This window comes from Erithacus rubecula, assembly GCF_903797595.1.
Source record: "Erithacus rubecula genome assembly, chromosome: 19".
In the NCBI taxonomy this organism is placed as follows: Eukaryota; Metazoa; Chordata; class Aves; order Passeriformes; family Muscicapidae; genus Erithacus; species Erithacus rubecula.
This window is the reverse complement of record NC_136671.1, coordinates 4,491,871-4,563,190: the sequence shown is the minus strand read 5'-3', so window position 1 is coordinate 4,563,190 and position 71,320 is coordinate 4,491,871. Positions and strand designations below refer to the sequence as shown.

Sequence of the window (71,320 nt, the reverse complement as noted above, 5' to 3'; positions counted from 1 at the left end):
GGCAGATGGTGGCTGTGGGGAGCTCACTGGACCTTTTCTTGTTACCCTTGAGTGTAGCTATGCTGTCCTGCAGCCCACAGAGCCCCTGAGAGTCAGAGAGCAAGGGCAGCTGAGTTCAAACTGCCCTTGGCAGGACACAGCATCAAAGGTGCTTTCCCAGAGTTATTCTTCCAAGAAATCAGGGGAATTTTATGAGTCTTAGCTCACCCCAATGCTGCAATGGTATGTTTATGACACATCACCTTTTCCTTGTCTTTTGTCATTGCTTTCCTTCTGGATGACCAAATAGTTTTTCTGCTCCACCAAATGCTTCATGTTCTGCTAGGTTCCTCCAGAGGAGATGGTGGTGCTCACCAGCACTGCTGGGATGCTTTCCATGAGTGATGACCCTGTTCCCAGCCTTCCCTATGCCCCCTCCCTCTGCCTCCCACTGTGGTAAATATTTTAGTACTCATTGAAATCAATTGAGCCTCATCAATTGGAAATAGAGTGTAAATCACTGGGACTTCTGCATTCAGCCCAGAAATCAATTTTCACACATTAGGGCTATTAGCTTATTGAGAAGTGTGTGATAAATGGCTGTGGGCCATGGTGCAGCCACACCTGCCAGCTCTGCATTTTGCATCTCAAGTAGGCTTGGATCAGGGGGATGCCAAGGAGAGGCAGGTCTCAGTGTGGGATAGGAGACATGAGGCTCATGAGCCAGACAATCTGTGTCTGGAGATCAATAACACCACGAGCACTAACTCATCCTCGCCGGGGCTGGAGGCGGCTCGCAGCCAAAGCTGTGGTTAGGCAGCTAATTTTTATTCTTTCACAAAGATGAGTGTAATTTGGGGAGGAAAGGTGAAACATAGATTACAAACATTTAATAAAACTAATGCAGTAGTTAAAAAAAGAAGCTTTTAAGTCAATATCCTCCTTCCACACAGCAGCTACAGATAGGGTGTAGAAGTGCCGCCTCCTTCTGTCATGCCAGCACTGCAGGGAAGGAGGATGCACACTTCATTTCCAGCTGTGATACAGGGATAACTGGGGCTTCTAGTCTCTCTCTGTAATTCCTTCCTATCCCCTTGATTTCTAAGAGTGGCAGCTAATCAGCCTCTTGCTGAACAAATCTGGGAGAGGCAAGGGGTCTGGTGGCCTCAGCCAGTGCCCGGCAAAGTTCTTCTGTGGCCATCTGGAAGAGCTTGGTCTGTATTTAAAAAATAACAAGTTGTTCTCAGTTACCAGTGCCAGTCCAAGTCATGGGTGATTCCAGGGCCTTGGAGGCTCTCCAGGGCTGCACTCTGTGTTCATGTCCTGTGTAGTTTGGCATTTTACACATGTGAACCACCCCTGGAGCTGTGGCAGTCATGCATAAGTAGGGCAGTCTCTTTGGCTAGAGATCTCATCCCAGTCCTTCTCCTAAAAACTTCTAAAAAAGCATATGTTTCCCAAGATTGGATATTTGTCTGTACAACAGGAAAAAAAATATCTTGGAGCACTGGATGGATTGTGCAATGTCAGGAGCAATTGATTTTCTTGCTGTGCAGTGGATGCTGGGCTTGTGTACCCCTATCATTCCAGGAATAAAACCCTGAGTTACTTCAAGGGACACAGGAGATCGATGTCATCAAAGGTTCTTTCCCAAGATGACCAATGTGGCAAGGGGCAAAGCTCCTTCCTGTGAACATCTGGAAGGGAATGAGTTGGATACTTCTCAGCCTGTCCATTTGGAAGCTCAGGGGGTTTCCTTGCCCAGACACTACAGATGTGCTGTGGCCTGGTTTGTCTTAGTGAGAGTGCTGCTGGATGGACATGAACTGCATCAGGAGCATCCCAAGAACAGACAGCAGGAGAACCAGCACAGAGAGCAGAGATTTCCAGGAGGAAGTTCTTGGCTAGCACTTGGAGATAGCTTTGATCCACCCCTAGAATCCACTGGTTTTATGCTGATGCTTTATCAGTCCGTGTGCCTCCTCCCTTCCTGCTTGTTTTCTTTGAAGGACCAAACTGAGGGACTGAGAGTCCTGACTCACTTTGGGATGATCTTTGCTGGCCAGCTGGGAGCAGGAAGCAGTGACCTGCTCCCCAAAGAGTGCCAGCAAGATTTGGCAGCTCTCACAGCAGCACAGACAGCTGGCTTTAAAATGTTCACACCTAAAAGCTCCTGGGTTTCATTCAGCCACATTGCTGGAACATTTTCTAGTTGCTCCATCCAAAATATTGCCTTTCTTCTTCCTTACAAGTGTGGTAGGAGCAGCACCCCCGTGCTGTGCAGACCTGTTGGGAAAGGTTATTCCCAGGGTCTGGAGTTTGAGCCTGGCCGGCTGCGATCAGGACTCCCGGGCAGGGGCTGCATTGCTTCTCTGACAGTCCTGGGCTCTCACCCTCAGCTAATTACTTTGATCCTTTACACTTTGTAAAAATTCTTACGACACAAAATAAGTCCCCCCTGGCTTTAACCTTGTGACCTGAGCGGCCCTTGTAAAAGGGAGGGAGAAAAGGCAGCCGTGCACGCCCAAACACACCCACCCACCCACCCCTGTGCCTGCATCCACATCCCCACAAACTGCCTAAAGCCTGGGGCTTTAATAGTTTCCTCCCAGGACTCCCACAAAAAGGCAAATAAAACTCCTTTTACAAGATAGCAGAGCAGCATGAAGGATCAACTTCACCAACAACAACTTCTTTCTTCAGTTCATTTGTTTTAAACCTTTTCTTGCAGATTTTGATCCTCTGAGTGCCTCTCCCCTTCCATTGCCATCCCTCTTGCCTGCCCTGCTGCCAACAGTTTAATGGCTAAAACAAGCAGGGTATTTTTTCAGGATCTGCTTGTTCACAGGGAGTAACCTATGTGTGAACACATACTTTTAAATTCCCTTTTCACAAATAGGGAATGTTGTTTCTTTCTTCTTCAGAGGATCCAGCTATGAAAAGAAATGCAGAGGCAAGAGAGGGAAAACCATCATATTTATGAAGGGCAGTTAAATAGAGCAGGGATCTGTGAGGTAGCTGAGGAGAGATACAATACAGGTCTATAAAATCATAAGTGGTCTGGAAAAATAAAGGGGTTGTTACTATTTTACCTTGGTTAGTACAAAAAGCAGATTCAGTTCTTCACATAACGTGTATGTCCCTTTCCCTGAGCCAGGGGAAGCATTTCAGAAATTGGCAACTTGGTGAGCACCATGAAGAAATCTAATGTATGGTTTAGATTAAGGATGGGGAAACAAATTTGTATCTTGCTCCCTTACTGACTGACTTGTATTTATAAAACTTACAAACACTTAATAATCTTGAGACTTCTTTCCCTCTGACATATTTGGTGAGGAATGCTCAACATTTTCTGAAGTTGCCATAAACCAGAATGTAGTGCAAGCTGCACACACATCAGGATTCAGGAGCCTTGCCTCTTGAGGAAAACAGAGAAAAAATAAAACCCTTAATTTGCCAACAAAACCCACATTTGGATGCCTTTATCATTTCCTCAGTTAAGCCAAAACCAAATTGTTTGAAAGCTTTTAGGCTTTCATTTATTTCTCCCTTCTTTCTAGTATTTTTTATTTCCCATGCTTGAATTAGAACTGGTAAAAGAAGGAGTTCAGGAATAAAATCCTGCAGATTCTGTTCTTCTTAACACATCACCTGGATGTGATAGACAAAAAAATCTCTAGACTCAAATGGAACCAAGGGTGTAATTCATGTTCTCTGGGAGCCAAGAGGTGGATTCTGGTGAGGGGAAAAGCACCCCAGCCTTTTGGTGAGAGGTCTGCAGTGTCTGTGCTGTTCCATTTTGCTGGACATCAGGGAATCAGATCCAAGGCTCAAGACAGGGAGTGAAACTTCCATGCCATTGGTGAGGATGGCTGTGGAGGCAGTACCTGCACAGAAACATCTTGTGTATGTTCTTCAATGAGAAAAAATACCTTGCACTGTGAATGTGGGTCGTTTCTCCAACTCCATTTGGCAGTTCTAACCCTGAAATGAAAACAGAGGCTCCTTTTAGCTCCCCAGGTGAAGTCCCTGTGTATCTTTTCTCCTCGTGCACCCCTCAGGGTGAGGCACAGCCACAGTATCTGGTTAAGATCTGCGGAAGCCATTCAGCAGATAGTGGCATAATTAGGAAATGTGTGTGTCTGAAGCAAAGGTGGATTTTGCTGATTGCTTGGGCATTAAGGCTTTGGGATCAAGAGTGTGACTGGGAGATTATGAAGGATCCAGGAAGAATCTTGGTAGGATTTTCTCACTCATCCCCATGACTTTATTTGAAGAAGATAATTACCTGTGTGGGGAGCTCCCTGGACTGGGATCTCACTTGTTTGTCCATATTTGTACAGCACCTACCACAGGAGAGCCTTTGCTGCTTGCTTGGGAATCTTTGGGATTCTTGCACTGTGCTTTGCTGGTGCTCAGGGAAAATCTATTCCTGTAACAGAAAAAGAAGGATCCTCCCTAGCACCCCTTCCCCTGTGAGAGATTCTTTGTGTGTGTTTTCTCATTCTCTCCAGACCTGTGAGCCTGATTTTATCCCATCAAAGGGGACTTGAACTCCCCAGTGCTGAGGTTTTTCACTGTTTTTCTCTGGGTCAGTGTCCTGCATGTGAGAGTCTGAGTGGAGCCACTTCCAGACTCAGTCTCTGTAGGGTGCTGACCATGCCAGAGCTCTGACCACAGCCAGATTCTAGTCTAGGGCTCCAAGCTGGTCTCTCTTCCCCCAAGTTGCCTGCTTGTACTAAATACTGGGGCAGCTCTCTAAAATACTGAAGGAACAAAGCATGCAAGGCAGTAAAATGAGGCAATTAAACCTATAAAACCAGGGTTTACAAGGGAATTTATAGTGTCAGAGGCTTTTTATAGCTTTTTTAGATTAGTTTAAATAAAAAAGGGGGAGAGAGAAAGAGAGAAAGAGAGAGGGAGAAAAAGAGGACCTGAAACTTGAGGAGACTTAAAAGTTCAGAGAGAGGCTTTTAGGAAGAACAGAGGGGTAATAATTAGAGGCACATTTTCCATTTCACTGTCTTTGCAAATTGAAATTAAAGAAGGGGGGGTGGGAAAGCATGCACAGAACAACAAGCAGTTTACATTGCTCTCTTCTCCTGGTAGGGTTTAATTTTTCTATTTCTGTTCTTTTGCTTTCTGGCTGAGTGAGAGCATCTCATCACCTGGGAAAAGAGGCAAAAGGGAGAGAGTAATCTCAGGCCAGGTGAAGTTTAGTTTTGGTTATTTTCCCCTCCTGCTGTGCCTGGTCCCTGGTTCAGTGTGCCTTGCAGATCTGGGAGCTCATGTTCAAGAGGTGAAATGGAGCCAGCACCTGATTAAAGCAAGTTTGGCCAGGAGAGACAATGGACCCTGTGTTTTAAAGGGCTTTTTGTGTTTTAGCTCCTCCAGCTTTCCTTGGCATTCCATGAACACAACATGCACACACCAGGACATGAGACTACCTTGGGAGTGTCTAATCAGAGCCTTTCTTGGCTTTTGTCTGCTTCTGTGTGAACTGAGGAAAAGGTGATTCACATCTCCCAAATCCTGCATCCTTCTCTGTGGAAGCACCTCCTTTATTCAGGCCTGGTTTCCTCCCCAGCAATAGAACACACAGTGAATCCAAAGGGGTGCAAACCAACCTGCATTTCTGGGCCTCTCTTTTCTCCAGCTCTGGATCCCATGCAGTTCCTCTGAGTAGGTCCTTGAGAAGGCCAAAGTCTGCTGTCCTGAACTGCAGGGCTGTGGTTCTGCTTTTGCTTTGTTTTCTGCTTTCAGTTTTGGTCCCTTTAGAAGTGGCCCCAGAGCTTGTGCTCTGTGATGGCAGGAGAAAACAGCCTCACCCCAAATGTGTGGCCATTTTTTCCTTACATGAAGTGGAAATGTGTGCTGGAAATCTTGTCATCATCACTCTCTCATTTATAGCATTAGGAAAATTACCCTTTCCATGGTGTTTGTAGGATCTTGCCCAAGCCAGAGATCTTGGAGTCTGGAATACTTTGCTCCATTCATTCTCTTTACACTTTTTCCTGTGTGTAATTGTTTACTTTGGTAGAATGTAGATCCTGGTTGGTTGCTAGAATATGCAATTAGTAAATTACTAATTAACCACAGCAATTCATCATCCTGCTGCTGTGCAGTTTTTTATGTAACCTTGTCTGTTCTCTAATGTAGGTAAAGGGCCCATCCTTTGAAAATAAACTCACAGGGACTAGAAGCCAGCAGCCTGTGTTCCAGATCAGTTTGAGCAGCTGAGTGGGACATTTCTGCTGCTGGAGAGGGTGACAGAGAGAAGGGTTCCACCCTCAGGTGGGTTCTGCAGCAAAAGGGGAGTTTGCTCATGATAATCTTTAGTTTCATCTGAGCTGAATCATTCCTTTGGTAGCAATAAAAAATAGAGGGTGAGGGGTGAGCAGGGGAGACAAAACCTGAAGGAGTGAGGATGTGTGACAGTGATAGAGAAGATGAAAGTACAGGAAGAGGAGTAAATTCAGATCTCAGGTGGGACAAACAGCTCCAAAGTGTTTTTCTGACCAACTTGCAAAAGACAAGGACAGTTCTAAACTGCATGTCCACATACTTTCCTGCCTGAAAGAAGGTTAAAAATGAAGCACAATGATGCAAAATTTCCCATTTTTGATCACATTAACATTGGGGCAATTATCTTCATTGGAGATGTTACCATTTTACAGTGAGATTAGAGTCAAGCCCAGCATTCTTGAGTTTTAGTCTGCAAATGTGTGTTATTGCAGTCACATGATAAATAGTTCTGAAATCAATAGAGAGAGCTATTAAAAATGTGGGTTTTGTCTCTGTCTAGTATGGTACATTAAGATACATGTATCATCCTACGGTCTCTTTTCCTCTCTCTCCATATGTGTGTAGGGGTGGAAATTTTAGAGTACTCAACGTTGGTCAAACTGTCCCCAATGGAAAATACAACCCTGACCTCAAACAGCATCACATTTTAGGGCAGTGATGAGTGATTTCTAAAATGCTACCATTAAGTATATATATTGAAAGAGGAAGAGTGAGTCTGACTTCCCTGATCCTGAAGTTCTGTTTGAGAAATGATGATGTTTGAGAAATGATGATGCTCTGGCTGGGCAGAGCTCCCTGTTTGGCTTATCCCAGTCTAATACTGGTTTGGCATTTCTATTGTGATGTCCCACCTGGGATTCATTTTTGCAATCTGAAGAGCTCAAGAAAGAAAGTGAGCCTGGAATGACTTGTTTGTATCTTCTATCTTATGAAATGCATCAAGAAACAAAGAGCTGGCTGCATGAAACTCTCAGAGGAACATGATTTTTAAAAAGCCTCACATTTGCTAGTTGCTAAATACAACTTTGTGTAAGCACTGGAGTCAAACAAACAACTTTTATGAGTGAAAAGATCCATCTGTTATCACTGTTCTTATAGATCTTCCCATTCTCTGATATTTCAGTATTTTGAATGACATCTAATGGGCCAGAACATCCAAAGCAATTGATGTTATTCAAGCTCCACAGCCCTTGCTGCAGGTGTGGGCTGTCCCAGCACAATGGGCTTGAAGCCAGAGCCTCAGCTTCTTTCAATCTATATTAGCACTTCACAGCTTGCTCAGGACCTGGCCCCAGAGAAAAGTCTTGGCCTGCAAGTTATCTTGGTCTGCACAAAAAAAAAGCTCCTTGTTTGATCCCATTGGGATGCAGAGCCCCTGTGCTGCTTCAGTGCTTGGAGGAGAGACTGCTCCTAAACCTGAGCCTGCTCAGAGCTCAAAAAGGAGAGAGGTGAGCACACTGCACAAGAACAAAAAGGGGCTAGCAGGGAAAATTAAGCCTGTTCTTCATGTCTGTGTAGTCTTCCCTGCAGAGTTTGCAGTGGCAGTGCTCCCAGGGCTGTTGTTGGGAACACAGCTGGCAGGAGGTTCTGAGCCCGGCTGGCTGGGACCGCACGGGCAGCATCGATCCTGAGCAGCATCCAGGGCCAGACAGGTACCTGCCTGTGCTGCTGCCTGTCTGTCTGTCTGTCCGTCCCCACTCTGTGTGTACCTGCCTGTGCTGCTGCCTGGCCATCTGTCTGTCCGTCCCCACTCTGTGTGTACCTGCCTGTGCTGCTGCCTGTCTGTCTGTCTGTCTGTCCGTCCCCACTCTGTGTGTACCTGCCTGTGCTGCTGCCTGTCTGTCTGTCTGTCTGTCCGTCCCCACTCTGTGTGTTCCTGCCTATGCTGCTGCCTGGCCGTCTGTCTGTCCGTCCCCACTCTGTGTGTACCTGCCTGTGCTGCTGCCTGGCCGTCTGTCTGTCTGTCTGTCCCCACTCTCAGTGTGTTCCTGCCTATGCTGCTGCCTGGCAGTCTGTCTGTCCCCACTCTCAGTGTGTTCCTGCCTATGCTGCTGCCTGGCAGTCTGTCTGTCCCCACTCTCAGTGTGTTCCTGCCTGTGCTGCTGCCTGGCAGTCTGTCTGTCCCCACTCTCAGTGTGTTCCTGCCTGTGCTGCTGCCTGGCAGTCTGTCTGTCTGTCTGTCCCCACTCTGTGTGTACCTGCCTGTGCTGCTGCCTGGCAGTCTGTCTGTCCCCACTCTTGGCCAGGACAGTCCGTGGTTGGCCTGAGAGCCTCGTGGTCTGTCTCTGCCTCTCTCCCTTTCATTTTTTTGGCTCCATGAGTTAGATCAAATGTCTGTAAAGAGCACAGTTTGAATGATGGAGTTTATAATTCCATCTCAGGAGCTGTGATGACTCGAGCTTGGTTCTTGTGGTTTATGATGTCACCAGGACCCATCGATGCAGTCGTAGCCCCATTATTCACCATTGCCCTGTTATTTATTCTGTGCAATAAATGGCTGCAGTTTAATCACCAGAGTAAATTGCTGAAGCATCTTGGTGGAAATTGTGATGTTACTGTAAGGGTTTCTATGGCAACAGCCATTCCATTGGGGAGGCTGCTCCAGAGGGAGCCTGGGGGACAGGAGTGAGCACCAGCCTCAGAGAGGGGAACCTGGGGGGCAAGTCCAGGGGAAAAACCATTAATGGCTGCTGGATATCACACGTGCTCTCTGGAAAACTGGGATGTGGGTCTCAACTTCACCAACCTTTACAGACTTGTGGCATTGATCTCCTGCAGTGAGATTTTTAGGAAAAATCTCTACTCTGTAGAGATGGAAAGCAAAACTATCTTTCCTGCACAGTTGTATTTTGTTTAGGTTTTTCTGTTTGTTTGCTTTTTTTTTCCTTTTTCAGTTCAGGTAGAGAAAAACCTGGGCACCTGAAACAAATGGTTCAGAACTTCCTACAATTAAGGTTAGTGTAGGCAACAGAAAGAGCATTGTCTTAATTCTTTTTGCCTTGTGACCTTGTATCTCTTGCCATAAAAGGCCTGGTAAGGTCTTGGATTTTAGTGGTGAAGGGGAATAATGTTCCTTGATAGTACATAAAGTTCCTTCTTTTTGGTAAAATAATTTTGCCAACATATTTAAGGCCTGATGGTTGTGGATCTGCAGTTGGCATTGGAATAAACATAGGGCTGGGATGTAGTATCATAATAGAACCTCATTATAACATAATTATTATTTATTGTTTCTTAGTGAAGGGGTATTTATGAGATGGTTTTGCTTTCCATATCTTACGTTCCCATTCAAGCCCCAGATTTTCAGGATTTTTCTTTTTTTCTCTTTTTTCTCCTCCAAAAAATAAAATCAAACTTTAACTAAAATGTCTCTAGGCAAGAAAAAGGCAAGACACTTGAATTTCTCTCCTCTCCTTTATTCCTCCCCACTTTTTTAATTAATTCATTTTTCTCCATGGGAAAAAAAATAAGTAAAAGCCTTCTCTGTCCATCCTCTTTCAACACCTTGGGAATGTTTGCAGTGCTCTGCTCTTTTTTTCTCATTTCCTCAGCTGAGCAGCCCTAGAGAAGTACCCCAGCACGTGGTATCAGTGCCCTGACAGTCTGCTGCTTATGGGAAATGTCATTTTACAATGTAACTTTTTTTTTTTTTTTTTTAACCTCAAACTTTATGATTTTCCACAAGGATTCATTGTTTCAAGCCACAGAACCAACATGTGTTTCTTGAGGTATCACTTACCTTTAGTAGCAGTTGAGTTTTGGTCACCAGGCTGGGCTGTCTCTGGATTTCTGCATTTATTCTCCTCTGGTAACGTGATACAGCCCAGCCAGGGAAGAACAGAAAGAAAAGCCTTTTAATTTATGGTAGGTCTCAGTTCTAATCATGTAGTTGTGTAGACTTTGGCTTTATCGTGAATCATTTTTAATGACAGTTGAGGAGAAAAGAATTGAAAAGCAAATCTTGCCTTTCTCATCACCAACAGCTTCTCATAGCAGATCAGACTTTTTTATGGCACAGCCTTGTGGTGAGGGTAAGATGCAAAGGAAGGGCTGGACCCCAGGGCTGCCCAGCAGGAGAGCATGGAGCTTCTTCCTGCCTAGCACAAGACAGGACTTTGCAGCAGCAATTTCAGAGCTCTCTGTAAAGAGACTCTGTGGAGTCTCCATAGGAAACTTGTGTTTCCTTGTAGGTGACTTGATTTTCTTGGTCACCTTTCAGAAGGCACTTAGAAGTTCTCAAGGGAAATCCCTGGATAAAAGAAACTTGAATGTAGCCAGAAAGTCACTGCAGGGACTGCAGTGAGCCTGGTGACATCTGTGTGTGATCAGTCAGGGGCTTGGTACAGCCCCATGGCTCCAGGAGCTTTGGACAATGCCCTTGGGCACAGGGTGCGATTGTTGGGGTATCTGGGCAGGGACAGGGGTTGGACTGGCTGATCCCTGTGAGTCCCTTCCCACTCAGGATATTCTGCAATTCTCTTCTATTGTATGACCCTGTTTGCTTTGGAGGCTATGCTATTGGACAGAAAAAAAAACCAAAAAAAACTGATGAAATTGCTGGTTTGGCATCATCTTGCCAAGAGAGCTGATTGCAAGGGTCATCCTCCTTCAGCAGAGCCCATGGCTGTGCACTCAGGAATCACAATCAGGAGTTCAGTGCTGATCCCCTGAGCAGGGGCAGGAGGAGGCACTGCCAGGGCTGGTGCCCAGCAGAGTTAATAGGGAGATGCTCTCTCTGTAATTGGATACTGGCAGGATCCTGCAGTGCATCTTCCTGGCCACTTCCCATCAGCACTTATGTGGCTTTCTGAAAGCTCATGCCTTTTCCTGGCATGGCCACTCTTCACTGGGGCACTTGTTAACTCCCCCACCTTTGTGTGCTTTGACCTGCCGTGCTCTGGGTCTGCCAAGATCCTGTGCCAGCCTGGAGCTTTTCAGTGCTCAAGACATTTCTTGGAGGCTGAGGGAGCAATGAGAAGCCTGCATAGTATAAATCCCACATCACCATGGCCTTCAAATGTCTTCTGTCATCCTCATGTTTCCTCCATGACCTCCAACTTTCTTCTGTGTGGAAGCATTTTCAACATAGGTTGGCTACACACTGCGTTCTTTCTGACACATTTTGACAAATTCAGTTTGATTTTGCCCTTGAGGTCTTTCTAGGCTTAATTTTATGGTTGTGGAAGGTCATCAAAAGGGTAGTACTATTTAAAGACCAAATTGTGTCACATTTGCTCTCGGGATTGGTAGCTCTTCCTCTTGAAGATGTCCATTCACTTCAATGGAACTACACCTGGAGTAATGGTGCCCATTGTAAGCAGAGGCTCTGGGGCCTGACTTACTCCTCTCACTGGACTACTCAGAGAGTAAAAGTCAAGTCCTTGGCCTCAACATTGGTATTCCAGCCCCTATTGTTCTGAGGTGGTTTTTTGGCCCCCTCTAGTGACTACCCACATGGATTTATGAGTGAGATCCAGCCTTTCTGTGATCAGAAACAGCCATTTCCACCCGTAAATGGCTTCAGTTTTAGAAGTGGCATTTCAAATCCTGGCATACCGAATCTGTTCCCCTTTGCCCATGACATTCTGAGGAGCATCCTTGGTGGGGCTTCTTGCAGTGTTGGAAGGTGTGCACAGTGGTTGAAGGAGAGTCAGACCACTCAGCTGTGGATATGGTGGCATGGCCATGGCTACACTCCCACAGCCCAAAGGTTCTTTAGGGGAAACAGGAGAGTTTTGATGTTACAGCTGCACTATCAAAGTAACAGCCATGGGTTGAATCATAGAATCATCCAGTCCACTGAAATCAACAGGTCCAGCCACTGCGAGGCCACCACTAGCCATGTCCCCAAGTGCCACATCCTTGTGGTTTTTGAACACTTTCAGGGATGGTGATTCCACCGCTGCCCTGATCAACCTACTCAGTTTCTGACCATTCTCTCAAGGAAGAAATTTTTCTCAATATCTAACCTGAACCTCCTCTGGAATGACTTGAGGCTGTTCCCTCTCCTCCTGTCCCTGTTCCCTGGAGCAGAGCCCAACCCCCTCTGGCTGTCCCCTCCTGTCAGGGAGTTGTGCAGAGCCAAAAGGGCCCCCCTGAGCCTCCTTTTCTCCAGGCTGAGCCCCTTTCCAGCTTCCTCAGCTGCTCCTCCGTGGTCTGGAATTTATGACCTTCTACTGAATTACAGTGAAACCTGGAGTGACACTTGGAGTTGATACTGAGAAGGCATTTTTCAAAGCCTTTCTTTTTGTTATTCTTTTCATACTACTGGAACCACAAAAGGGAATCTCATTTAAAATATGAATTAGAAACTTTATACTTCTTATGGCTCTGTATTCTGGAGAAGCAGATACTTATCACATGCCTGTGTCCTTGGGGGAGTGTGCAAGGAGCTTTTGGAACAGTTTTCTACTTTTTGGCTAATGGGGAGTGGGGCAATTACTTATTCCAAGAAGCTGGAGCCAGGCTGATAGCCTGGGGGCAGACCTGAAAGCACTGTAACACTTTAGGCTTTAGATGCTCTGAGATCTTTTAGAAACAACTGCCTTGATCTTTTAGTGCCCTGGTAAATCATTTATTCTGATCACCTGCTTGCAAATTCCTTCTTACCAATTCTGTGGGATAGAATGAGCTGGGTACACAGCTCCCAGAGCCCCAGCAGGTGAACTTCAGCCGGGCCCCCAGAGCACCTGGCAAAGCTCCTCACTTGGGAGCAGCCTCAGTCAAGGCAGAGCTGAAATTCAAATTCCTCTGACAAACGGTGTCTGGAGCTGAAGGTTTTGGATGGGATTTTTTCCCTCTCAGGTTGCAAGCTGCAGTCAGAACACACTGCCATCCCTCCTCCCACGGTGTGCCTTGCTTCTCCTTGACAATTTGTTTCAATTCCCCTTCACTCCAGCATGACCAGGTTCCCCCAGGTTACCCAGTGATTCATCTCTGTGGAATTTGAGAGTGTTGCTTCTCCTACCCAGATTGGCAAGAGGGTTATTAAAGCATCAGAGATTAACCAGAACCTCTTTTGGTGAATATTTAGGCTAAGAGCACTTGATGCCAAGTATTATTTTACATGTGCATTCTGACACCAGACTTCACTACTGCATCTCCCATTCCTCTGTATGCATGGGTTTGAACACCTTTTCCAACTGCAATCACATTCGAGGATCCCTGATGCTTTGGGAATGTACATGGGGAATGACTTCAAGTGGAAGCATGTTTGGATTGTCCTATTTCTATTTCTGAATCCTCTCAAGGCAGCTCGCTCTCTCTTCTCACCCCATCGCTTCCGATGGGGCCGAGTCATTGCATTCCGTGTGTGCACAGTGACACCTCAGAGAGACTTGGACTGTTCTCTCGTCTCACTTCCACTCTCTTCCAGGCTGGATGCACACCCTGGAGGTATGTGGTTTGTCTCAAGATATAAGACTTCCCCCCTCAGAAACTACATTACTTCAACAAGCCACAAAGGGCTGGCAAGGGGGAGAAGGATGCTCATGTTAGTGCAGCTTTCCCCTGGGATCTCTTCTGCGGACTCCATGCAGCTGGAAACAGACCCTGCTGTTCCTGAATCCCATGTGTGCACAGGCACACGTTCCCTCATGCAGAACTTCACTGATGTGTGGGTACAAACACTCACAAACACACAGATACCTTCCCTTTGTTGTGTTCCTGCACAAATGTAGAGGCAGGAATTCTCTGGGTGCACGCAATCATCACTCCCTGCAGATGCCAACCTGCTGGCACACAGCTGCAGCAGTGTCCTGGACCCCTGGACTTTCTCCCCTGGGATGTATGGACACAGGTGCATTTACACACCCTACCAAGGTGTTCCAGAACCTGGTGGGAGTTGAGTCCATGAAGCCTGAAGGAACCTCTGGAGGTTTAGTCCACCCACTGTCCCAGGCAGGCTCACCCTGAGTTCAGAAAAGGTTGCTCAGGGCTGTGTCCAGTCAGATACTTTAAACCTCCTGAGGCAGAGATGTGATTGGCCAGTATTTTTCCTTATGTTCAGCCAGAACCTTCACTCCTTCAATGTTTATCCTCTCTTTTGACCTTTAATTTGTCTTTCACTCCCCTGCCACAACACCTGAGCAAAGAGCCTGGGTGTGTTTCCCTGTATCAAAAAGGCCATGGTATCAAAAAGGCTGTTGTAGCTGTCCATAAAACTTGACCAGGGTGGACAAACTCACTGCCCTCAGGGTATCTCCAGGCTCCTGACCATCTTCTTGGTGGCTTCCTATTGGATTTGTTCAGGTTTATCAGCATTTTCCTTGTGAGCTCACAGCTGGGGTCTAATGACTCACAAAGAGATAATTGTGTTCCTTGACCTGCTGGTGCAGGTGAGTTTGTTCTGAGCTTTCCTTGCTGCCAGCAAGGTTGGAATTGGACTGATAACAAAATAGTAAATAAGAAAACTAAACACTGAGCTTTGCTTCTTACCACTCTGGGCTCAGATTTAGTGATCTGAGATCTCAGGCAATTCCATGACTCTCTTCTGGAGATCACAGTAGCTCATCCAGCTTTGGGAGAACAGGATGGATCAGTTGAACTATCAGACTTCCCTATGTATGTTTCATCTTTGCTCCCTTTTTTTTTGGCCATGAAGATCCACTGAACATTTTATCTTTCCTTTATTTGGAGGGATTCAGCCATTTGAAAGTTCCTCCTCCTCCATGGCCAGTATCCACACTGGTTGCATCCATAACTGCCTAAATCACAGGTTTGTCTTGCAGCTCTTAATCTGGGGAGTTTGTCCAAACTGTTACACAGGTGCATTTTGGAGGGAGCACTCACTAATTTGGGAAGTGACACATGCTTTACTTTCAGGGGGCAAAGCAAACCTGGATTCTCCTGCTGAAGCCAAAAGTGTAAGCAACACAATTCCCACTGAGCACGTTGCCTCTGAGTGACAGTTTGAGTGCAGGGGGATGACTGGGTTTGGCTGAGCTCTCTGCTGCTCTGAAAAGAGCAGTCAGTGCCCTTGACTAGCAAGTGCCACATGAGTGATAATGGCCAGAGGTCTGGTCACTCCTCTCAGCCAGCCCCTGTGGGTTTGGATCTGGCCAGCAGAAGCCAGACTGTTTTGGAGACAAGCATCCATAGGAAATTTGTGTTGCTGCTCTATAGGAACTTAAATTTAAGCCTTTCTGTCTCAGATACAGAGCACAGAATGAACCATGGCCCTGGGGACATCTGCAGGTTCCTGGGTTGTTGTTTGTGCTGTGGATGCTGGTGTAGGGTGTGGATGGGTTATGCTGCTGTTGGCAGGGGGAAAATCTGGGAGAGCTGAGGCTGCTCACACGTCTGTGTGGGTGCAGCTGTTGGTGAGCGCTCGTGTTCGTGTCAGAGCTGTCTGGGGCAGGAAGGTGCGTGTGGCACTGCCGAGGTGTGTGTTATTCTCACATCCCTGCTGGCTGCAAACAATGTCATGTCCCTACCTGGACTGCAGTGTGACATACACCTGAAAAACAGCAGCAGATCGAGTTCCAGAGCCACAGGAGAAGGCAGAGCTGCTCTTTTTGCTCATCAGCTAGGAAACTCTGCTAGCCCTGGCAAAGCATGCCGGGACCCGAACTGGCTTTGGGACTGGGACTCAGAGAGTGATAGAGAAGCAGTAATTTGTTTGCCATTGCCCTCAAGGCAGGAAATCCAAACCTCAAGCATTTCCCAGGCCACAGCACACTGGAGTGGAGAGAGAGTGTCAGGGAATGGCTCACACATCCCGACAGGAGCGCACGCACACGCGCGCGCACACGCATGGAGACAGCGCCGGGGAAGGGGGATTGTTCCAGCACCACTGCGGTTAAGATGCTGAGACAATCTCGAGTTTTCAGGCCATAGCTGTCAGGATGCTTTGGTATATTCATCACCCCCCACTCCATGGTGATAAAAATTTACACAGCCAACGAAACGAAGATTAATTTCATGTGAAAAGCTGACAGAATGGCCCATGTCATTGCTTTATTTGTGCCAGCACTCAGTAACTCGGCGCAAGTTCCATTGAGGTGGCAGACACCCCGTCCCCTTGAGCTATCTCATCTCCTCTCTAATGATGCCACCGTTTTGACAAAACCAAGCAACACAGCCGGTATGTGCGAATTTGGAATTAATTTTCTTCAGAAAGGTCAAGTATGTTAATGAGCTTTTGGCTGCCTGTGTTTTCTCTCTTGGGTTTTTTCCCCTGTTAATGGGGGAAGAAGGGGTAAAAAAGAAAGGGGAGAAATAATTACAGGAATAAAATGAAGGAAGGAGGGAAAGAAGGAAGCTGTGAGCATTTGGAAGAGACAGGATTCAGTGTAGCTTTTCATGGGTTCTCCTTTTCCAGGGCTGAGGCAGGCTAATTGTATCAGCTCAAGCCTGTGCAGTTTGCTTGGAGCTGTTGAGTGAGGCCAGGGATGTCATGGATTGTGGAGTTGGTGTAACCTGGCACAGAGGAGGTGGATTGCACCTCCTTTGCACTCGGGGACTGACGGCAGCTCTGTGTGTTGGCAGCTGCCTTCATTTTCCATCCTAGAATGGCTGAGCTTGGCTCAGCATGGGGCTCTGTGTGCTGGGGGAGCAGAGAGCAAAGGGAGGTGAAGGAGAGAAAGAGTTCATGGGCTCCAGCCCTTGTGGCTATTAGTGAAAGGAAGCTGGAGGAGAGCTCAGCTGCTCTGGGAGAAATCCAGGGCCCCCTAATTCATCCACCTTAGAAACAGGACAAATAGGCAGATTCCAGAGTTGTCATCCCCCCATGTGACTGGCACAAGAAGTTTGAACTAAGTGTGATGCCAATCACCTCTCATCAATGTATTCCCCAAATTCCTGCCTTTGTGCCAGTCAGAATTTGATTTGCCACTTTCTGACATCCTGGTGGCAGGATCTGCCTGGATTTCTCCAGGGGTTGGGTGATGATGAGTGGAGGGAAAGGTGGTGAAAACAGCAGATGCTGTGTGAAGGCATGAGGGAGTGAAGCCGGACTTTGCCCACCTGGATAGGACATTTAGGGTAGAATTCATCTCACCTAATTTTAGTCTTCTTAAACGAAGTATCCAGGCTAAATTAATTGTCTAAGTTTCTTTTCTTGTTAATGGAGAACAGTAAGGAGGAACACATATGCCACCTAATTTAAGATGAGAGAAATTTCATTCTGGCAAGGACTTTCTCACTGAATATAATGTGAACTTAAACAATTAGTTTGGACTGAATCCCTACCTTTAAGAGGCTTAAAATTATGGGGCGTGATTTCCTCCTCATTCTCTTCTCCTTGCTCCCATTCTGGCTCTTATTTCCCTATGCAGTCTAATCCAGCAGGCAGAGGAAATCCAGCAGGGCTCCCAGCACCTGTATTGGCAGGGGTGGATCAATGCTTTCACTGCAGCCTGCCCAGGCTGGCTCCAAGCTCATCCACTCCTGTGGCAATCCATCCTCTGGCTATGATGTGGTCCTGCCTGCCTTGCTTTGCTGGATTCTGGGCATTGTCCAAAACGCTTGTGTTGACTTTAGAGGGCACGTTTTGCCATCCTGGCTATGGAGCAGGGAGAAATGATGTGGGATGTAACACTGCTGGTGCAATGCCTGACATATTTCAGGGTGTCCTTAAGGAGGAATTTTCCTTAGCTTCACACCTCTCTCAGCTCTGTTGTGTGGGTCCCTGTGCGTGTTGGATCCTTGTGTGTTCCCCACATGAGTCACTCCTGGCTTGGCCATGGATTTCAAAAGCACACAAGTGACCAAACTTAATGAATTTCAGCTGACTCCAAGCATTGTCCTAAACATGGAATTCCTACCCATAAACCACTGTGCTGCCCACACTCTCCCCTCGTTCCCAGGCTCTGGGGTGTGCATGGAGGCACATCCTGCTCTGTGAGGTAGAGGGGTACTGGGGGCAGTGACAGGAGCTTGTGGCCTGTCTTTCTCATTTGCTTGCATGAAATGGTCTCAGAACATTCATGGGCATCACCAGCACATGTACATTTCTCTGTAGAAGCTGTTGTGTTGCTATGTGGTTACTTTATTTCTCCTCAGAGGAAGTTTCTGTGATGGAAGGAAATTATTTGCTAAGCCTTGCTAAAGTCTTTGTATAAATTTAACAGTAAGTATTAATCTGTGCACAGGACGAAGTGGGGACAAGAGATAACTAAAGTATTTCAGTGACAAATTATATTTTGAGTTGTCAATTCTAGAAACAGAACACACAAAGTGTATGCACATTCATGGCCATGGTGAAGTGGGCAATCCCTGCCCTGCAGTTGCCTGGGATGTCAAGATAAAATCTATAAGAACTTGAATTCTTAGGAAAATTCTCACCCAGCAGCTCCCTGGGGCTTTAGCTGAACTGTGGGATGTTCAGCATTTCCCAACTCTCGTGTCAAGGACCATCTCCTCTGTTCCCAGCTGTGAGATGTGGCTGTGCACCCCTCTGTGTCCTCCCCTCCCACGCTCTGCTTTCCATAGGAAGGAATCCTGGCCATGTGAGTCAGAGAGCCATAGCACGTCCTGGCCATGTCACCAGTGGGATGATTCAGGACTGAGACAGCACAGCACACCTACCCCATGATCTGCATGGAGCCCCTGGGACACTCAAAGCCACATTTTCTCAACGTGCCAAGCTCTTGAGAAAGCCCAACCACTTGTTTTGATGCATAAATAGAAACACAACCCCTAAGAGCAGAAATGGAATCTAAGATGCTCAGGGCAGTGAGTCTGCTGTCCTCTCCTAGCATGATGTCCCATCATCCCCACGTTGCAGGGGTTGTTTGTGCCAACTTCTCTCAGCTTCTATTTCTTCCCCTCCTGCTGTTTTTCTGCTGTGTGAGAGCACTGGCGCCTGTGATGGAAGGTCACCACTGAGGTTACTCAGCCAGCTCCAAGGATTAAGGCTTCCTGCTCTGCTCCCAAGAGCTGCCAAGCCTCCCCTCCCTGCTGCTCACCACAAACCCTGTGCCTGTTTGTCTCCCTCTTTCCCCTTCCCATCTCTCCTCCTACCAAGAAATCCAGATCTCTCTCCAGCAGACAGAGTGGGAGGTCGAGGCAACCTCCAGATGCATTTGCTGGAGGACCAAAAGCAGTGTGGCCCCAGGGTGGTGTTTTGATGCCATTTACCAGTGTTGCCAGAAGGTGAAATTAGCCTACCTGTCCCTCTAGAATCTGGGACAGGTTCCCATCAGGATCTGACCCAATAGTTGGGCTCACAAACTGGAAAATAACATGAAGTTTTTCTACCAGCAGGCTGGGGGGGGGGGGGGGGGAGGAGGGAAGGGAGGGGGCAGTCCATGGATAACTGCAAAGGTTTTCTTAAAATTTTCAAAAAATTCACATTCTTTTGACTAGATGGGAATTGGCACAAGGATCTGTAGCTTCCTTAGAAAAATGGAGGAGGGGGTACAGAAATCTGTGCCCTGGGCATGACCTATCCCAGAGGAAGTTGCCATTGTCCCAAGGATAGTGTGAGCAGCCCAAGAGGACAGAGCTGCCTTTGGTGGGCACCTGAGAGTGTGGGAGCAGGACACAAGGAGAGCTTTATTCACAGGGGCAGAGCATAAACCAGAAGAGGGGAGCAAATAGAACAGGATCCTGTGAGAGGGGAGATGAGATAAATATGGTGGGAATGGGGGGAAGGTGGGATGGCTGCTCACTATTATTGTAAAGGGAGGATGCTGCTCCAGAAAGCACCGCAGAGATCAACCACATTTAAGTAAAAACATCATTTTCTTTAAAAATAATACAGAAGCCCTACATGCAAATGGTTCAACAGGATGAGGAAAGGCTGCCTGCTCCACCCTAGTATGCACTGAGGTCAGGTGAAACCACCACCACCCTCAGGCAGGCTTTGGACACTGTCAGGGGGGGCTTGAGCTGCCGAGGATCCTGCTCTCAAACTAGAGAAACAGCTGCTTTATAGGATCTTAGCATCTCCAGCCATAGCTGAGTCCCTTTAACTCCTCTTTGCTCCTAACCCTCTTTCTTAAAGGTCCCACAGGAGACTTGCCACTGTTGCTCAGTCTGCTGGGTTCACCAGCCAGGAGCTTCTGTCTTTTTCCCAGGAACTGTGCAGCTGCAGTAAATGTACCTCGAGGAGTTCTTTGTGAGCATCACACCTGAATTTGGCCCACTGTCTGCCAGTTTATGCTAAATGGAGACCACAGAGACCTCATTTAATGACTGGGTTTGTGTAGGTGTAAAACTCTTTGAGGTCTCCATAAACATGAGTGTTTATTCATTTAGATTTCATTTTGATTTTCTTTTCAGATGAATTCATTAGCAGTTAGAAAGCCAAAGCCTCACTGTTAAAAATCCAAGTCTAGTTTTTTATTTTGTTTTATTTTAAGAAATGAAAGAAGTGTAAATTAACTAATTTCTAATGGTGGTCTCAGTGCTGGTCCTTCAGGGTGCCTCCATGTGTGTTCTGGAGGCTCATAGGTAAAAGAAAGCTGAGAAAAGCATTGAAAGAGGAGGACTGAGGGTAGCTCCTGCCTTGTTTGATGGCACCCTGTGTTAGCTGCTCCTTAGGTTGTTAGGGATATCACATTCCTGGGATGCATCACTGTGGTTAAGGGGTGAAGTGAGACAAATGAGAGGACAGAGGTTACACACATGAGCTGCAAGGATGTCCCTGTTAGGTGCTGGGTTGAAAATCAGATGGAGTGTGCTTGCTCCTGCCCTGGGGCTAAGAGCAACAAAGGGAGAGAGCAGGGGATTTATCTAGCTGGAGTCTAATATTCCTTTGGCTGCAGCAAGGGCTGCAGCACTTCCCGACTATCGGCTGGCGCTTTCACTCACACACATCTGTGATTGATGGGCAGAGAGTATAAACACCTCATTAGTGCCATAATTCACTGGTTAGGACTCAGGCTGGGCTGTGGGAGGGAGGGGGGAAAAAAGAGTTGAGAAAGTTTATTAAAGAAAAAAAATGGAAGAAGGAGAAGAACGGATGTAAAGGCCACACAAATCATTCCAGGCAGTTATCTGACCTGCTTTGAAAACTTTAATTGCTGATAATGGACAACCTGTTGGGTGGTATTTTATTAACACTAATAGATTTTTACGGGATATTTCTCACATTGCTCTCCCAGAGCCTGAAGAATACATTAAATATTAAAAGTTAATGCTCTTGGTTGCTGTTTCAAGGATGCCCCAGCGATAACGAGCTTTCCCGCAAGTTAGAAACCGGCAGCAAACATGAGCTGCCTCTGCCACTTACGGCCTCTGCAATAATAATGAGCAAGGTTCCTGCAGCCTGTGTGCACCTTGCAGCTGAGGTTCTCAAGCCTGGCCTAAATGCCCTGTAAAGGCAGTGCCCAGCCCAGAGCTGGTGGTAGCAGAATCTAATCTCAAAGCCTGGATTTACAAGACTTGGATTCCAGAGTCCCACGCTGAAAGCAAATGCTCATAAACTCCCATCTGCTACTTTACATTTCAGTTATTCAAAACAGAGGCTGAACCGACAACCCATTCCTGTTTCTCAGGAGAACTCGGGTCTGAAATAGATGATATTTTTCTTTAATGTGCCAAATGGTTTTCTAGAAGTGCTGTTTCCACACTAATTTGTTGCAGAAATGGCTCAGCTACCTGGAACAAAAAATGGAAGCATCTCTGACTGTAGGCAGCAAGAGGGTTTTGGATTAAGATCTCGACATCCCAAAGTCCTGCACACAGCATTGAACCCTGAAAGTATGGGGAAAAGGTCACTTCTGTACTGTAAAAAGATGGATTCGAGAAGCAAATGCAGGGAAGTTTGCTGGGGGGAAAGTGAATTTGAAACAGGATAAGCAGTAACCAGCTTGTGGTAAATCAGAGCTCTTGTGTTAGAACTAAAAACTCCTAATGCACTTCTGTGCTCAGGGGACAAACCTGGACTTTAGTGCCTTCTTCAGACATACCAGCACTGTCAGCAGCCATGGCCTGGGCCTAGAAAGACAGGTGAAGTTTATTTGCCTGCCCTGGTGTCTCTTTTGAGTAGTGTCCTCTTCCTATGCAACAGCTTGGGTTTGGATCTTGCTCTGACCACTGTTTGTGCAGCCACCTCCTTGTGCCAAACCCAGCTGGACTGGACAGCCCCATCCATGTTCCTGGGACAGCCCTGCTGCAGTCTCAGTGAGCACTGCAGCTTTCCAGGGCTGCTTGGCTGACAGCAGCTTCCCAGGCTTTGTTGTGCAGGCAGCCAGCTGGACCTCACTGAGAGCCTGTGCTCCAGCTGCCAGGCTGGAGCAGCCCACAGAAAGATGGGATACTGGGAAGGAATTGTTCACTGGGAGGTGGGGAGCCTCTGGCACAGGGTACCCAGAGAAGCTGTCCCTGGATCCCTGACAGTGGCCAAGGCCAAGCTGGATGGGGCTGGGATCATCCTAGAACAGTGGAAGGTGTCCCTGCCCATGGAATGGGATGTCACTCCATCCATTGTCCCAAGTCCTTCTCCAGATCTCCTGGGGCCCCTTTAGCCACTGGAAGGGGCTCTAAGATCTCCTCAGAGGCTCCTCTTCTCCAGGCTGAACAATCACAATTCTCTCAGTGAATTGGTCCTGGCTGGATTGGGGAGGAAGGGCCAGGAGACTTGGTGCAGTGTTTGCTTGCAAAGGGGTAAATCCTTTGGCTCCCACTCTCCAGGCTGTGCTTTGCTGCTGCTCAGCAATAAAATGGTCTCAGTTACTTAACGGGAATTGAGTGCTTGGTCACCTCTCCCCCTGCCAGCCCACCCATCCTCCCGCCTCCCCTCCAGCACCGGCAGCTTTTCCTGATTGACCTCACAGGCTTCCCAAAAACCTTTCTACTTAAACGTGTATTGACCTCAGTCTTGCTGCCCAGTGAGTTATGTCACAGCTGGCTATCTGAAAGTCATCAATCAGGGCTCAGACCCTGGGAGCTGTCTCCTGGTGACACAGATCCCAGCCTTCATCGATGAAGGTTGTACCAGGTGCCTCCATGTCTCTGGCAACTGGCAGGAGAACACCCTTTGCATGGTTTTTTTCTGTCATCATCCCATAGGCCCTGTGATTTTTTGCTTTCCTTTGATTTGTTTTTTATTTCCTTCCCCATCTGTCTTTGAACTGTATATAAAATTTCCTTCCTTAACTCAACCTCCCCTTCAAAGAGAAAGAAAAGGAAACTTTCAAATGTGACATCTTGGATGATCTTAATTCTTAGGTAGTGTTAATTTTACCAGTATTTTCTTCTCCCTTTCATATTTGATTTTTGTGTTGATTTGTTGTTGTTGTTTTCCCTGATGTGATTTTATGATCTGGACAAATGCACTGGACAAATGAGAAATTTAATGATACTAGAAATATTTCTCCCATATTTTGTAATGCAGAGTAATTCCAGTAGATCTTTTGCCCCATGACTTGGGATGTGCTGGCTTGTTGTCACTTTGTGGATGAGGAATACTCCACACAATGTGAAGCATCACCACAAATTCAATCAGCCCTACTGTCTCTGTACAAGGATTGATCGAGCAGGAAGGAGGGAACTCAGTCCATGACAGAGTTTGTAAAAGGAAGATCTGTGTTGTACTTGACTGAAATAGTGAAAATGCCATCAGTTTTCAGGATTTCCTGTTCTTTTTGGGGAAAAGGGAGGCATAGCTTGATCTTCCTCTTCTAACAAGTAAGAGCAAGGCTTGAGTTTCTCACACCTTGCATAGGTGGCAGGGCCAGAAAAGGAGGGGTATTTGCTTGCTTTCCCACATCTCAAAATAGGGCTGCATAAACAGTTCTTGACTTTATTCTGTCTACACTGGAATATTCTGATAACAAAGCTGAGAAAGAAAAAGAACATAATTTTTAATTTTTCTAGGATTAGTAGAAATACCATCTTGGTGACAGACCCATTTTGTGCTGGAGATCTTGTAAGCCTGATTTTATACCTGTGGCACATTCCTTCAATGCACTGCCTGAATTCTTCAGCTCAGGAATGTCTTGAGCTGGGGATGTGTTACCTTTTTCTCGTGTCTTGACTTTAGGAAATGCAGGCAGATAAGGCTGGTGATAGCTCTGACAATGTGCCTGATGCTGTGGCCAGACCTGGCAAGGCTGAGGTGAGGCCAGGGCTGCTGTTGGCTCCCAGTGTCCCCAGAGAGGCTGTGAGGGGCCTCAGCACCTCCAGTGCTCTGGATGGAGATCAGGCCCCGAGATAACAAGGTGATGACAAGCACTTTCAGAAATCCTGACACACAGACAGATAAAAGAAATGCAGTAATAATGTGTAGAAATAAATCCTTCTCATTTTGCTTTTGATCTCCTGAGTTTCTTAAATATAAGAATTTTCTCATATGAGTTTCTTACATCATCCATAAGCTTTTGGTCTACCTTTTAACAACCTTAAAAAATATTACTAAAAGAAATGGATTCAGACATTTGTGTTAAAGACACCAGATTAGGCACTATCTGTATTTAGATTAAAATCCTCCCCCACAGTGTTTGCAGTATAATATCTGTGGTGCATGTGCAGCACTGCCTGAAGAATGGAACTGGCTGGAAATTCCCTCATCTGCATAAATGCAAATGACTAAAGAAGTTGGACTGGTGGGAGAAAAATGACTGGATTGTGAATTTTATTCTTCCTTTATTGATGTAAATTGCAGGCATGTGTAATGATATTTGTGATTTTAAAGTAGGCTGTGTCCCTTCAAAGAAAATATGAGCTCATAAATCCTGGGAGATTAGAGATCCTGAGGCCCGATGTGGCAACGGCTCCGGGTTTATGGCATTCCTCAAGACAGCCAGGGTAGGATGTTCTGTGACCTGGCTTTTATGAAGATCAAAAGGCTTGAAACTGTTGAGAATAAGATTTTCACATCATGCAGGGGGAGACACCAAGCTGTCAGATGGGAGGAGGCTCTTTGAAGTGTGGAGATAAGGACCCTTCTAACCTTCAGTCAGGTATGAGAGCCATTTCCAGCAGCATGGGAGCGTGTCCTGCCACTGGACTCTTGGTGGAACAGCCCAGCTGAGTGCATTCAGGTAAACATCTGGCAGTGTAAAAGCCACAAGGAATGTTTGAAGAGGACTAAAAGGACTGGGAAAATGTAAAAATTAATGTATTGGGAAGGTCGGAATTAAATGCGTTCATATTTCTGGGATCAATGAGCCTGAGTCCAGCAAAGCTCCCACTCTGGGAGCTGGAATCACAAGTGTGCTCCTACATGGATTATCTGTCTGAGCCTGGGGGGCAGGTGGGAGTGCTCTCAGAGAGCTGCTGGCTGGGAGAAAGCTGGAGAGAAACACAAAGTACCTCACACCTCTGTGTGCTGGCCTGGAAGCTGAGCCAGTGCAGGGACAGCAATTCACTGTAGGCCAGGAGAGCTCATCCCTTCCAGGGAAGAGCTTGTGGAGCACAGCGCCACTTTTCCAACTGTCCCACATCTCCCCATCTAGCACAAACACTGACATGTTTGTTCATTCCCTTCTCAGATTCCTCAGAGGGGCTGGCACTGGCAGCTGCATCATCGTGGTGCCTTGAGAAAACACTTCTGCACAGTATTTCTCATGTAAGCAAAAGCTCTTAGCACTGAAAATCTTCCCAAAAAAAGGATTCCCTTGAGCTGGTAAGAATAATTTCTGGTCACATTTACAGAAGTTTCAATGGCATCTAGACAAGATAAATATCCTTAGTGTTTTGTCATCTTTGTGCTGATGAACTAAAGATATATTTTCTTTTGCATAATGACTTTCTAAGAGAAAACAGCTAAACAAGACAGAAAAAAATAAGATTTCATGACAGATGCTGTTGATACATGTGTTTCCTCTGTAATAAGCTCAGTCCTTGGCTGACAATAAAATAGTAATTTGTCCTTGGCCAACGTCTTGAAAGCTGGAGGTGAAAACACAGTGGTGGGAATCAGATGGCTATATAATTCATGTCCAAGAATTGAATTCCCTCACAACAACATAATTTCTCTTTAAACCTTGTCCTAATTATCACAGCTCACATTGATACTCTAGGAACTGTTGTACCTAGAATTGATCATAAATAATTTGATAACCGGGTTCTCCTTGGAAAATGCCATTTCCTATTGGAAATGGTTGAGGAAATTACAAAAATTTTGTTCTTTTATGTCTTCTTCAGAGAAGAGCTTGACTGAGTTGTAGCCATTGTTTTTACTGAGGGGTTCTTTTTATTTTCCAGTGATTTTTTGTTTCTTTTTCTAGTCATGTTTAGTTGTTTATTAGACTTTTCCAATGTATTTCAGTGAGTCCAGAAAGAAAATGTGCAGGGAATACTGAGATTTTAAGGGTTCTCTTCCAAACAATTAATGAAAGAATGAAGTTGTACCAAATAGAACTTCAATTTTTTCCCCCATCCCAACAGTGCTGTTACACTCAGAGGCTGACCCATGTATGGGTTACAAATATTGCAGCAGCAGGAGGGAGCTTCTCATTTCTCTGAGCAGAGTTTGCTTTCTCTTTACTCCTGTCCAGGTTTTCTTTGTCATCCTTCTCAAAGCAGCAATTTCCCAAGTAGCAGAGCAGAGAGGAGTGTATTGTCACCCTTCCACTCAGCAGAGCAATGAATAGGACCTGCTCTAATGGGCCCACAGGTCTGATTCAGGAGGTTGCTGTGTCCCTTTATCCTTTTAATTGCAGGGTTTCAAACCAAACTATAGAGACACACATCAATTATTACATTGTCATTTAATCTGGAGTAAGTCCAGTGTGAACCCTGTGTGCCTGGAGCTGGTCCAGCTGAGTGGCAGGAACAGGGCTGGGAGTGCTGGTAAACACCACAGGATTCCTGGGGTCTGCAGGGCATCTGTTCTGCTCCCTTGCAGTCCCTTGGGCTGCTCTGGAGGAGCTCCTGGGTGACTGGTGATTTTATCAGGGCCTGGCACAAGGGAGCTTGGCTATGATCTCCCAGCAGCAAAGCTGCTGTGAAAAGACCTTGCTGTGGGCTTCAAAATCTGAACTGCAGCCAATTCCAGCTGAGGGATGTGACAGTCACCTTTTGCCGTGGAGTTGCCATCTGAACAATGACAGTGTTGTGTGGTTTGAAGAGACTGGGAGCAGTGGGAAGGAGAAGTGTTGCCATGGCTGGGACTGGGCTCTGGGAGGGAGCAGCCCAGGCCCTCAGCCTTTCCTAAGCCTTCACCTCAACACCCACAGTTGGACTTCTTTTGAGGGGACACATGTGCATCCCAAATTTTCTACTTTGGCAAGCTCAGTTTGGCTGGGCCATCTGGCCATGCTTCTGCTCCTTTGAAAGCTTTGCCTGATTAAAAAGTCCTGGGAGCTCAAGAAGGAAAGTCGCAGGAGGGGAACAGGAAGGAGGCTTGCTAAGAGATGTGCTATTCCCTAATTAAATAATAGCCTAAGAGGAGCTCACAGCTTGTAACAAGCAGGGTGATTCTGCTGCTAATACTCACTGCAAAGCTGCTCTTCCCAGAGCCATGCTTCCCATCCCCAAACCCAGCTGTGCTGTGCATGTGCTGCACAGCTCTCCCAAGGTCCTGTCACGGAGGGTGAGAGTTGGAATATATTCATCCAAATTACAACATCTCATCTTTTGTTTTTAATTTGTTGGGACAAACAGCTCCCTTGTTACTATTTATGATTTGCCACTCCTGTAAGAGCCCAGCTGAAGTCATTGCACTGAGTCTGAGCTGGTTTGGTCTGAGAAATGCTTGAATTAACAGCACAGTGAATATGGAGAGTAGCAGAGGGGGAGAGAGAGGCTAGTTCCTGTTGTGTCCTTTTAACAGCTGGAAATTGAACTATTTACTGTCAGTCTAAAAAGAGGTGATGGCAGGATCAAGACAGCAACTCAGCTCTTCTCCATTCAAGACAGAAACACCTTTTTTGACCAATATTTTGATGACAAATGAAATACCCAACCTGAGGAAAGGCTGGTTTAAAGATCAGTGATATTTATAAACGAGGTCCTGCTGTTCTTGGATTTGCACCTGCATAAGTATATTGGAGGTGAGGGCTGCTCTTTTCCCACTCAGGAGCCCCAGTGCATCTCAGAGATCTCAGATTTACTATTTGTGAGGGTTTTGCTTGGACTCTTCATGCAGGTCCAGCCACAGATACTGCTCCAATGAGGTGAAATCCTGGTAGAGTGACTGAAGCAGTGACATCCCATGGTCAAACCATGGCCAAAAAGGCCATGTCAAGCACAGATAAAGCTCCAACAGCATTAGACAGTTATTCAAACTCTTTAGTTAGAGGTTGAAAGTTTGCTTAGCCCCAAACATTGAGTCATCAGCTTCTCTTCTTCACTCTGCTCTCAGTTTATTGTATGGATGTGTCACAAGGATCTTTACAAATCTCTTACAAGCCACAGATATTTTCTTCTGTCCAGCACTGTGGTGTAGTGAGAAGCAATAAAAATGCTATTTGCTGTTTGCTAAAGGAAGGAGTGAGGTGAAAAAGCTCAAGTGCAAGATGAAGCACCTGTGTAAAGGCAAGACCACATTCCAAGAGGCTGTCCATACCCATCTCCCAAGGGTTAGGGCTGTGCTATTGCAATTCTTCATGAGATCTTTCTTAGACAAGTTACAAACCTCGTAGCATCTCTCATTCCCTTGGTCCAGACTAGGAGCAGATGTTGGGAGAGGATCCAGGCCTGTGTATTGCACTTAGAAGAGGCCATCTGTATAAATCCCCCTTTTTTCTACAGCTGTAATACATAGTGTATGCACCTTATTATCAGAGAGAGATCCAGAGCTCAGGCTAGAGTATAACCAGGATAAAGCAGAGTCTTGGGAGATTTCTCGCCATTCAGAACAGCTAAAAGAATTTTGTTTGGAAAGCCAGACTTGGGAGGAAAAGGACAGGGGTGAGGAAGGAGGAGCCACTTCAAGTGTAAAAATGTCTGAAAGGAGTATGGAAGTGCAAGGTTTCAAGGCTATGTGAGCAAGTGTCATGTGCAGGGATAAGGGAGCCTGGATTTAGGCTAGAGATGAGCCAACAGGCAAGGAATTTGCTCCAGACTATCCTTCCTAAACCCTGTGTGCTACTACAGCTATGTCATGTCAATAGGGTTTAAAAGGTGCTTCAGAGGAATTGGAAAGCAAAGACAAATAAGGTGGGTGGCTGAGGGAGGAATGGAAAGTCCAGCGGTTACTGAGTGAGGCTTGAGTGTGATGAGAATCCTGGCTGTGCTCCAGTACAAAATTTCCTATCACATTAATTATGTTGCAACAGGCTCCAGGGTTTTCTGTGATTCAGACTTGGTGTACCAAAAATCACAGATGTACACAGACATCAGTGGTGGGGTAAGAGATAATCTTGTTGTGTTGTATCCCAGCCTTCCACAAACATTCCCTCAAAGAGGAAGCCTGAGATTTCTTGATGCTGTTCCCTCTGTGCAAGTGGACAGGAAGTGAGTGATCTACAGGGAACAAGGAATGATCAGTTCTGGGAAATGTCATCTTCCTCTCAAAAATTAATTCCATCCCCTTCCCTTTCATTAAAATACATATGCTCTTGGATGGCACTTTTGTAACACTGGAGGTGTTACTTGAAAACTGTTTCTTGCTTTGAAAATATGGAAATATGGTTACTTGAACCTATATGAACATACTGGGAGTATCATGGTACTGTCACTCTTTGTTGTGGGCAGAACCCTTGGCAGGTATCTCATGAAATTGTATCTATTCAAACCAGGAAAGCTGAGGTAAAGACTTTCTCCCCTCCAGCTCTCTCTTTTTCCCTCCATCTGGGTGCACTGACTGGCAAACGCTTTTGAGTTCATGGAAGGACGGAAAATCGGTGTGGAAGAGTGAGGTCTGGGAAAGAGAAGTCATGGTAATTCCATGCTGAACAGCAGTGAAATGAAAGCAAAAGCCAGACAATATTGACAAAGAGAAAAGGAACAAGTGAGGAGCCGCCACAGCATGGTCTTGTAGTTAAGAAGGAGAGCAAGGAGAGTCTGATGCTGAGTTTTCCAGTCATGACTGTGCCACAGTTACCTTCTGTCACCTGGAAATGAGGTACATGAGGTAGACAATATAAGAAAAATGCTTAAATCACCTTGCTGGCTTCTGTAGAGGGGAAGATACAGGTGTAACAGCACCCTTCCCGGGGAGAGGGTGTCATGTATGGGGCCAGGATTGCTTTAGACCTGGGATGTAAAGACTGTAAGGCCTGGCTTTTACTGAGACAGTTGGGGTAGGAATGAGGTTGGGTTTAAAGTCTCCTTTATCACTGAAGTCTGGAGGTGTAACATGAGGACAGAAAAACCACAAGAAGCCTGGTCATTGTGACCACACCATGTCATTCCCTTTGGTGCTAGAGGTGAACACTAAAACTTTGTGCTGGCCAAGAAATTCCTTCAAACAGGAATCAGTCTTAGGAGACTGACCCTAGATGCTTTTTTCTAACCAAAAGTAAATAGAAGTGAGGAGAATCAGGTCCTTTCTGGAATACCCACCTGGTGATGGATTGACTGGAAGACTTGGAGCATCCTCTACTTGTGCCTCTTGTGTGGCCAAAGCAGAGTTAAGCCTCCTGTCCCTCTCTACCCCCATAAGAGTGCATTATGGGATTCTCTTTCCTGCCTCTCCCTCCTCTCTCAGAGCTGTGTGTTTGAAATGATATCTATTTCTCTTTGTGACAGCACACTGTGACTGGCGCCGTGATGTTGTGGCGAGCTGACACGGCAGCCGGTGTGACACTGATGCCTTTGGGCAGAGATCAGAGCGGGTTTGCTCCATGGCTCCGTGGCTCCGTGGCTCCATGGCTCCGTGGCTCCCTGGCTCCATGGCTCCGTGGCTCCGTGGCTCCGTGGCTCCGTGGCTCCGTGGCTCCGTGGCTCCGTGACTCCATGGCTCCATGGCTCCATGGCTCCGTGGCTCCGTGGCTCCGTGGCTCCATGGCTCCGTGGCTCCGTGGCTCCGTGGCTCCATGGCTCTGTGGCTCCGTGGCTCCGTGGCTCTGTGGCTCCGTGGCTCCATGGCTCCGTGGCTCCGTGGCTCCATGGCTCCATGGCTCCGTGGCTCCATGGCTCCATGCTCGCCGTAGTGCCTGGTAGAGCCAGCCCTGCTGGGGATGGCGCCGCGCTCATCCTGCTGCCACTCACAGCTGCAACTGTTCACATTCACATGCCTGTATTTGCTTTCATTTCTCCCTCCTTTTCTCTCCCTTTTCCCCTTGCCTGTGAGAGGGTTGGTTTCCTGTTTCTCCCCCGGCTGCAGAGTCCTTGGGGAGCTGGGTTCCCATGAGCTGGAAAAGGAGAGCACAAGTCTGATCAGCCCTTATTAGTGTTGAGAAAGATCTAATGGGCCCTGGCTTCTGGGACCATTACCTGTCATTTACTTTTATTAAGGCAGTGATGAGAAAGTTTAAAATTAAAGGCTTTGTAAATTGGATTCCAGTTCTAAAGGAAGGCACGGACCAGGAAATCAGTGCCTAAGCTTGCAGATGGAGAACTGGGAACGGCACCAGGCTGGGGCATTTCTCTTCAGCTGCTTTGACAAAGGTGCTGTGCCAGAGCAAGGGGGGCACAAAGCCTTGGGGCATCTAGAAACCAGCTATATGAACCATGTAATCCCTCCTTTGTCAGGCTACTCAGGTTCAGGCCTCCTGTTCAGGAGGAAGGGTGGTTGAGCCATTACCCAGTCCTGGAGCTCTGTTTGGGTGGAAATGATCCCAGGCAGGTCATGTCACCTCCCCATGGTTCATTTCCTGTTTATAAGGAGAAGGATCTTATGCTAGTATTGATTTTGTTACTTACCTGTTGCCTGGTTTGGGCACTCAGCTCTTTGGGGCTGGTACTCTCCTTGGCTCTTGTGCTTACAAGAGAAGCCCCAACTTCTTTGGGTGTTTCAGGAAAAAATAAAGACTTTTATTAAGTCTGTAGCAGAAAGCAAGTAAAAGAGATGAGCCACCTAGTTAAGATAAATCTAATTCTTAGGGGCTGTAGCACTGTTGTATTATAATTTTGAGGCTTAATCTTTGAATTAAACACCCGAACATACTTGTGAGTGAAACACCCCAATTTCACTGAAGCAGTACAGCTAATTATGGTGTGACAAGGGAAGCTCAGGGGCCAACCCCAACCAAGAGCTGCTGTCACTTCTGTTTTCTCAGCTGAATAAAAGTCTCATGGCGACATTGCTCTGATGAGAAGCAGCATGGACTAGTGGTTGTAAGTACAGTCTGGGAATCAGAATTCTTGGTTATTGTGTCTCTATTTGTCTTTGACTGGAGTGACATGGGAGAAGTCACCTGAGGTCAGGATTTTAGGTTGCCTTGTGCCCATCCTTGCATTGTTAAATACTCAAGTTGTGCTTACACGGCTTTGCGTGAAGATTTGAAGTCCAAGCAGTGTCTCTGAGAGGTAGAAAACAGAGCTCCACCAAAGCACAGGGCTTAGCCAGTTAGTAGGAGTTTGCAGAATTAAGTGTTTGTCTCCTGAAGGGAGAATAAAACAGAGATTCCCTTTAAACTCGTGGTTTCTTGGAAAAGTTCACCTCAGGTTCTCCCTGCATGGCTTGGCAGTTTTCATCTCCCTGTTGCCTGTGTTGTTATCATTATTGTTGTTATTATACATCATAATTAACAGAAGTACATTTGTGAATATTTGGAAGGGATACCCTCTGCCTATCCTCTCTAGCATCCCCATATCCAAGCTCAAGGTGTGAGTCCCCACTTTTAGGAAGATTGCCCTGTTTTTAAAGAACCAGGACTGAGAGCAGAGGCTCACATGGTACAAATCCACACCTTTCACCTTCTTTCTCCAGAGTGGTTCCAAACCACACCAGCAGGAGATGGGAAAATATGCCCAGAGGAAACTGTGACAGGGAGGGATGGCTAAGGAGGGGCAGGGAGTAGGCACTTGGACAACCCTGGGCCCAGAATTCCTGCCAAGTGAGGCTGAGCATGTGTTCACTCCAGGCCATTCTTCCTCTGTCCATAAGCACAGCAGCCTTGACTTCAGCTAATTGCCAGGTTCCCTTGAAGGAGGAGTGATGCCTCTCCCAAGTTTCTCTGCTAGGGATGTGAGGATCTGATCTCTGAGTTATTCAGTGGTTTCTTACATCATTCCTGTGTTCCCAGCCATGCCACAAGGCTTTCAGAAGGTAATCTGGGGAGATTTTATCAAATGTAAAATGTTCCTAGACATTACTGGAGCCATGATGTAATGATCCAAAGTTTTTGTTCTTTAAATTCCACTGAAAAACCACAGGCCCCAAAAAATTGTTGCAGGGGAACTGATGTGTTTTAAGCAGGAGGCTGAGATCTTGTGCTGGACTGAACCATTCTAGGGCTGGTGGTGTGAGAAAAGGTTTCTGTAGATCCTGTTGCTGGCCTTGTAAGGTCTGGACTGAATCTCTGAGGTGGGCAGCTGCCTCTCCACAGCACCCATTCCCTGGTTTCTGCTGCCTGGTGGGAAGTGTTGCCAAAGGAGGAGGCAGCAGGACCAGGCAGCTTTGTACCTCATGCTCCTGATTTCACAGAATCACAGAATAAGCTGGGTGGAATGTTGGAAGATTTGGTATTGGTTTTAATTGTGGCTGCTCCTATTTTTGTGAAGACAATTCCAGCCCAAAATCTTGCTCAAAAGGATGAAACTCATGGTCCCCTCAAGTAACAGAGCTCTCTTAGGATCATCCATGCTGGGACTGAGGACTGGGATCTCAGTGCATTGAAAGTTTACAGCACCTCAGTGCACTGAAAGGCCTTAAAACCCTTTCCAGAGGGACAGTGATTCCTGAGTGACACCAACTCTCCCTGGCACGTTTATATCTGCCAGAGCAGGATGAGACTGTCCATGCTTTGATGCTTGGGGTTTCAGTACCTGTTGAAATCCCCTGAACAAATGGTGCCATTAATTACAGGGTCTGGCTGTGATGAATGGTGCACAGGGGACAACATTTCATTTTGTCTGGGGGGAGTAGGCGGGGTGGGGCATTTCAGAGTGTTCAGTGATGCAGGAGAGGTCCTGGGTGTTGCCTGATCAAGGGGAAGTTGCTTCCTCTCTCTAGAGTGCTGTAAAGTCAGTGTCAAGTCACTGTGGCATCTGGGTTATGTCACCTGCTGAGGGAGCTACCCTTTATACAACAGACTTGCTCAGACAAAAGCCAATTCAGCCCTTTAGCTAAAAAGCTTTTAGAATCTCTCTAAGGGTTGCAAATAATTTTGCCCTAAATTACTTCTGCCTGCCCTATCCCCAGGCCACAGAGCAGAGCAATGAGTTTGGGGTTCAGATGAGATGGGGGAAGGCCATGGGGTGTTCTCAGGAAGAGTCCCAGGATCCTATTACCTTGTTTTCCCCGTATCCTTTTCAAACTCCCAAAACAAAAGTGACAACATTATAAGAAATGCTTGTTCCTGAACTGGTGGAAAATTTTTTTTACAGCTTTGATTTAGTTTCTTATTTGTGAGGATTGTTATAGGAGCTCATGTTCATGTCAAAAAGTTGAATTCATCTTGGAGGCACCTGAAAGTTTTGTTGTATACAGACAACACATTACTTGTCATTTTAGTCTAATTAATTGCAGCCATCTGAGAACATCTCTAGTGGGTTTTCACAAAGGGTTTCTGGACAGGATAAAGCAGTGTTGGAAGACTCTCCTTTGGGACAAGAGGACTGCTTTCAGGACTGCTGGATTTTCTGTTGGGGAGTGCTATTGCTTTGGGTGCTGATGGGATTGGTGGAAAACAAGACCATTCAACAGGGAAAGGAAAAAGAAGGAAAGTCACAGACAGTGCCATCAAAACTAAGAGTAATGGGAGGAGAGTATTCACTCCTTTAAAGCTCCCAAAATGACAAGGAACAAATGGGAGCGCGTGATGTTCCCTTGTGGTCACGAGGAATCTCAGCAAAGACAGAAGGCGTGATTCCTTTAAAGTGAGTTTGGTTGACACTGGAGATGTTTACATGATTCACTCATCCATGTTCCAGTTTAGTGATTCACTTCAGGATAAATTGAATCATGCCTTGGGAATTTCTCATTGCTGACTTTAAAGGTTTTCTGATGATACTGGGTCAGGTGAAGAGATCTGTGCTGCATCCATCTGCATGGGTCAGAATTAGACACAAGAACATTCAGTTTTGTGCACATGGATAAATACTTGCATATACTCAGGTAATCCTCAAAACAAGGCATGGAGTGAAGAGACAGAAGAAACCCTGTGCAGGTCCTGAACACATACTGTTTATTAAACTAAGGATTTTAATTATTTTTTAAACTAAGAATAGAGTTCTTTTTGTAAGAAATTTCAGTTTAACTTAATCAATTTTTCCCAATGAAATTCCTGAACAGCTCTTACAAAGAGGCTTTGGAGTCAGGAGGACAGGCAGAACACTTCAGGTAACCAGTCTGAAACAGTAGAAGGAAATAAGTTGTGACCTGAGTGGCTGAACAGATTGCAGAAGGCACTGCCAGGGAATCCAGTGGCCAAAGGCACAAATGTGTTGAAGGTACATTTAGAGTGTAACTGGAGAGTGGCTCCATGGATGGCTGTGCTGGCCACCTGATGGAAGGAGGATTTCTGTAATGGAAGCCAGGTAGAGCAGGGGAAGATGAGTCCTGGGAAGACCTCAGTGTTGTATTCTCCTTCACACAGTGCCTTTGGTAGAGATCAGTGTGAGCTGCATTGATTTTTGGTCCAGTGGCATTTCTGATGCTTTTTCTAAGGACTTTGCCTCTTGAGACAGTTTGGGAAGGTGACACAGGGTTTGTCCAGGCTGCCCTTAAACCCTGTGTGCCCACAGTGACCTGCAGGGCCTGTCTGGGATGTGGCTGTGTAGTGCTCAGACATCATTTCTATATCCAGATAGGATTTAGGGGTTCCTGCCCTTTTCCTGTTTTCCATGGGGCACACAATGCCCAAACCAGGCAATCCTCCTTGTGTCAGTCCCAAAAATGTCAGCAGAGGATAAACTCCAGCACTGTGTTTTCCAAACAGACTATCAAACCAAGGATGAGAGACAAGTGTGAACCTTCCTCCAGCCCCTGCTGTCATCTGGGCATGCTCGTGCCACGTGTCACTACAGGCAGTTGGGACATCTGGAACGGGTTCATGTGAGTCCATGGGGTTTGGATCCTGGTGCGTGGGAAATCCCTCATCCTCTGCTCATTCCCCTGACAGGCAGCTCTGCCTCTGCATGACAACACACACACATCCTCTGCACTTAATGCAGAGAGGAGGATGTTCTGATGGGGATCCAAAACTGTTCTCACAGTAACATCTTCTGATGTTTAGCCCTCCAGATGGGGCAGGATCTTACATCTAGACAGACTTACCATGTATAAACCACTAGAAACCACTTATTTTGTTAATTCAATGCAAAACCTGCTCTCATCCTCCTTGGTTTTACCCATAATTAAATCCATTGATCCAGTTTCTCGCTCACCACACTGGTGAGTCTTTCCAGCTGAGGATCTATTTCACACCTTCCAGCTGAAGGACACCCAGCCCAGGTGAGCACACACCTGCAATCCAGCCTGGGCAAGGGATTTAAACACATCCTGGCTGAAACTGGGCCTAAGAGTGGGTGAAACCTGGTGCATATAAAGTAAAAAACACATAAAAAATAGGTAGGGCATAAACTTGGAGCCATTGTTTACTACATTTTTATGTGGTTATATGGCAGCTGTCTGACCTCCTCACCTAATTTGCAAATAATCTTGTCAGGACAAATTAGCCCATGCTAAGCCTGTGCTGTTGAATCCAGATGATTATCAGGACTTGCACTGGTGAGTTTTAAGGTAGTGCTGGTGTCTCTGCAGTCTAGTGGAGTCCCAGTGGCAGTGTCTGCAGTGTAGAGAGGCTTTTGTACTAACCAGAATGAATATGCACAAACCCTCTTCTACAGAAACCTGGAATTAATGGTTTTCTGAGCTGGTTTCTTTCAGGCCATTTTTGCTACAGGGGTGAGTGTTGAAAATAAAGATTTAAACTCCATTTTAAAGTGCAGCTCTGAACACTGTGAATTACTTAATTCATCTTAATAGAGGTGTTCACTCTGAACCCGAAAAGCTTTTAGTTGAGATTTAGCCTGTGGTTTGATATTACAAATTGCTTGGTGGTAACATTGGTTTAAGACACTGTTGTCTCCTGGCCTCTTGTTCCTGCTGCTCTGCTGGCACAGCCACTCCTGTGGTTGGGAACCAGGTGGGAGGAGCCATCCGCCTTGGAAAGGGGCAAAAAAAAAGGTTTCATGTGTTTGGTTTTTTGTTTGTTTGTTTGTTTAAAGCAGGAAAGTTCTTCTGTCTGGTTCAGTGCCTGGTCACAGCGAGTTTTCCTGGCACAAGTGAGTGGAAAGAGCACTTCGGCATGGAGAGGAAATGAGCAGCAGAGGGTGAAAGGTGAGCAGCAATTACTGGTGCTGGGAATGCCCCAGTGTACTTTAATATCAGCCCATGATCTGCAGCTGATCTCAACGTGTGAAAAATGTTCAAATACCTTTCAAATTGTCGGGTTTAATCTTTGCTTTTAGGTGTCCTGGCAGGCACTTCCCATTTGTGTCCTTATCTCCCAGTCCCCAGCTGTCTCTAAAGGCTTCCCAGCTACTGTGTCCTGCAAGTTCAAAACCCTGCAGCCACTGGGCCTGGAAATGTGTGAAGGAGCACAAGGATTGGAGTTGAATGACAGTGTAAGTATCAGTTGTCACTGCAAGGAATGTTTCCTTCATTTCCAGAAGGAGTTCATTGAGAAAGAACCTGTTTTACTGTAACTGAAAGCTGCGTTTCCACGGTGACTTTCTCAAATTTAGAAGATCTTGTCCTTTAAATCCAGTTTGCCATGGGACATAAAGTTCATTTGCTATAGACCACATCAAACTAGCTGAGCCCAGAGAAGAATATAGTGAGGTGCCTGGAAAACAAAAAAAAATTCTGTAAAAACCAGACTTTTATGGCATCAGAAAGTGGGAAATTATTCATATTGGAAATTTGTCACCCCACTCCCAGAAATGGAGTTGCATGATAGATAAATAAATTCCCTGCAAAGGCTGAAAAAAACAAGCCAACCCAGAACAGTGAAATACCCAAATGATTTGGTCAAAGAAATATTCATTTTGTTTAATAAATTATGATGGTTTTGATAAAATTTCCTTTTGCAAATTTGAGTTGTACTTGAGAGGACAAAATTGGAAGCTCTAAAGCCTGTGAAAAAATGTGTATCTGCCTTCAATCCACATCCACAGAGCAAAATTCAAATAGTTCCCATCAGTATGTGGCATACAAGTGAAAGGGGCAGCTTAGCAGAGTTTCTTTGGTTATAAATAGTAGTGTATATATATATATATATATATATATATATATATATATTATGGTACAGTGACACAGCTGGAAATCTCAGATCTCTCCCTTGATTAACATATCTCATTAGTGGGACTGCTGGGCCCTGAAGTGTGGATTTTGCTCAGAGCTCAGTGGGAAACTTGTTTGGCAGTGGGAACCCCATTTCCCTCTCCATCCTTTCCCTGCAATGCCCAGTGCTGTGAGAAAAAGCAAGAGATGGAAAGAAGAATCTCAGATTTCTTCCCAGTGACACAGACAGAGGCAGCTCAGGGGAATCCTTCCCAGCAGAGGTTAATGTGACCCACATATAATTGTGTGAAAAGATGCCACTCTGTGCCTTTGTCAAAGAGGCTTCTCGTTACAGCCCGGGCTCCCCAGTCCCCAGCCCCTTCAGCAAAGCACAGTTTTCTTGCATTAAATCACCACTGCCCTCTTGCCAGCTGCTTAGAGTTTGCACATTATACAGAGGAGATATCTAATATATATTTATATATTTTTAAAATGTGACAGATTGTCTTGTAACATATGTGGTGCTGCCTTGAAATGAGCTCCACGCATGTGATGGCCGAGCCAGCGGCCCCTGTGTGTCTGTGTGAGTGTGGTTTGTGTTTTATTCCTTCTGCTGGAAATCTGAGAGCCTGGGACACTGGATCTTTTCATGTTGCTTTTTCTCTGAAATATTCATGACGAGTTGAAGACCTTGATTCTTTGATACCTGCCATTTATTTCTGTGCCACTGCTGATAACTGCTGCTAAGTACATATGTCAGTGCCATGGTTGAGTGAGTGGGATGATAAGGAGAGGGAGGGCATCTCTGGGATTCATGTGCTGGAATAAGATTACTTTAGAAACTCTGAGGGCATTTTAGGAGCCTGCCATGCCATCTTATTCACCCCACTTTGGTTTTTCTGACTAAAGCCTGTTTAGTTTGCTTCTCCTCCAGCTGTTCCTTCTGACTTGGAAATCTGCTAGGTCGCTGCTGCTTTTCTCAAAGATGATCATTGGCTTGCTATCAAGTGAATTGCTAATGAATTCATTACACTCAAATTTTTTAGAAAGAGATGTGAGTCTGGAGAGACCTGAGGAGTTCTTCCTCAGCCAGAAACAGATCTTCATTGAAATGGACTCCAGGAAGTTGGGTTAGATGATCAGGGCATTTTGGTGCCCTTAAAGACAAGGAAAAATGAGGGTAGAGCAGAGGAAGATAAGAAGAGTAGGGAAGCAGGTAAGCACCAGTATCACCTTGTAAGTGTGATGTTTAAGCAGGCAAATCTCATTGAAGTTTGTGAAACTGTTCCTTGGAAGGAGTCTAACCTGCCAGATGCAAGGTTTTGAGAGTGGGGGGTAGAATCAGTGACAGAGGAGGCTGCAGAATTGACAAAATAATTAAATATATGGGGAAAGAGTTCCTGAATGAAAGTTAAATTAAGTCTAACCTGAACCAGTTTTCCCTGACATTGCTGGATCAAGGGGCCAGTGTGGTCCCTTTTGACTGCACGTTATTCTGTGTTCTTTCAGAGACATAATTGATGTCAGGGCATCCTGCTTAGTTCAGTTGTTCACCTGAAATAAGGGACTGGGAGACCCTGGTCTGGCTGACCTGCTGTAGGTTCTGCAGTGGTGATCTGGGGAGTGAAGGCTGGTCCTTTCACCCTCATTTAGCTGGGCTTTGGATGGAAATTGGAAAAATCAGATGGAGGCAGCTGGTCCCTGTCTGTGGGATACTGAAGATGGGACTCTGATGGGGAGATGTATTGACAGAGTTTTTTCCTTCACCTAAACTGTGAAGTGAAGGGAGCCAGAGCAAGGGAGACAATGGAGAAGAACCTCTGCCATGGACTCTCTTCTCACCATATTTCATACAGAAAATTGCAGCACTGTCTCTTTTCTGGACTATTACTTTCCCCTCTCAGAAGACCCAGCACATGGTTCTACTGCAGTGTGCATTCTCCTGAAGATCACTTCCCCTCCCTGAGAGAAAATGTGGGGAAAAGAAGGAGGACACAAGGATGAAAGTAAAATTAGCTAGGCCTAAGGGGCTTCTGCATGTGCTTGTTGAACTGCAGCATCCTGGAGAGGCAAGAGATAAGGTGGCTCAGGGAATGCAGCCCAGTCCAGAGAGGCATTTATTTAAGATTGATATCAAACCTTGGAATTGTGAGTGGGAGGATTTTTGAGGAAGGAACAGGATGTTGCCAGGAGGGAGGGAGGCTGGCTAGAATGATTTATTGTGAGGGTGAGTGGCAGGAAGTCACTGGAGATATGTGATGGTCTGAAACACAGGCCAAGGAACCCGCGTGCGGACGCTGTTTTATACTCAGAGACTCTGGCTCCTCAAAGCAGGGCCAACAGAGTGACTGGGTGGTCTAATTTAGGGTCATCCTTGGTGGTCCTGCATGTGTGTGTTTTGGTCAGCTTCCTTGTCTGTGTGTGTCTCTGTGCACAGTGACCCCTCCTGCTCTGGGGTCTGTTACAGACGCTTCTACCACTGAAAAACATTTCACTGTACTTGCAAGGGAGATTTCAGGCCTTTTTTAAGGGAAGCACTCATTTGGTGCTTACACAGATAATTGTGCACATGGGGGAATGAAGAAGGGGTGTTTGTTATTAGGCTTCCCTCCTCCCAACAGGAAAATACCCTGTGACCAAAGAAATGAAGTGACTGGCAGGAGCAGAGGAGTTGTGATCAGGAATGATCTCTGGGGCCATAGGCAGCATTGGAGAGCTGAGCTGGATGGAAATTTGGCTGTCAGTCTGAGATCTGCAGCTCCATGGCATTGTTCCAGGCCAGTTATCTCAAGCAGGACTCCTGCAGGCAGCCATGCTTTTTGATACTGATGGTTGTGAATAAATTATTGATCCTTAAGCACAGCCACCTTCTGTCTAACCTACTTCTGAGTGCCACTTCTGTATTGTGCTGTTCTGTATTCTGACTCAGTCAGACCTGGAATCCTCTTGTGTCTGGAGCAGTTGTCCATCCTGTGAAGAGAGATGTCACAGAGAACCCTCAATTTGAACAGGAGTGAGGAAGGATTTGGGCTCCCCGGGAAATGCAGTGTGGTGGAGAGGGCTGCAGTGCTTTGGAGTGAAGGGGAGGGTGCCCTTTGACTTCAGGTGACCTTAAATGACTTGTCAGAGCTCACACAGAAAAGTCAGAGCTCAGGGACAGGACTAGGTTCATATCTTCCTGATGGAGTGAACATCCAGACGAGTGTCCCACATCCCTGTTCAGCCTCTCATTACTGCAGGCTCGGCTGTGTTGTGGTTTCCCTCAGTGCATTCCTCCCCTGCTGCTCTGCCTTTGTTCCTTTCTGCAGCTCTTCGGGCTGTCCCTGCTGATAATGGCTCTGATTAGATCGACACAAGGGGGTGACATCTGAGCTTTTCATGCTGTCCTTTTATCTGATGTCCCCCAGCTCGTGGTCCTGTTGTCCCTGCACAGCTCAGTCTGTGGTGATGTTCACTGTCCTGCTTACATTCAGTGAATGATTTATCATCTGTTATCAGTAGGACTCTGTACAGTGTCCAGGGACAATGTTTTCTTCCATCTGGTTCCAAGCTGGTGGAACACCCTTCCATATGGTTTTCACATGTGGTTCTCCTAGTACCTCCTTTCTGGTTTTTCCCTTCTGGATTCATCATTATGCAGTTTATCTAACAAGTACACTGTGTTTCACTTTATAAATTAACCACACACATTAATTAAAACTTCAGCAAATGCAGATATGTCTTAAATGACAGAGAAAACCTTCACAGCTGGGTGATCTATCTTCTGGGAGAAATATCCTGTCCCATGACATACTGGGAATTAATTGCTGCAGTGTTTCATGCCACTCTTGAGGCACACATCAGCCTGGATTCTGGAATTAGAATGTGTGGGGAAGTCTGGTTCAGTTCTGTATTATGCAGGTGCTGGTTGCAGTTACGCGTTCATGATGTGGGCAGGACAAATACCATAAAAATATCTTTTAATGTAAATTGTCTTGAGTCACCACCAGTGATTCCCTGAGACTTGGTGTTGGCATTCCAAGAGCCAAACAGCTCTGTGTCACAGTCCTCTGGGTGATCCAATGTCCTCCATCAGGATCCCTTGCTGCTGCATTTGTTGGTCTTTGCAGATAATTTTTGCTGTGGTCTTTGTTGATTTTGTGTTGTTAGACCTGGTAACACACTTTTATCTTATCTGCCTTTTTCTCTTCTTTGCTCTTGGTGTTGTTTGCCATTCCAGGATAAATACAGAGCCGCCTGCCCCTGGGGGCCATGCACTGTGTTCCTCCCCCCAGAGTGTGCAAATATTTGCAGCAGAGCAGCCTCTGAGCTCTGAGACGTGAGCAGCAACACGAGGAGGTGCAGCCCAGGGCAGGGGCAAGGCCAGAGGGTGTGAAAGCAGCACACAGCCCCGGGGTTAGTGGCCTGGAGAGTTTAGGATGCTCCTGCCTGGTCTCCAGAGCAACAGGGAAATGGGGACTTGACTTCAGGATGTGCTCCGACTGCTGGGATGTGCTCATATGATTCAGGAGCTGTTTCTGCAGAAAATCTTGCTTCTGGAGTGATGAGAATTTAGAGCTGGCAGTTACCTGGATTATCACCCCTCCTTTATGCCCCATTCAGAAGCAGAGGATCTCAGGTACCTTGAGATGTTTGATGTGTCTGTCCAAGGGGAACAAGCCATTGCTAGTGCAGCTCTCACACCAGGGAGCACATAAAGCAGTAATTTTTTAGGCTGTTGAGGCCAATGTAAGCCAGTATTCTCACCAGAAAAAGAAATCTCCACTTTTCCTTCTTTCTTTAGCTGCTTTTCCATGTTTTCTGCTCTTTCAATAGCACAGATGTTCTTACAGCTCCATGACAGTCCCCACACGTCTGAGAAAGGAGCTGTGGTTGGTGTTGCCTTAGGTCTGTGCCCTAATTCACTTTGCTGTGGGAAGCAGGTTTGTGTCACTGTGGTGGTGCCACTGTTCCCTGGGGGTGCCCAGGACTGGAGCTGCTGCTGTTAGACCTGTGCTCCTTCATCCTTTAAGGGCTCCTCCTCCTCCTCCTTGGCTCCCATGGCTCTCTCCTCCCTCACCCTGGCTTTGGTGGGTCCAGGACGGTTCCTTTGTGTTGGTTTTGGGGGTTTTGCTGTTTGCTCATGGTTGCCTTCTCCCAGTTTGAAGTTTGCTGGCCCTGGAGCCAATGACCCCTCTGGAGCTGCTGGGGTTATGGCCAGGGGGGTTATTCTGTGTCCATCAAGGCTCTTGGTCCATACTGGATCCATCCTGAGGGAATTGATTGATGGCACTGTGCCAGCCAAGGTGACCCTGGTCTGGAAGCTCCACTCCCTCCTGCAGGGCCTGTTTGGTGCCCATCAAAGAGGTGCTCAGGTCATCAAACAGCCAATTAAAACAATCAAGAGGGAGGAGTGGAAGAGGAGGCCTTAACTCTTTCCCCCCCATCATAAACATCTTTGTGGAGCCACATTTTTCTACCAGAACAAGGTGTGTGAGGGAGGTAAAAACAAAGATCCACATCTGTGAAATTTATCTGTGGGATCTCTTTAAAAATTAAGCAAGCAGAGATCAGGAAACAATTACCTGTCTATGTAGCTGTCAGTTATTTAGGGCCTGGGATGAGGCTGGATCAGTGGCCTTCCTTTCCATTTTATATTTTATTTCTGAAACGTGCATCATAAAGCAGCCCGTGAAATTCAGCATAGGGTAATGAATATATAATCATACATCTCAAACTCCAACACTGCTTGGAAGAATTGAATTTTCTATCATGGCTGTTGCTATCTGAAAAGGAGAAAAACACTCCCATTACAGCTACTGGCAGCTGACAGCAGGCAGAAGGCAATAAATTTAGGAGCTATTTAGCATCAGCTTCTGAATAACGGCATCAGAAGGACATGCTCTTCACTTGAGGAACCTGAGCTAGGAGTGCTAGAGCTGGGAATTAAGTGCACCACTGGGATCAGGGGTAATAAAAGATCTGTGATCTGCCAGGAGCTGATGCTGAGACCAGTGCAGGGTCAATCCAGTTGTTTCAGTGCTAGTTTGGGGGCTGTGTTGTAAGATCATGCTGCCTTCCCTAAAATGCCAGCAAAAATGCACAAGAAGCCAGATTATTTTGCCTGGCGAGCTTTAATCCACACTTACTCTGAAGTTTTCAGATACCAGTTTTGTGGAAATGTTGACAAAAAAAAAAGATTGGTTGAGGGTTAAGTGTGGAAAGATTACTTTTTGAACAATCCCTCATCTACACTCAATTCCTGTTCCAGACACAGAATTTCAGAGTAGCATTGTCCTGTACTTCGTTTTCCAGCTTATAGAAGAGGGAACAACTAATTTTTTTCCTCCAGGAACACTAACATCTGTGCAATACAATAATGTTAAAAACAATTTTGGTGTCTGAATAAGGGAAGAGAAAAAAATCCCCTTCTCCCTGCAGAAGATAGCCTGTTCTACTTGAGTGCAGCACACACTCCTCCCAGATCTTCCCTCACCTGTTTGTACTTGTTCAATTTTTGCTCTAATATCATCATCTAACTAATGCAAAGGCATTGAATCCATTTTCTGACTGTTGGGTAAATGATGGTTAAGTGTCAGGAGATTTATTTAATTGTCTAGCTATTAAAAAAGGTAGGTCTGCTGAGTGAAAGCTTTTATGCTTTTAAATGAGGTATTGTTGTGATTAGAGTTTAAACAGCAATGATTTCCTCAAAAATGCATTGTCAATAATCACTGGCTTGTTTGATTGTCCACATAACTGTACCACCCTCACTGCCAAGAAACTCATCTGACCCACCAATGATAAGAATAGCAATTTTTTTCCATTAAGTGTGCAGCAGATCTAATGCTCAGGGCCAGGAACATCTTCATTAGGCAGTACGGAAAGTGAACACATTGTTCACAAACCAGCCTGCAGAATAATGGACTAGAGAGACTCCAGAGGTGAGGGATGGAGGTTGTGGGAGTGGGAAAGGGGCTTAAAGCTTCACAAACCACATTCAGGCAGGATTTGAGTGGGATATGGGCAATTGATTCCCTTAAGTGTCTTTGAAGAGGCTGGTCCAGAGGTGGAGAAGCTCCAGATGACTCACTGTGATCACTGTGGTCCTGCTCAGTCTCATCTCAGCACCTCAATGCTCATTTTACTCTTTTCAAAAGGCCAAGAATCTAAAGGTAACTCAGCTGGCATAACCCAAACCCACAGCACCACCAGGGCAGGTTCCTGGGGTGAGGTGATGACCTGCAGGTCAGGTGGCTGCTCCTCAACTTACCTGGATGTCTCAGAGACTGATTTGGGAAATGCAAACAGGCCAAACCTTTTCTTTATGCTTTTCTTTTTTTTTTTTTTTTTTTTCCCCATGGGAAATCCATTTCCCAAGTGAATGCCACTTCCCTTCTAGCTCTTGTCCCAAAATCTGTGCCAAGTGTGCAGCTCAGGGTGAGTTTTTCCCAGAACATCTGCTGCCTGGGGAAGGTAAAGAGCCTGTGGAAATCACATGTTCCCAAGGGCAAAGGGAGATGTTCTTCCCTGTCCACCTTCATGTCTTCCTGACTTTCCCATTCACTAATACATTCAGGCCCTGGGAGCTGCTGGTTCCAGGTGTCAGCCTGGGCAGGATGAAGGCTGACACTTGCCCTGAGACTTAGCAGGAATAGTAGATTCCCATTTCTCACTGCCACCCCCTGCCTGGGGAGCCGCAGGCAGGGCCAGCAGGGAGATCCTGTCTGTGTCCCTGCAGCAGCCCAGGCAGCAGAGCAGGGCTGGTGTGACAGGGCTGAGCTCTGTCCCCTCCCTGCCCCCAGCAGCCCTGAGTGCCACTCAGGCACGTTTGCTGCCTGCTCTTCCCGGCTGGGCAGCGATTGCTCGCTGCTGGAGAGCTGTCAGTGAGGCAGAGCCATCCATCCCGGTGGGGAGGCATCCCCCCCAGCAGGGGGGCACCTCCTCCCAGCCAAAACAACGGCCCTTTGACAGCCTTGATGTGTTTATTATCTTCTGTGGGGCAGAAATGCTGCCGCAGCAGGCAGGGGGGTGGGGGGAGGTTGCTGCTGGTGACTTGGAAGAGAAAGCAAGGAAAAGCACAAAGTGCCAAGGAGGTGCTTGCAGGGAGCAGGAGGGTGGAACAAGGTGGTCTTTCAAGGTCCCTTCCAACCCAACCACACTGTGATTGTATGATTAAGGGAAAGGAGGAAAGAAAACGCTTATTGTAAAAATTATATATTTCTGTGCTTTACTCATCTCCTGAACTTGAGAGCTGAGAAGAGCAAAGAGCAAGTGCAAAAGCAGAGGTTGCAGCTCAGATGGGCTGTGGTGCCCCACACTGGGGGTTCAGGGATGGCTTTGGAGAGCTGTCACCTTGTGAGGAACACAAATCCCTTGTGCTCCTTGTCCTCAGAGCTTGGCTCCCCTCTGGCCTTACCCATCACCTGGGAGGGTTTCACACAAGTGCCATTCACCAGGTGCTTTTGCCAGCCCCAGGTTGGGTCCATTTTGCCTCTGCAAAGTATCAAAGAACATTTGACTTTAAAAACAAGATGTCATATTATTTCAGGGGTATGATTATGTCACATCTTTGCAGCTGTGCCAGTTTCATAGGGCTCATCAAATTTAAACTCAGCCTCCTTACCAGGTTTGAACTCCTGGGCAGCAGTGAGGGTTAATCAGGAGCCTGGGCTTTGGGAACACAACTGCTACTGTGCCTTCTGAGGTGATCCATTCCTTTTACTCCAGTCTTCCAAGAGTTAAATCTCCTCACAAAAATCCAGAAATTTCTCTAGCTAAAAGGTCCCTGATGATGGTCAGGTGTCTCTATTAGCAGGAGTTAAGTACAAATTGGCAGGGCCTGGGTGCACCTATAGGATCTTATTGCCCTAACCAGCCTCAGCTAGGCTCACCCACAGCCTCTGTCCATTGCTCCAGGAGCTATATTTGAGTTTAGTCCCTCAGTGCTTTTTCTCTTTTGGCTGGCCTGAGGCCAATTTTGGATTTTCTTTATGTAACTCATGTGGAGAATTCAAGTTTAGAAGCTACATATTGGTATAAAAATCTGGTATTCTGTAATTGAGGTGTGTTGCCTCATGTCTGTGCTATTTGGGGATGAGGAAAAGAAGCCAAGCTGTGGTGATGAAAAGTAAATGTTATTGTTCTCAGTCTATGTAACATGGTGAGGGTAAAGCAGGCAGGTGACTGTAGAATCTCCTTAAGGGACAAGGAAAGTGTTTGCTGTGCCTCGAGGAAAACTCACTGTGGGGAGAGGTGGCTTCTGCTGGGATCTGCAGAGGGACTGGCTGAAATGAACTGCTGCTTCAGAGCTGCCCCTGCTGCAAAGGACCCAGGCAGGAGCACTGGAAGAGGGGGAAGGAAAGGCACTGTCTGCTTCTGACCATGAGCAAGTGAATTTTATGTGTGGTTAGAAGTATAGTTTGGAGAGTGTGGGAGGAGAAACATTGTTGTGGGCAGCAGGACTGCAGAATGGCCCTCAGCAGGGAGGTGTTGGTGTTTGCCAGGTGGGCAGTGGATGTGTTAAGGGCCAGCTGGATGAACTTCTTTGCATAACTCTTCACATAAACTTCTCTTCAGAGAAATGTTGGAGGTTGGCAGCTTGTTAGTACTGGAAGGTGCTCACCTGATTGTGATTGGCTCACAGAGTCACAGAAATGACAGGATGGAACCTCAGAGATCATCCATTGGCAGGGATGTCACCCACTAGATCAGCTTGCTCGAGGCCCCAGTGTATCATGTGACAGAAGTATTGATTCCTTCTGGGATTTATCTGTTCAGCTCTTATTTTGGAGAATAAAAACTATGGTAAAGTGAAAGTATGGTTTAGCTCATTAAAAATACTTGGGGTTTTATTTTAATCCATGTTCAATTAATAGAAGGGTCTAAATGCAGTCCTTTGGGGTAGGATTGTCTGTGTACACTTTTTGCTTGTGATGGAATGGTTTATAGGAGGAGGGAGGCTTTGCAGTGTGCCCTCAGTGGTGGATTGCTGAGCTAGTCTCCTCTAGAAGGCTATTCCACTGCCAGATTGTTTTCTTTGGAAATGCTTTGTTGCTGTTGTGATCCATGCTGGGCTCATGAGCTGTGAGTTTCTGGGAAAACACCTGCACTGGCAGCGCTGTGGGTGAGGGAGGCAGGGGTGCTGCAGCCTCCACCACTCTGTGCCATCACCAGCTCTCCCCTCAGCTTGGCTCTAGCAGAGAGGCACAAGTTCTAGTGGGAAACAAGCAGCTGCTGCTGTAGCTGTTACGTGCCTGAATTCAGGGTTTGGTTTCCTCCTCCACCTCTCCACAACTCCTGAAGTCAGAGATGCAGAGAGTGACTCCTTGCTAAACACAGGTTTTCCTGTGCATGACCAGCCTCAGCCCAGCCCCTGGCTCTCTCCTGCTCTGATTTCACTCCTCTGTGAGCTGCTCCAGTGTCAGTGCTCTCCCTCACCCACCCCATGGACCTGTGCTGCTCTTAATGGCTTGTCCAGCCCTGGCTTCTCGTGGCTGTGCACAGAGCGCTCGCCAGGCCATGCTCTTGGTTTCCTGCTGTATTTCATGGCTTTTGATGGCAGCTCAGCTGAGGAGTTATGAAATTCATATCCTCCCTGCCTAGGAGAAAATGGCAACTGGAAGATTTAATGTCCCAGAGGGTTGGTGTAGGAAGTTGTACCAGAGGGGAGGAGGAGGGGTCTAAAGCTTCAGGTCCTTCACAAATCTCTGTGAGTCAGGCTTTCCAAAGGTTGGAAAGCTGTGAATTACCCCAGCTGAGTTACGTGCGTGGCACAGTGTTACAGCACTTGTGCTGAACTCCCTTCCCCACCAGTAATTCCAGGATTTATGTTTGGAGGAAATGGCCTTGTTTCATTTGGTGATGGATTTAGCTCACCAGCACACAGCACTTGGGGATCAGGAAAGACAAGCTCATGGTAAAATCTATCACCTCTTCCTCTGTGCTGCTTTGGAGTCACAGATTAGGATCTGGGCCTGGTATCCCCAGCAAACCAATATTAAAATTGCTGGTGATTGGATGGCTACTATTTTTGGACAAAGACACAGATTCAGGCCTAGAAGAATAACAAGTGCTCTGTGGCTCCTGGAGGGTTTTTTCCCCTCGTGGATGTGTTGGGTATGGAGCTGTCTCGTTGCTTGTTGCCATAGTCATTTTAGTGAAAGCTGTTCCTGCCACGTGGTCTGTTCTCATCTGCCTCTTCTGACAGGAGACATCAGAAGCAGGAGCAGAAACTATTCAACCATGGTGACAGAACCCCTTTTTTGGATGGTAAAATGTTCTGTTGGTTTTGTATCTATAACTCCTTGTTTGTCTCTCTGCTCACATCCAGTGCCCTTGCTGAAACCCAGCACGAAGGTGGCTCTGGGGGATTCCTGCCCCACCCTGCAGGGCTCCCAGGGGAGGGTCCCAGATCCTGTGTGCTTCTTCTGGCTGGTGAGCCAGCAAGGAATAGGATCATGGAATATCCTCTGTGGGAAGGGCCCCACAGGGATCATCCAGTCCAGCTCCTGGCCCTGCACAGACACCCCAACAACCCCACCCTGTCCCTGGGAATGTTGCCCAAATGCTCCTGGGGCTCTGGCAGCCTCAGGGCCATGCCAGCACCCTCTGGGGGAAGAACCTTCTCCTGATCTCCAGCCTGACCCTTCCTGGCACAGCTCCAGCCATTCCCTTGGTCCTGTCCCTGGTCACACGGAGCAGAGATTGGAGCTGCAGCCCCTGGTGAGCTCTGCCCTCCATCTCCTCCAGCTGAACATTCCAAGTGACTTCTGCCATTCCTCTAACCCTTCACCATCCTTGTAGCTCTCCTTTGGAATAGGTAGCTTGGTGGGAGACTAGAGATTGTCCTAAATTTTGGGTTGTTACTAGTGGGAATGCTGTAAATTGAGAAAATATAACTGGTGATACCTACAGATACCAAATGTATCTTCCCAAAAGCTTCACAATTTAGTCTTATTTACATGGTGTCATCTGGTTGGTGGTGTGGAGGACCTGGAGCTTGTTGCAAAGGGCTTGATTCCCAAACCAGGTGCTGTCCTGCCAAGTGGCCTCAGCCAGATCCTGTCACAGCTTGTGCTGCATTCCCTGACCACAGAGCAGGGCTGATCACCAGCTTAGCTGATGCTGAGGGTGAAAGGAGAAAGAAGCCTTCTCCTTTGATGTTTGTCAGGATGCAGGATGCTGACCTAGATCTGCACAATCAAAGTGCATGTAAGCTGCAGAGGGCAGCTCCACAGGACAGCAGCTGGGCACATCCAGGCTGCCTGGCAAATCACTGCCTGCACCAAGGTTATGAGCATCACTGTGAGGCAAACAGACTGGCTGATGCTCCCTATTTCAAGTGAGATGTGTGGGGTTTCAAGCTCAAATTCCCTGGAAGGATAAAAGGATATTTGTCAGGTCTGAATCTATGGGTGGCAGTATGTGGCTTCAGTGATGCTCATTGCAGGGTTGTAGTGGATATGTAATATATGCCTTGTGAGCTATACACTTCTAAGTCCTGTGTCCTTAAAATCCTGTAAGATCCTGTGGAGCAGCTGGATTCCTTCCCTGGCTCCTCTCAGAACAAATTTTGTGTCTGCTTTAGGGTGTTACAGACTTTTTACTCAATTGACTTAATCCCTGTGCTTTTCCCTTTCTTCCTTCTCTGTCCCAGTTTAAGAGGACTCCTCCCAGTCCCCTGCCCAGGGACAGGGGGTTTTGTAAGGGATTTTATAAGGCTTTTGTTGCAGATCCTGTCACTCCAAGGGCACTGGCAGCAGTGCTGCTGCTGTGTCTGCACTGTGCTGGCCATTGCTGACATCCAACTTCTCCAGGAGCAGGATGAAATCCAAGTGGCAGGGCAGGCACCTCTGAGGAGATAGCTCCTAACTGTTCCCACAGAGCTTGAAGAAAAAGATTTGACGGATTTACAGAGGAAAATGGCTGAGAAGGGATTGATAAACACACAGGGAGATCTAACTAGTGTGTCCCATCACTCTGAATAGCTGATCATAGCGAAAGTGCTTCAGGGCAGTGTCGGGAAGGATTTGTTGATGTGAACTCGTGTCTCCCTGAGAGAATCATGCTGTTTCAGGGAAGGGACCATCCAGGGAAGGTTGTCGTGAGGAAAAATGCAGCAGCAGTGGGGTGGGCGTGTGTGTCAGGAGCAGTTGGTGAGATGCTCACCAGTGCTGTCTGCAGGCAGAGCTGTGAGGGTGCCAGCCAGGACTGAGAGCTGAGTTGTTGCTTCCTTTCAGCAGCAGCAAACCCTGAGCCAAATCCCAGTCCCCAGCACAGGCACTGGCCACACTGGGGCCTCCATGCCTGCCAGGGTCCCAGGCATGAGGAATTCTGTGCTACATCTGGGAATCTCCTCTAGGTCCCATGGTTAGGCTGTCCTGGAGCAGGCAGCAGTGTGAGCTGGCTTAGCTGAGCACCTCTGGTATAAATCCTTTCCTACAGTCCTGTCAGTGCCAGGAAAGGCTCAGGACAGGAGAGAAACCATGGCTCTGTCAGTGACCTCCTGAAGGGTCAGTCTGGGAGTGGTCAGATTGGAGCAGCTCTTGCTTGAACATCTGGGGAAGTGTCCATTGGTATGTATTAATAGTTTGTGAAGCCCGTATCTCAAACACCTGGGCTGAAGTGAGGACTCTGCAGTCGGAGTTTGAGCATTAGAGGGGGAGATGTATGAGGGGTGCAGAACTGCACTAAATATTCCCCAAAATTCTGCCTTGCCTTTGTTAGAGCTCACATAAGCCATTAGATGCAGTGCTGGGGAAGCTTTGCCTTAAGTGAAGGTAAAGTGAAGTCTTACCTTGTGTGGAGCACATCACAGTCTAGTGAACTGTGTCATTTTTTAATATTAAGCTCCATTTCACCTGCACTGACATATTTTCTTGGACATTTAATGGACTGAACATATATATTCCCAGCACTGCACGATGCTTCAAATATTTTATTAGCATGTATCATATATTTATCAATTCTTTAAAAGATTTTATCTTTGCACTCAGCTATTCTGCATGAGAGTAATCATCAGAGTTCCTAATTTCTTGTTGTTAATAAGGGAAAAAAGTACGAAGTTCTGTACTAGGGGAAGCGTTCAGACAAATATTTGTAACACTTTGAAGATCAAAATTAGGAAGTGAAAGAGAAAATAAAAGATATTAAGGCTTTGAAACTTTCAGAAGTGTGAATATTTTATGTTTGCTTTAGTAGGAGAGAGGTGTCCAACTCTTGGAAAGCTTTCTCCTAAAGCACAGGAGTGCTGGGGATATTTTGTTCATCAAAGTAATTTCTATGTGACAGACCCCAAACTGGGGTGGCAGGCAGGGAGATCACGGTGTCCCCTCACCTGGGAAGGCTGAGGTGAGGCAGCCCTTTGTGAAGATGTTTTCCTAAGCTTTTGTAAACAAGCTGTGTGTGTCTCTTACACTTCAGGCCAGGCTAACAAATTGAGATGAGCCGCAGCAGCTCTGTGAAGGCTGGCTCTGCACACACAGGGGCCTGAGCTGATTTATCTTGATGTTTGGTTGAATTCTTCGCATTTTGGGTCCCTTCTGTAACCTTTTCACCTCGTTCTTTTTTAAGGTGGCTGCCTGGCTGTTACAATTTATCATGAACGCATCTCACTTCACTTCTGGCTCCTCTGACGGAAGGAACAGCCGGTCTCCGGGAGGTCAAAGACATTATTTTCCCCTAGTCTTTCTCAGTTTCCAGCACATATTTGTCACTTTGAAAAAGCATGAATTCTGGATTTGATGCACTTTAATTGATTTCACCCTCAACAAGTCCAACTGTCCATCAACCTTTCCTTTTTCTTTCCTCTCCCCCTTCTTCATTTCTTTCCTCTGTCCCTTTGCTTTGAGAGTGATGTTTTCACCCTCCTGCATGTTGGAGCTGTTGCAAAGCCTATGACCCTATCAAGGCTTACTGTCACTAGCCATTGCTCTCATTTTCCTTTTTCTCCAAGCTGAACTTTGGTTGCTGAATGAGAATGAAGTGGGAGTACTGGTCTTGTAATATCTCAGTGATGTGCTCCTTGTCAAAGTGAAAGTGGTGGCTGATGATCCACTTTCGAGACAACTGTGTGAATTGGAAATGTGAGGGAATTAATTCAGTATATGCTGGCATTGGTATTTAAAACAATCTGCATAACAAGTGTTATGGCAGAGATGAATGTGCTGTTTTCTTTGCTCCTGGAAGGTTGTGTATTCCCAATGCTGTGCATATATCCAGGGTTGTGTGGTTGTAAATTCGGTGTGTAACATGGCATCATCACCTCATAAACAAGAGGCATAAACAAGAATTGTGGAGCATCCTGAGTTGCAAGGGATCCACAAGGACCATCCCAAAAATCCTATGAGGTGCCATCACACTCTTGTCTGGTGAATTCTTCTGGCGCAAGTGACAATACAGAATAAATGTGGGTGTGTAACAACTTGTCCTTTGCACAGAAATCCTTAGAGTGTGTCCTGGAAACTAGCGACTGCTTATAGTGGAAGCTGGAAGAGTCACGGGTGCTCCTGTGGGTGCTGTCATTCCATCCTGGATCCGCCAGGACACGGGGCAGAGCAGAGATTCCAAGTTCTCTGCGCTGTGGTGAGGTGTTCACCGCAGCTGTGCAGGGAGAAGGTGTTGCTGGGGCCGTGGTGTGCTCGGGGTGAGCAGGGCTGGCCCTGGCGCCGTGTGAGTGTTTTGGAGCCGTGGCCGGAGCGCGGCCCGTCCTGCCCGTGCCGCGCGGGGCTGCAGCGCGCCGGGAGCTGCTGTCCATGGTGCTGGCCAGCGCGGGGCTGCCCGGCCGGCAGAGCGCATCCCTGCATCCCTCCCTGCATCCCTCCTTCCCTGTGCCACGCCGTGCCTGAGTGTCCCTCGAGGAGTTACACTGGTGCTTGTCGAGCTCATGCTGACCCTTTCCTTCCTTGCCGCTGCCACACGGTGGGTTTAGATGAGCTGTTGGGAAAAAGCTCTTCCTTGTGAAGGTGCTGAGGCCCTGGCACAGGTTTCCCAGAGAAGCTGTGGCTGCCCCTGGCCCTCTGGAAGTGTGTCCAAGTTGGACAGAGGGTTTTTAAAAGACATAGATGTAGCACTTGGGGACATCAGTTAGTGGTGGCCTTGGCAGTGCTGAGGAAATGGTTGGACTTGGCCTTAAAGATCTTTTCCAACTTTAATGATTCTGTGTTCTACAAGGAATTCTACAATCTGAGGAAAATACTGTATTAAGGTAACTCAGCATGACAGTTTTGGAGCTGGGAATGCCACAGACCCAATCTTCCTGTCCCTGGGATGTGCATTAGGAAAGTAGCAAACTCTAGCACTGCATTGTGGCTGCTTGTAATGAAATATCAGATACCCTCAGGGTTCTGGAATGTTCAGCTGATATTGGAATAATTTGAAGGTAAAGGCTCCAGTTTGATACTTGGATTGGAATTTGAATGAAGATCAGCCTTAAAACAGTCCAGTTCAAGTCTAGTGTTGAGAGCATCCAGGTCTAGGATTCCCTTTGCTGGGAAATCCAGAGTTTTAAAGCAGTTTTTGTGTCCCCTGTGCTGTATCAGACAGCTCTGAAGAAGCTCTTGGTCCTGAGTAGCCTCACCTCCTCAGACAGTCACACCTTCCCCTCCCAGCCCAACCCCAGGAGTCAATGGGATGGGAATTTTCCCAGGTGGCTTCAGGGAGGCTGCACAAGCCAAGGTTTGGCAAAGCTATGGAAGCATTCAGAGCACCAATTTTAATAGACAGGCAAATGAGGAGGTGGCAGAGCTCGTGAGAATGTGATGCAGAGCAATTGCATTACACAGATGATGATTTTAGTCTGAAGAGCTCTGAATTCCCCTCTAAAATCTTCTCTTGGGAGTCTTAGTTCTTAAGTTAAATGACTAATTAGAGCCTGTTCACACCACAGATCAGCCAAGCAAGGCAAACTCCTAAGAGCTAATGCTGCTCACTTGCTCTCAGAGGAAGCTGAAGGTCTCAGGATCCTGCAGAGGCATTTTCCCCTTGGAAATCTGTGCCTGCTACCAGGAGAATTGAGATGGGAGGGAGGCAAAAAAAAAATCCTCCCCCATCAGACAGGGCCTGTATCAATCTTTCTCTCAGGCCAGTTTCTTTGCCTTATTTTTCCTCTGCTTGAACATCTTGTTTAGTGGGAGAAAAAATGTGAAACTAAGTGCCCCAAGCTGAGAGATGTTGGGCACCCAGCGGGACCCTGACCTCCCCTGTAGGTGACAAATTGGATGGCATGTCAGCTGAGGAGGGAGGGAGGGGCAGGGCTCACAGGCTGGGGGGGTAAAGTTACAAAGCCAACATCTGTTCTGAGGGGCTGTATGGGCTGCAGGCCTTGGGGGAATGGCCTGGGGTCACTGCAGGACAAAGCTGGGGCTGTGCACGGGGTGAGTCTGAGGGGATATAGAATAGGTGCAAATATAGAAAAGAGATCCTGAGGGGTTGCTTGTGGAGGGATAGAAAGTGGAGAATGAATCTTCAGAAGGAGCAGTGATGTACTCATCTGTGAGGTACACAAATCTGGGTTTGGTTTTCTTATCTCAGGGCCCCACAGGAATTAGTCATCCCTGAGTAATGGAGGGAAGCAAAGCTGTTATTCATCCCTCCCAAAGTCCCTCCTCTGCTCATCTCCTGCATTCATATCCTCTGTCTCTGATTTGTATCTTTCTTGCTATTTTGCCCCATAAGCCACTGGAAAAAAAAAAAATAAAAAGTTCTGTAGGACTGGCAGCCTGAAGTCATCAAGAGAGATGATGTGCCACAGCTTCCTTCCATGGAGGAACAAGAGCCTGGGCAATGGCATCTCTCCTGCATTCAGCTGTGAGATTTTGCCCCAAATGCCTTCTGTCATCTCAGCAGACCCCATCCTTTTTGCTTTAATTGATTCTGTCTGGCTTTAACCTGATGCGAGGAGAGACCTCCCACCGTGAGCACTGAGAGCTGGTTTGTGCACGGGGAGCTGTGAGAAGCACGAGGTTATTTTATTGAAAAAGGGAGACAAGGATGTTTTGGGAAGGACCCTGCCTTCTGTAAACCCATTAACAATTGGAATGAGGCCTTTCACTTCCATGCAGGCTTTGTGGGAAGTGCTTGTACAACTGGAAAGCAAAGAGCTGTAATAATAATTGTGCATTTTAGCCATGTGTAGGGTTTCCTGAAGTCATCCACAGTTGGGTTGGCTCCATGCTGTGGGAGACAGTTCTGGAGTCCTGGCCTTTCCCTGGAGGTCTCGGGGAAAGGAGAAGGGAATGGGCTGTGCTCACCCCAACTGCACGAAGGCAGAGATGAGAATAAATAGGGAAGTTGAAAAGGAAACCTCCATTGTGAGTCTGCTCAGTCAAAGTCTAAACAGTTGAGGAGTTTGTTTTATCAAATCAAAATATTTTGGTTGAGTGGTGGTGTTGGCTTGAGTCAGTGTGTCTGGGCTGACACAGTGTTGGAGAAACACTCAGGTTTGAGGGGCTGGGTCCCTGTCATGGGGTTCAGAGCTCTGAAGCCGTGGGAGAGGGGGGTAGTGCTCATTGTGGCCAGGGGAGGTTGGATAGGAGCAATCTCATTTGCCATGGCTTGGATTTAGAGTGTTCAGATATTTTAAGGCCTCTTCAAAGCTGCTCTGAGGCCCTGTTGAGTCTGATTAAGTGTGCTGCTGCTTGGACCACAAATAAGGGTTTTAAGTGGAATGAGAAGATTTTTGAGGGAAAACAGATGAATAAGTATGGAGAGTTAATTATCTGCAAACCCTGAAATGGCATGAGTAATAAAATATAGATAGGTACACACTTACTCCTATCATGCCATTAGTGGTCTGTGTGTCTGTGTCAGGGAATGATGTGCAAGACAATACTCCAAAATACAAAAGCACTGCCTGCCAGCACTGAAGGCTCAGCTCTTTGGAAGTGTGATCTAGTTGAGGTGTTCTTCCAAAAGTATCTTGCCAAGAACTCTGGTGCTGAGGATCTAAGAACAAAACAAGGAAAGCAGTTGAGGTCAGGCTGGAATAGATCCTGTGTAGCTCCTGACCTCTCCCACATCTCCCCAGATACAATTTCCAGTGAGAGCTCATTGTTCTTCTCAAAAGAGATTTGATCTTACCTGTTAGTTTTGCTTAGGATGTGATAGAAACTGTAGAAAATAATACCATGTAGTTTTTGCTCAAGTCTTTCTTCTTTTCCTTCCCTATCCCAGAAATATTTCCTTTTTTTAACTTGTTTTTAGCCATTCCACCTGACCCTTCAGTATTTCCATGTTTCAAGGAGATTTAGCCAAATGGTGTGTTTCCATGGCTGATATGCAGCAATAATGCAGGGTTAATACCTAATTAGTTCCCAGGGACATTGAGCTTTTCATGGATATTCAGTAACAAAAGCGACAACAAACAAGCTGAATTCCTAGGTCTTAATTCATCGGGGAGGAGGAAATAGGAACCTAAAAATGCAGGAACTATTCAGTGCAGTCTGAAAGCCCTGTTCTTTCTCTCATGAAGCCCAGAGGATGCTATAGTAGCTGACAGGGGAAATATAACCTCCTCCTCCTGCTTCCCTCCCTCCCTTCAGGGGGGCTCTAGATGTGTCTGCATTTGCAGCCCTGACATCTCCAAACAGGAAAATTCCCAGTTCTGCAACACACTTTAAACAGCTCCCTGCCCATTCCCCTCCCTGCCTCAACCCCCAGCCAACCTGACCCTGGGTTTTTTTGACATGCAGCCATACCTGATCAGTGGTATCCCCAGCAGCTGGATGTGATCAGAGCTGGCCTTCCACCTCTCAGGATGGCGAGCATATGGGCCCTCGGGCTGCAGCCATTATGTTCCTGAGCACTGAGCTTGTCTGCCCCTGGCTACAGAGGGTTTCTTCCCCTCTCAAGCAATTGCAAATAAACCTTTCTGATAAGTAACAGCAAAACAAACAGGCCCTTTGGCTCTATAGGCAGTGAGAAAGAGGGAGGAATAAAAACCTGACCCGATATCAAAATCTTTGCTGTGTTTAGGCAGTGCCTCCAGGAGGGAGAAGCTGTCTGCCCTCAGCCAGACAGAGCTTTTTCTGGGAGCAGGAATGGTTTCAGGATGATTAGCCCTCAGTGCTTTGCAGCCAGGCCATGGTGTGGGAGCTCCAGGGGATGGAGGAGGTTTGGCTCAGAGAGCAGTCCTGGAGATCATCTGGACCATCAAAGCAAAGCTTTGAGCTGACCCATGTGAGCAATCTGAAGTGAAGGGGTTAGAGGCTGAGAGTTGTGAGGGTCCTCAGCCCTGAGCAGGAGGGTGATGCAGTGCAAGAGTTCAGAGCAGCTGTGGGAAGAGGCTGGGGACAATCCCAGACAGCCTCCCTACATCCTTTCCTATTGCCAAGAAACTTCAAAAAGTGTCTCAGGTTCTGGAAGGGCTCACAGGAGGCCTCTGGCACTTGGCACTGTGTGTGCCAAGCAAAGTGTAGCCTAATCCCCATGTCTTGGGGTTCACTGTGATGCTTGGAGATCTCAGCAGGGGTCCCTGAGTGTCCCCACCACCTTCGTGTGACCTGAGCCCTCTGGAAAGCTTGAGGCAACAAAGATTTTTGCATAGAATGTATTATAGAAATGATGGAGTTTGCCTTCCTTTCCTGAATGCCAAGAAAGCAAGGCTTCAGCCTTCCCACACAATCCTGGCTTTCCAAAACTGTGTAACTTAGAGTATGTGCGCACCAGGGCATTGAGATGGGACCTGCCATAATCTTCAAATTATGGTCTAATTAAGGATGGGAAGAACACCCTCATTTTGCTCTCTGAAATCTGCTAACACCCACTGTTGGTCCCCCTGTGTGTGTCGTACTTGAATAGCCAGGGCCACAGAAACCTGTGGATGAACAGACAGGGGAAAAGCTTGCTCTGAGATGTTAAAAAAATGTGATGAAAGTTGATGAGCTGAAAAGCTGCCTGACAACACAACCCCTTTCAGGCCAGGAGTCCGTGTTCTGGGTAGATGTCCCACTTCTCCAGGGTTCCTTGAAGGGCTGAGCCTCTCCAGTGCACTCCCAGCTGGGGTAACTGCAGTCAATAAATGATGGACTTTTTCCACTTGGAAGGCAGACCTGTGAGGAGCCTTTGAACCTTTGCCTGGGCAGGGCCATGGTGAGCTCGGACACTGCCTGGAAACGCTGCCAGAGTCTGCAGCAGGCTCGTGCTGGGGGCTGGGAGCACATGAAGGGCCCGTGGCCCTGTCACCTGGGGCTGACAGGGGCCAGAGCACTGATGTCACCACAGTTACAACAGATGGTACCAGGGTCAAGCAGTGCTGCTGCCAATGCCTCTTCTCCTTCAGCAGGAATTGCTCCTGTGCAGGGATGGAGTTCTGCACCCCTAAACACGTGAACTGTGGAGAGGAGCTGGAAATCCATCTGGGAAATGCATTCAGAGAGGGGAAAATGAGAGCATAAGCCATGGGATCAGCACCAAGTGGGCCAAACATCGCTGTCAATTACATCCCAAGCAGCTCCATTGAAGCAAACAGCATTAATTGTAGATTTATGCCAGCATTTCTGAGAGTCACTCCTGGGACAGAGCCAGTTCTGGTAGAGGATTAATCTTGTTGGAAAACTCCCTCTTATTCTTTGCCTGGTGTCTGACACTTGCACATGCACACAAACAAATCTCAGTGACCCCCCGCCAGTCCCGTTAACTAGCAGGGAATGTGGGATGTGAAACCTTAGCTTCCCCTCCAGCACAGCCCTGCATCTGCCACAGCCCTTTTGCAAGGCAGGACAAGCCACCTGCTGCTTGTTTTGCTCAAAGAGAAAATGTTTGTTTGGCACATAGGAAACAGCCAGTCTGGTCCCACGGGAGGGAGCAGCCATTTGTCATTGCCACAGTCTCCAGCACAGGTTCTCAGCACCTTCCAGGACTGGCCATTTTCTCTGGATGTTCGTCCACCTGCCAGTAGTTCAGTGGTTGGCTCTGTCTGTTGGGGGTATTTCTCAGATATTGACATTTGGTCATTCACCTCAGGACACAGGAAAATACAGTGTGTTCTGTCCCCACATGTGCATCCCTTCTCAGCTTAAAAAGCAGCAGAGAAAGCCATGCATTGCATAGCAGGGGTGTGTGTCCTTTACATATGGACTCACGTTTGATGATGGGACACTTGTGCAATTCAAGGTCTCCCAGAAACACGGATCTTCTCTAGTTCTGACTTCTGTCTGTGCCTTAAGGATGGTCAGTGGCATCCTTTGACCACACTTCCATTGCACTCCATGTGACTCTGGAGTGTGATTTATTTTTTTTTAATCCAGATTTGCCAGTGGAAGTGCTCCAGATGCTTCCCTGAAATCTCAGCAGCAGAAGGGATAGTTTAAAGGTCTCAAGCAGCAGGCTGGGAATGCCTCCATTCCTCGAGAACAGCAGGCTCAGCTCTGCTCAGCCTTTCCCCCTTCTGAGGGCAATAAATCGAATACCATTCTGTTTACTGCCTGCCCACAAGTTTCAAGTGGAAGAGGTGAAGCAGAGCCTGAGGCCAGCCACTCCATGGGTACAAATCAGTGTGGCTGTGCTGGCTTTCCCCAGCTGTGGGGCTGGCCCCAAGGTTTTGTGTTCACATTATCCTGGGGCTCTTATTGCAGGAATGCAGGGTTAACCAGATGTGCTGGTCACAACATCCCCTCCCGAAGTGACAGGGTACCAGCTGCCACTCCTTGCCTTTGGAGCAGCCTGGTGTGGGCTGCCTGCAGCATGGAAGGTGCTCTGGGATCCTGGGGAATGGCCACCAGCACATCAGTGTTCCATCAGCCCTGTTCCAAGACACAACACTGAGAGAGTAAGAGCAGTCGAGGAACTTTTCCCCTTGGAAGTGATGTTCATCTCCTCCCCCAACCCAGCATATGGAATTCTGGATCACATTTCTCTCTCTTGCCAATAAATATTGCAGATTTATTGCTCTCTACCTGGTGGGTAGTAAATTGCATTCCACCTCTGTTATAAGGCTCTTTGCTATGACACAGCCTTGCAGCTCCATTAAACCTTAATTACAGCAACACTTCATTGGGTTGCTGCGATGGCCCGAGTGCCATTGCAGTAGGGAGGATGTATGGCCAAAACAGCCTGATGCAGAGGGGCTTTGTTTTGTTTTCTTTCCTCCCTTTTTGAGGATTATGGAGAGTTGAGCCCAGCAAGGGGAATAGAGGGAGCCTCAGTCTCTGCTCTCTGCTCATTTTCCACAACAGCTGGCGTCACCTGCCGCAGCCCCGGCAGCTCCTCTGCGCCCTGATGAAGTGCTCAGCAAACAGCCTTGCAGGCTGCCTCTGGTAAAGGGCTGATTTGCATTTGTGCTGATGGGATGATCCCAAAGCCAGAGTTATCCCTGGGTTTGGTTGTGTGAGGAACGTGGAGTTTGGCCAAATGGAGCAGCAGGAGCAGCACGGCCCTTGGATTTCTATAGGCTGCAGCAAGGTGAATTTAGGAGCAGCTGTGCTGGTGTGCAGCTCATCCTGCAGCAGGCAGCTTGCTCTGTGCTCTGTGTCAGCTCAGGGCACTGTTTCTGGTGCCATCTCTCCTTCCCTGCAGCCTGTGGCAGGGAGTGAGGCTTTGCTTCAGCAACCTCTGGCTGCTGAGGCAGCTCCTCAGAGGCCAGTGCTGCCCGATGTTTTCCCCAAGCTCCTCATCCCTGCTGCCTGTGGCCCCAGGAAAGGCTGGGAGAGGGTGGAGGGCTCGGTGCCTCTGGACATTGCCTGTGTGGATAGATGGTTCTTGTTTCCCCTCTCCAGCCAGGCATGGAGCAAGCTCAGCCTGGAGCTCCAGGAGAGGCTGCCCAGTGCCTGTGCTCCCTCCAGACTGAGGGAATTCTGCCTGGTCTTATGGCTTTTGTTTTGGAGATCCTTCCTGGTGTGGGTTGAGTCCCTCAGCCCCTGATGCAGGTTCAGTAGGAGTGTGCACTGTGCAGACACTTCTCCTCATGTGGATGCTCAGGCCTCTCAGTGGGATGATGAGCTAACCAGAAGGCACTAATGGCTACACCAGCCACTTGGATTTGGTGCTGTTCCAGAGGTGAGGCTGTGCTGTCAGATCTGCCCAGGACAAGGGCTGTTTCATTCCCAGTTTGGAAATTATTTACCTCCTTGGCCATACTGGTGTGATACCAAGTGTCAGATGTGGAGTAGCTGTGCCAGTAACCAAAATGCTGGGATTAGCCTCAGGGATTCCCTTTGCCTTCAGTACTGATCCAGACTGTTGTGGTCACTCTGTGTAATGCTCATCATCCTTGTAAGTCCATTCATGTGAGCAAGGATGTTTATTTCCTTGCATTTGCCACACCTATAACTTTATCTGGTCAAACATCCACACAGGGTATACTCAGTATCCACAGGGAGTTGCAGATAGGCACAGAAATCTTCTACACCACTGCTAGTGCAGAAAGCACTAGAAACCAGGAATCAGCTAAAATCCTTCTACAAATTGAGTTGCTGAACTCCTTAATGAACAACCAGCACATGGGAAATACTTTCCTATGGAGAGCCTGTGTTCAAGCCTTGTTTGTCCTCATTCTCCCCTCTTGCAGCAACCTTGAGATGTCAGACGTAGGAAATGTGGCCACAGCTGTTTATGCACTTAGAGGGTTTTTTCCAAGGCCACATCCTTCTATTCTCCCCCAGATTACTTGAAAAGATGCTGTGGGGACTCCAGCAAGCCAAGGTCTATGTGCCATGTGCAGGTGTTGCCAGGAGATTGACATTCTGAACATTTGAAAGCTATCAGAGAACTCATTTGCTGGTGGGTTTTCCCCCTCTCCTCCCCTCTCAGACTGTGTGCTGCAAGACTTTTTGCTGGAGATTGATATTTCTAGCAGAGCCACATTATTCAAGCCATAGCCAAACAGGACAGCACGTATTTGGAAGGAGATGGGCACTTCATCCTTCTCAAAATGTTCTCTGGGATGAATTGTCCCTCACCAAAGCCCTGTCCAGCCCTGACTTACCTTCCTCTATAGGGCAGTTAAGTCATGCCCACCCTAAGTGACTCAGAAAATACCACTGCATCTTCTAGGAAAATGTCATCACCTTGATGAAAACTGAGTATTTTTCTGTGAAAATGGATAAATTCTGAAGAATCTTTGTTTTAAATAATATGAGGGAAATAGTATCACAGGTCTGACTTTGGTAGGTACAAACCAAAGGAGTTTGTTCTTTCTCCTTGGAGGGAAAACTTTTAATTTTTAAAATGCAGTTTATGTGTAGGCAAATTAAAGATGTGTAAAATTAAATGGGAATGTTTTGAAGGGATTGAAAATATATATTTTGATTAACTCAAATGAATTTAAAAATAAATCATGGGGAAAATGAAATGTTGATGAAGGATTTTTTTGGTCCTCATTTGAAATGAAAAATAATTTGCAATCTTGACACTTTCACAGAATGAAAAGTCCATTTGCTGATTAAGGTCCAGATTCATCCTGGCTAATTTCAGGCACTATTGAACTGCTTAGTGCCAAAGGGCACTTTAATCCACCTGAGGTTTAAATTGCCCTCTGGAGGTACCTATTTCTTCCATTGATAAGACAAGGGCAACGTGACTGGTCCTACGTGTGTCTGAGATAACCACCTGAAGCTGGGTGCCATGGATAGGGTGCAGTGCTTGGCCTTGTTTTGGTGACCTCTCAGGTCCCTTCCAGCCCAAACCATTCCATGATTTTGTGATTCTGGCTGTTCTGAATGCTGCTCTTGTGTTCATCTGCCCTTCCATCTCTCCCCTCAAAATCTGAGGGACTTGAGCTTGGGTTGGATTCAGGAGTTGGGCTCCATGATGCTCCCAATTCCCTTCCAGCTCAGGGTATTTCATGATTCTATGATTGATTATTTTCTTTTTTTTTTTTTCTTTTTTTTTTTTTTTTTTCCTGAATGGGGAGGAGATTTCCACTAAAACACAGTTTATCTACTTGTTTCCTGGTGGTGGGAAAAAAAATCTGGAGGACTGGCAGATCTCCTGATGAGAAGAAAAGGAACAAGATTTGTGGTTAAGATTGAGGGAATCACTGGTCAGGTTCTTTCTCTTTTAAGCACCACACCCCCCAACTCTGAGCTCCCACATCTGGTGGGCAGAAGGCAGGTCCTCTCCAACAGCTCCTCCACAATGTGCCAAACACTCTGTTCCATCTTTAGCACTCCTTGACCCAGAACAAAAGTGAAAATACTTGGCATGCCAGGAAAGGTTAACAAATAAATGATGCACAGCCTTCTCCTCCCCATGACATCACTTCCATGTGAGAGAACAATCTTTGTGCCACACCTGGCAGTCTGGTGACAGCAAAGGGACACATCTGCTGCAAGTCATTTCCCATGTTGGGATTACACAGTGCTGTCCTGCCTGGCTGGGTTCTCCACTCCCCTCTGGGTTGAGGAGGTAACCTCTGGCAGGTCAGGGCTGGCTCACTTTGTCACCAACCAATGTCATCTTGTCTTGTCCATAAGGGCTTTGGTCACCTGTCCAGTCAGCCAGAAGTCGGCTGGGCACTTGGGAAGTATTATTTCTTTTGAATATGTAGCCTGTACTGTTCTTATTTTCTGTTCTTATTTTGGGCTCATAAAACATAATGAGATATGGGTCAACATTTAAGCTGTGTGGAAAATTGCATCCTGGAAGACTTTGTGGAGCCGAAAGCTTATCTGGCATTAACTCTAATTATACCATTGAGCTGTGCAGCAGCAACTGTGGCCTTGGACTAAGACCTTATTCTCCTTCTAGAGAGTTCTCCATGGCTGTTAGACCTGGTGACATGAGCAGCATTCATCCTCTGCTGCATTTTGCTGGGAATCACGGAATGCTTTGAGTTGGAAGGAACCTTAGAGATTATTTAGTTCCACCCCGTGCCATGGCCAGACACACCTTTCACTAGATAGAGCATCTCACTGCACTGAGATTGTCTCACTTCTTGTCCACCATGGAGCATTTTATTCACCTTTCAAGTTTCCAGGGAGTTTTTCCAACTTGTTGCAGCAGCAGCTCCTTGGCAGAGCGCGTAGGATGTGTCTGAGTGTTTCAGTCAGAGCATCGCAGGCGTGTGCTCTTGGAGGCGAGCAGGCAGCATAGGAGGCTGGGGGAAGGAGATTAAAATACAGTTGTTGGCTGATATGAAACAAAAAAAATGCTTAAATAAACCACAAATTACAAAAAAAAAAAACCAAAAAAACCCTGTGAGAAAGAAAGAAAGTAACAAGTCTGTGGAGGATGGATGTTTGGAACTGTTCAGCCTAATGCATGCCAGATTCCTTCTCTCCTCGCTCCCCCCACCCCCTCCCGCTGCCTTCCCCTTACCAAATGCTGTCTGCTAAACTTCTGAAACACCCTTTGCCTTTTTGACCCTTCAACTCATCTTGAACTTAGGAAAAATTGGGGAGGCGGGAAGGGCTCGTTGCCTGCGCAGTGCACGCGGCTGTGCTGGGGCAGGGGGTGTGCGCCGGGGGTCTGCGAGAGGGGGGCTGACATGGCTTTGTGTGCTTGATGCTCCCCTGAAAACAATTTGTATCCTGTTAATAGAATTAGTAAATATTTGTAGCTCCCTTTGAAGCCCGTGTCCCCGGGGGAAGTCTGGGGGTGGGGGGGGGCGCAGAGAAATTAGAGACAAGTTACTGATTTAGTCATCCTGGCCCCTTCCCCCCGCCTCTCTCTTTCATTTTCCCCTCCTTTATGAAGACACTAAACAGACAAATTGGAGGTTTGAAACGAGTCTTGTGCTGGTGCCTGCGGAAGTGACAGGGGTGGTACTCGGGGGCCTGAGAGCCGCTAATGCAAAAGCCATTCACATCTAATGACCCCATTTGGGAGCCAAGTTCCTGAGGCTGGGGGGCCCTGGCAGCACAGAGCCCAGCAATGGGCAGGTGCCCGAGGGGCTGGCAGGGCTCTGGCAGGGCACTGCCCCATGGCATGTGCCACACAGCAGGGTTTGCCTCATGGGACTCTTTTCTGGGCTCTTTCAGCTCCATCACCCTAAGGAACCATAAAGGAAGATGTGTGTGTATAATTTCACTTATCACAGAATCACGGAATGTTTTGGGTTGGAAGGGACCTCAAAGATCATCTCATTCCAACCCCTGCCATGGGCAGGGACTCCATCCACAGAGCAGGCTGTTCCCTCTCCCTTCTTCCTGGTGCAGGATTATATAAACCAAAGAAAGGACAAAGGAAGAAGAAAGTGATCTTGGATCGGAAAACTGAGTCATGTAGGGCTGAGACGTTTCATTTCCCGTTATTATTCCTGATTTCTTTACAGAACTGCACAGATGCATAGGCTGAGCTTAGATCACCTGCAGGTTTTTAGGGGTGGCTGTGTTCCAGCTCTCTGCCTCCAACAGCTGGCAGTGGGAGTCCCTGTGAGTGACAAGGGCCACCCAAAAGGAGGCTCAGGTTTGAAACAGGGAAATTCAAAGAGCTGTTAGCATCTCCTCGTGGCAGCGTTGCTTGGGAGTGGTTTTGACAGGCTTTAGGGGAAAGTTTGTACCTGCTATGTTACTTTAAACCTGTGCTGTGCCATTGTTTAGGGCAACTCTCTGAGCATAAATCCACCCAACTCCATTGTTCTGTGATCATGCAAAGCTCTTGGCAAAGCAGGTGAGCTCCTACAGGTGAAGTGACTTGTAAAAACATACATCTGAGCTGAACTTTTGCCTTACCCACAGTCTGTAAACAAACTCCTGGGTGGGGGCAACTGAGGAGGGGACACCACATTTCCTGGAAACCACTGGGGTTGGGTTGGAAACACTTTGTGCAATAGGAATTGCTGTGCTCCAGGTGTAGTAGAATCAGATAAACCTGCATCTTGGTGCCTGCCCAAATTTAACTGGTTGGACTCAAAAGCCTGTAGTTTTGAGGGTTCCATGTTTGTAATATCAATGCTTTCTATGCAACCATGTGAACCCTGGCTGGGAAGAAAATGATGGAGACAACAGTGTTGCTGCTGGAGGCTCAGCCTGTGCTAGAGAGGAGAGGCAGCACTAGAAGGAAGCCACTTTAAAGAGTCATCTGGCCATCACAGTTTCCCTACATGCTTTAGAGAGTCCCCTTGTTCTTTGGAAACAGAACAAGCTATCCCAAGTGGTGGTGGGGCTGCTGCTGGGTGAGGCCAGGCAGTGATGGCATCTCCAGCAGCTGAGGGCACGTGGGAGGTGAGGGAATGACTCCCCAAGCCCAGGTTGTGAGGTTGGAAATTTGCCCTCTGAATTTTAGGGGCTGTGGAAAGCAAGGAAGGAACCTCAGGTGGGTAATGTATGTCTTGGGGGAAGGAGTGAGCAAAGCAGGCTCTGCAGTTGTTGGATGTTGGGTTGTCTGCATGACAGGAATATTACACGGGATTGGCAGGCTTCACTTCTGTAGCAAAGGGCAGCCAATGTCACCTCAACAAGTCCTGGTGGAGAGAAGCTGGGGGTCAGGAGGGTGATTCCTCAGTGTCTGCTGAGTTGGAAGAACCCAAATAAAATTATTTCATTGGTTTATACATGGTTGAACGTTGGCCTTCAAAGTTTGCTCACCTAAAGAATGAAAACCTTTTAAAAGCCTCAACCTTCAGCTGAAACATAAACTCTATGTAAGAAATTAAACCATAAATTGTCTGAAGGTCATTAATTTTCGTTTCTTGAGAACAGGCTTTGAAAGAGAGAATTTTTGCAGTTGTTTCTCTCAAGTCTTGCTGGTTTTTTTGTGCAAAGGCACCAACAGGAATGTTTGCAAGTCTTTACTAAAGAAAACTTTCAGGAAAATAGTTGCAAAACACATTTAGTATGTTTCAACCAGCTGGATTTTCTGGCAGCTCCAGCAAAATCTAAACAAGGAAAATGATTGTCTTTTTTTTTTTTTTGTTGTGTTTTGCAATATTTTTGTGTCCACAGTGGACAGTACAAAGCACATCCTCTGTGGGAAGGTGTCGCGGGCTGCAGATGAGATAAAGTTCCCTGTGATTATATGGGGTGTTTCTCAACTGAGAGTCAGCACATGTGGAGGTCCAGTCCTTTTAATGCTCACAAGCAGGGAAAAGGGAGGAAGTGGAGTCCATTAAGGAGAATAGTAAAACCAGGAGTCAAGTAATGAATGAGGGACTGCTCCAGTAACGTCATGTGAGCACCTCTCCCTCCCACTCGTTGCAGGAGGTATTGGCCAGTCCTGAGCCCTGGATCGTGTGAGCAAGGGCCTCTCTTGCAATCCTATATGTCTGCTCTACCTTTTCCAGACATGCATCTCTGGTTTTATTGAGCACACGGCTTGCTGTGGTCCTTAAGTTCCCAGCAGCTCTTTCCACTCCCCTTCCCACCCACAGCTGAGAGACCTATTACCAGGTAATGATGTGTCAAGCAATAGCAAGGTGGGGGAAATCACTGAAGGAAAATGATGTAGCTGTGGAAGCATCCATGGTTATTCTATTTTCCTTCATGACCTGGTTTTCTACACCCAAAGCCTTTAAGTTGCTGCTGTTTCTCCTGAGGTGAGTAGGTGGCTTTGGGCACTGAGAGAATGGCAGCAGGTCTGAAAGTGTTGCAATGTTTCTCTTGTCCTAAGGTGAATTATGTTCTCAAATCCCCAGAGTTGGAAAAAAATGCTTTGAAGTAGTGAGCTTTAACTTCTCTTGGGTCTGTACAATGACAGAAAGAGTCTAATTAACTGTGGGCTTGTGTTTATCTGACTTCTTCCAAAACTGAGTCCAGTACAACTCAGCTGAGTCTAACTCTGTATGACCTGACCTTGCTGGGCTCCAGGCCAGCAATAGGTGACTTCTCCAAGTTCCCTCAGGGAGCTGCCTTCAGTCTAGCAGAGATTGGAAGCATCTGAAATTGTGGTGTTGTAGAAAGCTCTGCAGAACCAAACCTGCTCCTGGGTGCCTCCCTGGAAATTGTTGGCCATCTGCAGCCAGGGCTCTGTGTGGGTAAAATGATCTGGGATCCAGGACTGCGCCTTCTCCTAGTCCCGATCTCAGCCTAAACCAAGGGAAAAGCTTGCCCAGCTTCTTGCTGCATCATGTACCATTTTAATAGTTTCCCATATGTTAAATATTTTCTCAGTAAGTGGGAAAACCAGTGTTTCTAGTGAACCTGATATTCAATAAACCCATTCTGAAATTATTCCTGGATAGCAGATCTGCAAATGTACAGAAACTCCACTTTTTTTTTTTTTTTTTTTTTTTTTTTTTTTTTTTTTCTTACATCAAATGCTCAGGGTTGCATTCTGAGATTTCCCTGCAAAGACTCAAGCCTAGACTGAAAAATGCAGTTTGAAATTTAATTTCCACCAATATCAGTGTGGAAGAGATTAAAATGGGGAAGTCTACCAGGAGAAAGATTTTTCATGGTAACAAAACAAACTCCACTGTGAGCTGGTGACAGGTTTTATCAAAAATATTTTAAAAGCTGTCATTTCATATTGTTTCTGCTGTTCAAAGTTAGAAATGCTGTAGAAGCTGGAGCCATTTTTAATCTCTTTAGGGAACTAATTTTACAAATCAGCCACTGTAGCTTTGATTACAACAAACTTCACTTTGAAAACAGCGGCTGTGGTAAGGAGGAAAAAACACATTCTTGTTTTGCAAACAATTTTGGTAAGTTCAATAAAAATATAGATAAATTATTCCGAAAGGACCCAATGGTCTTTCCAAATGCCAACAGTAAAGAAAAATTCTGGCTAAAATTTTTGTTTTTGAAAAAGAAAAAAGCCTGGTTTCAACATAAAACACTTCTGATGCCAAGAATTTCAGCCAGCTGTCATTGTCTTTTGTATCCATAAACAAATGCTTTGGTCTCCCTAACAAATCTCAGCCAAGGAAAAGGAGACTGGGAGAAGCGAGGGCTGTCTGTGTGCAGTGCCCAGGCCTGCCAGAGGGCCTGACTCACATCTGGGGCTCTTTCCCTGAAGGGAAGTCACCCAGGAGAAGTTAAACCCTTCCATCAGATCCAGCTTGGCCAAGGGTGTTGTAGAGAACCTGCCTTGAGGAGGTGACCATGTCCCACCATTCCTGCCCAGCCATTCCAGCTGCCCAAGGACATTGGATGGGCTCTGACCAACCTGGCCAAGCACAAGATGTCCCTGCACATGGCAAGGATCAAGTTGGAACCAGATAATCCTTAGGGTCCCTTGCAACCCAAAACATTCCATGCTTCTCTGATTCCTGTTTTCTATGGCTGTGCTGTGACACTCAGTGGGAGCAGACTGGGCAGAGCCACGTGTCAGCAAAATTGTTAACATCTTGCTGGAACTTCTTAGCAGCTGGAAATCAGGAGTGATTTGCTCCTCTGTCTCTTTGGACCCTGATCCTTTATTATTTGATTTTTCCTCTTTAAACCTTGACCCTGCTTTAAAGCAGGAATTCCCCCTGGAATGTGGGGGACAGTATCCCTCTATGTCCCATTTCCTGCAGTGCTGAGAGCAAAGCCCTGCAAATATGAATGAGGATTTTGAGTACATATATAGCTTGCAGATCTTTGTTCTGTCCCATAAGTTCTGAACCCTCAACTGCTGTAATTTTCTATCTTATAGGATTCTCTGGTGCCTACTGAGTTTGGGGTTTCCCTCTTTTAGACTATTATGGGAAGTCTTTCCCACCTGGTTTCTTGGTAGTGTGATACTTGTTGGAACTGTATAACCCTGAGATCTTTGGTGAAAAACATAGTATTTCAACAAAATCAAGATCTGTGGCTCAGAGATGGTGAGGTAACTGTGGGTGAACAGGCTCTGATCACACCAGCCCTGTCTCCATAGGAATCCAGGGGGGGAAAAAAGCTGACATCATTTCTGAGTCTTCTGCCTCTGTTTAGCTTCAAGTTGCTGGTGAAGGTTAAGCAGAGATGTTCCCCAGATGGTTCATCTTACCAATACTCTCTCCTTTCTTTAGTGATCTCTGTCGTTCTCTGTTTCTGTGATCAGCTTGAGAGTGGTTAATTGGCAGGGACCGTTTGGTTTTGGCTT

The 71,320-nt window shown here is 46.8% G+C and overlaps 1 long non-coding RNA gene across 1 annotated transcript; it reads left to right on the top strand.

The window, feature by feature from the left end:
* The first annotated feature begins 33,177 nt into the window (after positions 1-33,177).
* Positions 33,178-53,700, top strand: LOC306810136. Its single transcript, XR_013776392.1, has 5 exons — positions 33,178-33,277; positions 36,111-36,226; positions 37,405-37,513; positions 37,645-37,800; positions 53,012-53,700. It is a non-coding gene; the product is annotated as an uncharacterized lncRNA (long non-coding RNA).
* The last annotated feature ends 17,620 nt before the right edge of the window (positions 53,701-71,320 follow it).